Source organism: Poecile atricapillus, chromosome 1 (assembly GCF_030490865.1).
Source record: "Poecile atricapillus isolate bPoeAtr1 chromosome 1, bPoeAtr1.hap1, whole genome shotgun sequence".
Classification (NCBI taxonomy): domain Eukaryota; kingdom Metazoa; phylum Chordata; class Aves; order Passeriformes; family Paridae; genus Poecile; species Poecile atricapillus.
In genome coordinates this window covers 30,460,546-30,531,378 of record NC_081249.1, presented here as the reverse complement: position 1 = coordinate 30,531,378, position 70,833 = coordinate 30,460,546, and the positions used below count along the sequence as shown (strand labels likewise).

Sequence of the window (70,833 nt, the reverse complement as noted above, 5' to 3'; positions counted from 1 at the left end):
GCTAGACTTTTAGCTCACATTCATAGATCAAGGATGAAATTAACATTGAAGTTTTTAATGTTAGCACTCCTCGCTAGAAAAGCTTGCTGAGGGACACAGTTCGTTAGCTAATTTTTCAAACACACTAGTCCCTCTATTCCTTCTTTCACCATCTTCTCTAACATACCTTTGGTGACCAAATTATTGTGTTAAGCACCTCCGAATCTTCATAACTCTTAAGATGATAGAACACACACACAAGATTTCAGCAATATAGACCAACAGTAGCTGCCAAATTTTAACTGGCTTCCTTCATGGCAAAAATCTCTACTTACAAGTCACTGGCCTTTAGCCAGAAATTTCATATTATTGTTACTTACCTCATCAGATACTTTCAAATTCTATAAATTAGTGCACCCCTTCAAAGAAAAGAAACCAATGTACCACATGCATATGGGTACTCTGTCATGACTCAAATAACTTTTAAGCCAAGTAATAGCAATACTTATTTTTACAGAAAGAACAGATCTCCTTTTAAGGGATGTTTTGAAAGGACTAGAAACAACTGTGATAGATGAAAAATTGAAATTAAGTACCAGTGTACAGAAATGCAGAAAGAATCCATTTTAGTTGCCCCAGTTAGAGCAATTCAGTTTCCTCCTCAAAGAAACCCACACACCCACAGAAAAGTAGATACCATTTAAAACGATCAAGACTTTTTTCCACTGAGTGTTGCCCACTTTTGGCGTCTGACAAAACAGGATCTTGTGCTTGTCACACACAAATATTCGGTCCAAGACGAATTTGGAAACTGCGGTATGAGAGAGATCTCTCAATGCAGTGTCTCTGCAGACATTCCTGAGAAGCTCAAGTCTTTCCATATGAACCAGGGGTTGGTGGATCAGATTTCCTGAAAAAGCTTTTCCAGTTGGCTTTAGGAAATGCAGAAAAGAAAGAAAAAACAAGTTAAAGACTTAATTTTTCAGATCAAATTCTAAAGTATAAAAATCCCCAAACTATGCACCCTAATGGCTCCCAGATTCATGATTAAAACATTGCTACCTACGTATTAACTAAAGGAGTAGCCTACTCTTAAGACGTTACATGGTAGCATGCAGTAGTAAAAGCTTTTCCATACAACAATTTAAGTCTGCTGCACAGCAGACAGGTCTTATCTGTGTGGATAAAACATGCCTTGATCAAATACTGGAACTCTCACAGAGTTTCAACAACCTGTAAGAAAGATCCTGAGAGGTTAGGACAAGAGTTTCAACATAAATTATGCTTTAAGCTCTGAGAAGATGGGGCTGACCCATGGTATGATTCTTGGGAACATCCTGTGTGGTCTGAAGTTGGACTCGATGATCCTTGTCAGTCCCTTCCAACTCAGAATATTTTGTGACTCATCTGGCTGGGAAAAAAATTATTATGAAAGTTCTGTGGTGTTGTGTTGTTTTCTAGCACCTGCAGGCATCCATTTACCCAAGCTGAAATAAAATCAGGTGAATAAAAATGTGAACAATGAGCATCAGTGTGACAAATAAAAGTAGCAGCAGGATACCTCTCCCCAAAAATGGATGAGCTGCTTCACATGTCTCATTTTTCTGACACTAAGACAGGAACCACAACCACCTCTTGCCTCACAACTAGTGGAGTGAGAGGAAAAAGGAGCTTCTCTAATTAGCAGGTGATGGGAAAGTTTAAACTTCAACTGACAAATTTCCACCTTTTCATTAACTGAACGGCATTCCCCAATATCAATACAGACTACGGTATGAACTGATTAACACAAACCCTACCAAGGATTTGGGGATACTGATGAGTGAAAAATTTGGTATGTGCTGGCAGTGTGTACTTGCAGCCCACAAAGCCAACTGCACCCCGGACTGCATAAAAAAAGCACTGTGGACAGCAGTTCAAAGGAGGTGATTCTCCCCCTGTACTCTGCTCTACTGCCACCTGGAGTGCTGCCTGCAGCCCTGGAGACCCAGCACAGGAAAGACATAGACCTGTTAAGGGAAGGTCCAGAGGAGGCTATGAAGATGGTCCAAGATGGAACACCTTCTAAGGAGACAGCTGTGGCTCTTCAGCCCAGAGAAGAAAAGGCTCCAGGAAAACCTCACTGCAGTTTTTCAATTTTTGCAAGGGGTTTGTAAGAAAGACAGACTTCTTACCAAGCCTGAAGTGACAAGGCATGGGTGATGGTTTTCAAGAAAAAAAATAGGTTTAGACAATAGGAAGGAATTTTTTCCTATGAGGGTCAGGCACTGGAACAGGTTACCCAGGGCAGCTAGGGATGGCCCACCCCAGAAATGTTCAAGGCCAGGTTGGATGGGGCTCTGAGCAACCTGGCCTAATGAAAGGTATCCCTGTCCATGGCAGGGCTTGGAACTAGATGATCTTCAAAGGCCCCTTCCAACTCAAACCATTCTGTGATTCTATGGTTTTAGGTATAGTGTCCAAGCTACAGATGAAAAAAAGGAATTATTTTACTTTTTGTCCCAACCTTCCATAAGGGAAAAAAATTCTACTTTTTCTCTTTGTTACTCCTCTCCAATACCCCCTGCTCAGAATGTAATCTGAACAGACTGTCAGATTATTTTATCTGTCCGAACAATTCTTTCTGCATGCAACCAAAGTTAAAGTTGTTATTCTACATTTCACGTTGTCAGAAAGTCAAGAGGGAATTATTTTAGATCAGAAAACTTATTATCCTCTTCCATACTAGTAAAGAAAGCTATTAAAACTCATTATATATATCTGCCAGCCTTCCACTGAACAAAGTGTTTTTCCCAAGCATTTTGAAGGTAACTTAAATTTCATGTTTTTGAAAAATGAAAACAAAAAGAGTCATGGTTATACAGCTAACCTACCTTCCATGCTGCATCACAAAAATACTTTAAACATCAGATGACTTATGTACTAATGCAAAATTTTTTTTTTTATTTAGCCCACTCTGCAACTGGTCTGAAATTCACATTTGTACAAAAGGATTTTCAATGTTTAATTGTCAATTTGCTGAAAGCACAGAACCATGCATCTAAAAGATCAACTGGTATTGACTACTATTGTGTTCATGTTCTACTTTGGAAAAATGCTGAAACGTGAAACACAAAGAGCACAAAACATGAAAAAGAAATTGACACTGATAAAAAGAAACAGAGAGATTGGGCAGAAATCTAAGAGAATAGAGAAGACACAGGCTTAGCCTCAACAACAACAAACCTGATTGCTGTGGCAAACAGAACACAAAGTAATCCAAAACTGGGCCATTATATTAAAAAGGCTAACAAAAATGACTGTCCTGACTTGATAAAGGAGTACTGTAACAATTTTCTCCTGGAAATGGAAACACATTAAGTTGAATCATTCAGTTGAAACAAGACAGCAGGTTACCATAACAGACCAGCTTTGTGAAGTTAAAATGAATTCTGCCAGCTCTATCTAAAGAGAACCGTCTGAATAAATAATTCCTGTCTAGCAATTCATCTTAACAACAGGAAGCCCTTCCTTAATCTCTTATTTTCTTCTACTCTTTAATACACATAACCCTTATCTCAACAGTATGCACCTGGAATTCTTCAGGCCAATGTTTTTCCTCTGGCACATGTACCTCCTCTACTTTTGTCACAGCTGTCAGTATCAATGGCTCTTGCTTGGCACCATAGCCTAAAGAAGGAAGAGATAATAGCATTACAGAATGTGAGGGGAAGGCAACTATTTCTGCTTTACAACTAAAACATGAACTTTACTTGCTGTTTTAAGCTTACAGAACATTAGGATTTGTTTCTACATGGAAAGGTACCAGAGAAGATAGACAGACTACGAATATTTTCAAGGATATACTCTGTGGGAATTTTGGATGCAACTTCATTTGAGTTTTATCAAAGAAACATACCCATTGTATTTTACTTGGTTTTTTGTTGTTGTTGTTGTTTGCTTTGGTTTTTTCCAAAAAGTGTACAGAGAGGCACCAAAGTCTTGAATCAAAATACCACAACTGGTAGACGATTTGGTATAACTATGTGGACTTCTGCATAGGAGATTTCTATTTTTCAATGAACTTGCCAAACCATGTCCAAATAAACTTAGCAGGTTCTTCTCTCTCCTTATACTAGTAGAAATGTTTCTTCTTTTATAGACTATTAAACTTACAGGAAGAAAAGTGTCATTATGAACACCCTTTTATTTCTCTGGTGCTCTAAGTAAGCACCTATAACCAAAAATAAAGATCCCCTCTTCCATTTTTACTGGACCAATGGCCTTCTTTAGAGATTCTCTCAACAACAATGAACTCAGCTGATATTCTTGTTCTTTTTTAGTGATCTTAGGGCAGCTAATAGTTTGAGACCAAATTAAAGCATGTACAGAAGAACCCTTTTCATCTTTTGCATTTAGTACGGTACAGAAAATAACACAAGGTTTTAGCTTTAGCCTACACGGTGCAGAAAGATCAAAAATAATTTGAAACAGCTTTCCCTAACTACAAAGCAAAAAGAACATGATTTTTTCCCTGAAAATTTATTTCCATCCATATTAGATTGCTTTTCCCTTCATATAGATTCTTCTATGAATAATGTTTTCTCATCTGCATCCACAGGGGCTTACTGTTTCATGGTTGAGAAAATGTGTGCACTGCCTATGTCCTTTTCTTAAGGGAGCACTCTACTCTGCCTACACTGGATTTTAACAAAGGGAATGCATAGAAAAGCAAGTTAAAACTGAAAGCAGTGTAGGCATTCAGGCATTCAGAAATGGCAATTATTGCTGTGCACAGACTTACTTCATGGTGTTCTGTAAAATACAAGTAATCTGATTCAGTGAAAGAGTATCTAAATTTTTTTCATTATCATTGTATAAAAGCATGCCTGTAGATGCTACTAGGAATGATGGACAAAAACCTACTCCTTAAGAAGTTGCTATTGCTCATGCACCCAAGACATCAGTAAAAGGCTTAAACAAAAGAACATTGATTCATTGAGCATCTGCTGGTTTTATTCTATCTGCTAAGAAGATACATCCAAATAAGAAAGATTTCTGACAAGTCATATTTTATTAAGTCTAGAAGAGCTTCTCCAGGATTTGCCATCCTGTCTGGACTTCCTCCAAAATTCTGTTCATATATTCAAAGTATTTCCCTTCATTGGTTTTATTAAAAACACTCCAACACATACATACACTTACATAGTCATGCCTTTGCAGGACAAGCTTAAGAATTTATGTATAATCTGCTCAGAGAACTATTCAAAAGGAGTGGAAGATTCAGCACAGAAAAAAAAAAACAAAACAAAAAAACTTGGCAAGCCAAGGTAATAAAAAGCAAGTAAATGCAGAGGGTATGCTCTAGTAATTCTTTTTAAACTACATTTTAATTTTCCTGACAAATTCTGATGAAAAGAACCACCCAAAGAATACCTGAGCTGGGAAACAAGAGTTGGCATAGAGTGAAATACTGGAAGATAGAACTACCTATCATAAGACTAGCTGACTTGTAGATGTACCAGGACAGAACAGCTGGGTCCAAGGAAAGCTAAGTTAGTCTACAGTTATCCTCTGTAAGACTTCCTGAATAAATCTTCACATAGATACATACTATTTATAAAGGTACACCTAATATATTTACTCATTATCAAGTTATTGAAAAATATGGCACAAGTGTCAGTGCTTCAAAAGCTACATATTTCTTGCATGTCTTATGAAGATGCAGAAACACAGATCTCTTAAGACTCAAAGCTATATCATCACCTTCACCCAAAACTCTCAGTAGGATGGCTTTGTAAGAGTGGGTCCCCAGCAGACACAAAACTAACATGCTGTGTGGTGTCATCAAATGGCTTAAATTCCTCATCATCTTAACAACATCTCAGCTACTTAAGCTAAGCAAAAGCCTATAAGCTGTTTACAAGTCAAACAGCAGGGGATAAAACTGAATGCAAGAAGCAGGACAGGTGGCTAGGCAAAGTGCATTGCAAATGAAATAAAACTTTCCACAAGTTTTACATGATGCCTCAGCTACAAGACAAGCAGTGACAAAAAGACCGAAATTAGTATTGTGAAATGAACTCTTCAGTACCTTCTGAGTCTCTTCTGACTTAGAACAGGTAATAGTGCTCTTTTGTTTTTGCACGTAACTTCTACCCCTAGCAGATGACAATACTGGAACTAAATGTATTTGAAAAAGCAGACCTACCGAGACAGTACTACCAAACAAGATCCCTTCAGCTCCTAAGCAACAAAAAAAATTTCCCGTGATGTTAGGTTTGCAGACTTCTAGAAAGAAAAGGAGCTGGATATCAGCACTGTCACTTCCAGAAATTTAGTGGTTCTGTTCTCGGTCCTACTGAAGAAGTGATAACATGCCAAGAACTAATTTTCATAGTAAAGAGTATTTCTGTGAAGCAGTATTCAATTTTCTGTTTTACATCAAACATTAAAGCTAAACTTACCATCGGGGTCTTTAAAAGTCAATGTGATAAACTTGCTAGCAACCATGAACATGAATATCACCCAAAAGCATGCAGCTAGCAGCAGCCACTGGTGGTGCATGTTGTCAGATGTGAGCCATATAAAGTTGGCACTTCCTGTTTGAAAGAGAAAAGATTGACACATTAATTATTTTTGTTACAAGCTTAGAAAAATACTTTCCATAACCAAAAAGAAAAAGCTTTAATAATATGTGTGTCATAAAACATAGCAGTAGATTTCACTTTTTACTTTTTGTCCGTTCAGCCATATTTTTAACCAATGTTAAGGATGAGGCAATGTAACCACTGGCTGTTATCAAACAAAGGCTTCATTCCTTCACCCCCGTGTACACATACGCAGCCCTCTGCTTGTGCTGGGAATAGCACTAACGGCTTGTCATAAAATGAGTCTAGACAATTAGCAAAAATCACAATTTTTTAAAAGAAGAGTTTGTGTTTTGATTCAGCTTAGCAAGACAACCCATTGTAGGAAAGGAAGGGAGAATGAAGAAAGCTGTGCTCTCAGTGGCAGACATAACATTAGCACTATGCTTGGTTATCCCAAGTCAATTAATGACATATAACAAGGATTCTTCCCCTGCCCAGCCTACAGAAATTACAGGCTGGAAGCTACCAAGTTGGAACACTAAGCTTAAGCTGGCCAAATACTTTTTCATTTCCTTGCAGCAGAGCCTACTACCTGTAGCTGTATCCCTGCAGGTAAGCCTCAAAGACAGAACTCCCTCAGGAGTGCAGGAAGGGCCACCCAAACAACTGAGACTGCAGTTTTAATGTGCAAAGAAAACACTCACAGGAACTGACTGAATACACGCAGTACTATCCTAATTTTTGAAACGGCTATCTTAATAAATTGTTTTCTATGACTAGAAGATCAAATAAAAGGAAACCAATAATAAAAAAGATTGAAGTTCCCAGCCACTAAGAGAAATGGAAATTTTTAAGCTGTATCTTTAGCTCAATATCCAACTTGTGATGGCAATATACATGGGGGTGGACACCAGCTATCTGTGAAAGCTCCACTGCAAATAAAAAAACTCCACATCTAAAACATACAAAAATACAGCACTATTGTCGCTACTGTCGCTGGAGAGATAAGACACATGAAGGGCTGAACTCAGGTGCTGAAAAGAGTGAATGCTTCCTTTTAAGGTCACATGCAGTATAACATCTGAACATTTAACCAAACAGGATCTAATACAAAAATCTCATACAATGACACCCTCACAACAATTCTATAACTAGCAGTAGGATCAAACTCTGTCCTAAAGCAGGCACACGCAACTTCTATGAGTCACATCTGCACAGTTTGTGACCACAATTTCTATTCAGCCATTTAAATCAACTGACAAGGAATACAAGAAATACCCTCATTGCCAGTTATGGTGCAAAAAAAATGTTAGTTAATACTTCTAAGGAAGTGTTTATTAAATTTTTCACTTATATACCAGTATTCCACCTTCCTCATTCCCACAAAGCTTCAATAACAGAAGTAAGCCTGGTTTTGATGTTGTTTCAGCATGTCCACCTGCAACATCACTACTACTACCACAGGTGCCAATTGCTTTTCCAACAAGCTTTTGCCTTCCAGCAATGCAAATGTTTCCAGGAAGAATTCTCTCCATAGCTGACAGTAGTGGACCATCTTCGGGATATGCTGAAAGTCGGTGCATGTGCAGGCAGTCAAGGAGTTCAAAACAGACTTGGGACCTAAACAATATATGCAAAATGGGTAAGAGGAGGAAAATAACTGAGTATCTCCAGGTAAAGGGGAAAAAAAATAGCTAGGATGGCAGTGTTCAGGCCTACTTTTATCTTCTCAGTGCGGCATTTTTCAGCTTGGCTTCTGGGAGTTCCTTTCTTTCCCCCTCTTCTTTCATGAGTCTGTTTTTAAGTACTTCCAAAAACACCATACCTTGGTATCAACTGTATTTTGGACAGTTACAGATGCTGTGACCTCCATTAAGACAATGTTTGTCATCTCCTGTTTTTTTGCCGCAATTCCCTGTCTGACAACTGATCACACAACATCCAAAATGTTTATTCTTCATGATCTGGAAAACCGTTGACCAGGAAAGGCAAATATCGTAGGAATTCCATCAGATTGGCCTCTTTTCAGCTAAATAGTTCAAAAGTTATTCCCATCCTACCACTGCACTAGTGCAAACGTACCCTAGGATTCATGCTGAAAACCACCAGGTCTCAAAGGTCCTCATTTTTCAGTCTGCCATGAAATGCACCATCTTCCACCTAAGCGCTGAGATTTGTTACCTTTACTCTCAGACATCACATTCATTTCCAGCTCTCACAGAAGACAAAAATTAAGATCAGATATCAAGACACAGAACTGTTAGCAATGACATTTTTTACTTTTTAGGTAGCTCTGCTAAAACCATGAGAACCATTCAACATTCAAGACACTGAATGCAGCAGACTGACAGAAACTTGCAGAGAATGCTCTGCAGGAGGAAAATCTTTAGCCATCAGCTATGGGCTTTTCAGAGGTATAATGAAAAGTCTGGGCCAAACCTCTCTGCCCAACTCAGTCTATTTGTTCTACATAAAGCAGGGTAGAAATGGCCTCCAACATTCATAGCATCCCTGCTAGTCTTCCCACTTCTGTAACAGTGATGGACGCACAGCGTTCAGTAAGGATTATTGATCTATATCCCCTTATATAATTTATGTATTGGATTTCTATGAATTTGTGTTAAATCACATGGGAAATGCAGTTCCTGTGTGCTCTGACCTGAAATGCGGTTAGTGGAGAGATCTGCTGCCAGGTCCTGTGCAGTAGGGACAGGAGAGCATTTCAGCCAGTCACCTACAAGCAGTACAATTCTCACCTTAAGGACAGGGTTCAGAGAGCAGTAAGGGGTCAGAACTGCAGCAACAACTGAAAAAACCATCACTTTTACCCTTCAAGACCTGGAAGCTGAGAGGAAAACATTAAGCAGTTTTGTCTACTTTTTTTTTTTTTTTAATGTGTACAGGAAACCTGCAACCATACTCATGAATGTAAGAATCTTGTCAGAGGTTCTGTCATAATGTAATTATGATGTTACTACACTGTTACTCATTCTAGCATCCTAAAGTACATCTGTATCAGGAGCTCATCACTGATTTCAAGAAGCAGAACTATTCAAAATTACAGACAGGAGTACCTCAACCATTATGCTCACTTACATGCAATGGTCAGTACTTTTAAAAAAAAATAATGTGCTTATGTTGTTTCTCTTAATGTTTTTATTGTTCTCATAGGGCAATTGCATTTCCTATTTTATCTCTAACCTTGTTGCATTTCTGTTGCCTCTTCTGCACTTATTTTCTAGTAAATACATATACTAGCTTCTGTTTCTTCTCTTTAAAAGGCTCCTTTAGCGTCCACAACAATCTTCTGGTTGTCTAAAACACAATTTTTCTTTACAAGTAGACAAAATCAAGAAAAATGTTGAAGATTTAGTCCATTTTCTCACAATGAAATACACAGCTTTCTGGTTACTTTCTCCCTCTTACTGCAATTCTACACTTTAGGAGCACAAGGTCTCACAACTCCTGTCCCCACCCATTCCTCTGTCCTTCCCTCTCAGGGCTGCTACAAAGACAAACTGTCACATAACCTTAAGATTAGCCAGATTAAGGGTTTTGCATGAGAAAAAATGGGATCACCAATCACACACACCAACACCCAACACAAACGTGAACCAAAGATCAAGACACAGAGTTGCAGGCTTGACTGGTGGCCCACAAGTAACCTGCTACCGCGAATAAACATTCTTTGCACAAGACTGATGTCTTCAACTGAATGATGGGACAAAGTATGAAATATGTAAGCACCATTAAAACCCAGTGCACAGTCTCTGCTCTGCAGCTTATGTTGCTTGCACAGGAGCTCCTTGGCAGGACAGTCCCTGCACACATCGTCAATGGCGGTGACACCAGGAGGTTCAAACTCCCAACTGCTTGCTCATCAGCACAGGATGGCTGACATCACTGGAAATGGAACTGGTAAGGAAGGCCAAGCAAAAGCTAACTAATCCATTTTCATCAATGCTTCCTTTGTGTTATCTTACAGGTAGGAAAATCTGGCCAATTTGTTATACTTGAAATTTCAGACTAATATGTATCACAGACTCTCCTTTGGCAAGTAGTGTGGTGCTACTAAACGTTGAACATACATCATAACAGGCTGGTTCCTTCTCAAAGCTCTCCTCCTTCCGAGGGCACTAAGTGACAGGCCCATGTGTCTGCTCTTCCAGCTCCTGCTGGGGCCCGAAGCGCTCCCCGAGCACGCAGTTCACCTGTCAGCGGGATGTGACCCAAGGACCAGGGCAGCAGCAATGCCGGCCGGAGCTCCGTGACCGCCTCGGCCCGGGACAGCAGCAATGCCGGCAGCAGCTCCGTGACCGCCTCGGCCCGGGACAGCAGCAATGCCGGCAGCAGCTCCGTGACCGCCTCGGCCCGGGACAGCAGCAATGCCGGCAGCAGCTCCGTGACCGCCTCGGCCCGGGACAGGCCCGGCGTGCGCCCATCCCGCGGCCCCGGGCTGAGGCCGGGACGCTGCCTCCCCTCCCTGCCCTGTCTGACAGACACCAGCTCCCACTCCAGCGGGCACCCCACGCTCTTCACAGCTGGGAACGGCAGCGGCTCCTCTCTCCCCTGCGGCCAGGCTTCATGGGTGCTCCCTGCATTCCGTAAGACCAGAGCGGTCCCCGCCAAGAGGAGGGAACAGGGCCGTGCTCTGACGGGCAGGGGACGAGCCGAGGCAATGCTCAGCCCCAGTCCTAGCCCGGCTCCGGGCGCAAGGACCCGGGATGAACAGACATAAACTTTTCCCGTTCTGGAGAAGCAAGACGAAGCTGGGCGGGCTTCCCCTCACCCGGCAGAGACGCACAACACAAGCCCGCAGCGTCCGCTGGCTTCCCCGCCGGACCCGGGGTGCCGGGGGAGCGTCTTCCCGGGGCTGGCGGCCGCCAGGCCTCCCCCCGTGGCCCTGCCCGGCCCCTCCCCGGCTTACCGGCCCTCCAGCGCCGTTGCCCGCAGCCCCGGCCCGCGGCGGCGGGGTCCCGCCTCACTCGGCGGCACGGCCGGCCCGCTCGGGCGGCCCCGGCTGCCGGCGCATCCCCCCGCCCGGCTGCGGGCGGCGGCGGCGCCTCCCCGGCCCCGCTCAGCCCCTGCCGCCGCCGCCGCCCGGCACGGCCGCCGCCGCCGCCTCCATTTCCTCCCGGGGTCGCGGGCAGGCCCCAGCCCTGCCGCCGGGAAGGGGAGGAAGGTGAAGGCCGCCGCGGGGACGGCCCGGATCGGCTGCGAGAAGACGCAGCGCCGCACCCGGCCGCCCGAAGGCGGGAGGAAGGGAGGGCGGGCTGGGGAGCTCTGCCCTTCCCTCTCCGCCCCGCCTCTTCCCTCTTTCCCCTCGAGCGTGGCGGTCCAGCTGGACTCGTGTGTATGCGCTTGTATGCGTGCGTTTGGGTTGTTACGTTTGGGTTTTTTAACTGTTAAAATATCGTAGGTCACTAACGCTCATGTTTTAAAAAAAGTATGTATCTGGAGATCACAGAATCATTTATATTGGAAAAGACCTCTAGGATCTTTGAGGCCAACCGTTCCCCCAGGAGTGCCAAGGTCGCCACTAAACCGTGTCCCCGAGGTTCACATCCACATGGGCTTTGAACGCTTCAGAAAGGTGATTCCACCGTTGCCCTGGGCAGCCTGTGCCAATGTTTGACAACCTTTCCATGAAGAAATTTTCCCAAAAAACTGACCTACATCTCCTTTGGTGCAACTTGAGGCTGTTTCCTCTGGTCCCATCACTTGCTACTTGGGATGTGAAATCAGTCTTCGCTGGCTACAACCTCCTGTTAGGGAGTTGAAAAGATCAATAGGGTCCCTTTCCATGAGACTCTTCTTCCCTCGTGTTTCTCCAAACACCTCTTACTATTTCTTCCATTATCTGAAGCCCACCATGAGGCAGGAAAGTTGCCCTTGGTCAGGCAGGAATGAAACAATTCACCTAAAAGCAGCTGGCAGAGCCAGGCATTCCGCAGCCCCTCACCCTGGCCTGGCCCACACAGAGTGGGTGTGTAGGCTCCAGGAGAGGAAAGCTGCCCTAAAGCACTGTGAAGAACAGCTGGATTGTGACTGCAGGTGTTGTCTGAGTGCTGCCGTAGCCCAGTCCAGGCTCAATTTCCTCCAAAGGCTCTGCGTAGTGCGCACAGTCACTGCAGACAGCTGTGCACTAAGTGCTCTGCCCACTGGACAAACAAAATGCTCACCTACTGGACTCTGATACCCACAAACCGCATCAAAACCATGTGCTGGTGATGTGCCTCTTTTTAACAACTGTTTAAACAGGTCTTCCTGAGGACATATTGCAGTCTTACAGTGCACTCCTCCCTGCTAAAGGAGAATTTAGGGCCTTTGATCCATTCATTTTCAGTCTTGACTACTGTGGTGCACTTTGCTGAAGCCTGACCAAGGAAGTCCAGAATCCAAGTATTCTGTCATTGGTACAGATACATGGCCAACCTATGGAGTAGAACAGGCTAATATATATGTGTCAGCAACCATGTGTTCAGTGCTGTGCTGATGTCTGCTGGTCTCCAGAGAAGCAGCAGAAATATAGATCTTACTGGGAACCAGTGGCCAGTAATCAGAAACCCAATTCTCTGCCTGACTGTGTTTGTTTGTATCAGCACCTTGGGACACCACATCCTTGTGCATCCCTTCCTCTCTGCCTTTGAAGCAGAAATGATGATTGTGACAGTTACCTTTTTGACAAAGCACATTGGAAATCCATGGCTGTCACCAGTCTGAGTCTTGCACAGGATAGAAAACTGCTCCTTTCTTCAAGTTTCAGTGATAACTACAGTTGCAGCTATGCACAGATTTATTAATAAGCAGTCTCCAGCTGTGGAACCAATTCCTGCCAGATTATCAGGCTCAACCTAGGAATTTTAACCTTTCAAGTATGTTGTTACTGACACGTATAATAATTAATCCAGTACAAAAGACACCAATTTTCCAAATTAAGCCCAGTTAATAAGCTTTGTTGTCAGTAATCGGGCCTGAAAGTGTCTGATGAAGCTGAAGAATGTGTTGCATAGGCAACTGTACTGTTGGATTATACAGTTGCTAGTTCAGGCCGACAGGATTCTTGCTACTAATAATGCTAAACTGTAGTGGGGTTTAGTGCTTTAAATAGGCAGCAAAATTAATGTGTGAGTCTGGGTTCTTTTTAATACTAGAGAATTTTTACATTGCCAGAGCAATGTAAAAGATAATTGAGCTGGTGAAAAGTCACCCTGCTCTCTCTGGAATATTCTAGAATGTCTTTCTCAGATAGATGATGCTAAAGCAAATGGAAGTGATATTCCCCTTTTTTTATGTAAAGATATGGGCCTAAACCTAAAAACATTCATCTTAATAACATGTTGAATATTTATGCCACTGAAAGAAGGGGTGTATGCCCGAATAACTGTTGCGTATCTTTATTAGAGCTTTGACATTTCTCCTGGTAAGTTCTTACAAAAGATCCACATTTGCAGCTTGGCCAGTCAGAGAAGACCAGGTGTGGCTCATTCAAGCATCTCAAAAAGTTGTTATCTGTCAGTGGCAGGCTGTCTTGACTGCCCTTAATATAAATGAATTCTAAATAGCATTTAAGCATACCAAAATGTTTAAATTGAGCCCCTATCTTGGACAAGATAAGTAATCATCTGTACTGCAGTTTACATTTGAACACATCCAGCCTAATCACACTGAAAGAACCTTCATTTTCTTTGACCTTACAAGCTCATTCTATTCAGCAGAAGCCTAGGCTTGCCCATATTGTTAAACTTATGCTATATTTATTTTTTGCTTTTTCCTGTTATTTCAGGTTTTAATCCAATGCCAGTTACTAGGATTAGTCTTGGTAGCCCTTTTTGGTCTTGCTTTGTTTCCATAAGAGCTGACCTTAAGACAAGTCACCTGCTCAGCCTCAAGTACTCACAAAGATTTAAATAAATCTTACTTAAATTAGCAGGGAGGCAGCACGCTTTTCCTAGTGCAGTGCCATTATTAATGAAATCATCTATCTGCTTCATGACTGCATTTTTGAGGCATGACTGATCACCAGAGGAGCTCTCTTGTATACAAGTACCTTGATTTACAGGTCAGACATGGCACCTTTGGTATGTAATACATTTATTAGGGTGTGATTTTCATCACCAGATTCTGTATGTTTCTGGAACTTAGAGTAGCCTATTTAAATGTAGTTCGGGTTGATACAAGATAGAACATATGGAATATTTTGTGGCCTCTACATTATTAAGAGACACTGTGGAAATAAAAAAACCAAAAGACAGGCCAATGAATTCAGGGAGGTACAGTCTCATACAGACGCAGGATTTACTAATACAGCATAAATATAATATATAAAGTAACGTGTGTTTCCTGTATTATTTTGTTTTCATAAAGTAACTTTAACAAAGCATAAAGTGCACATCAAACACAGCTCTTGCATAGGAAAGATTGAGGTGTGTGGAGCGACTGGGGGACTTAGGGCCATCTGTATTATCTGTATCAAAATCACACTGGCTGTAGTAGGGGTAAAATCAGATCTGTAAGCAGAAAATGAGATGTGTTCATTTGAAGATTAAGTTAACTTTTTATTTTGGGTTAGAAACAAGTTTTATCTCATGATGGATGCCTTGGAATTCTTAAATCTTTGCAGATCATTACACCATTTGATTTCCCTTTGAAAAGGAGACAAAAAGTTGAGATTGAAGTAAGTAGGTAATTACCTTAACCATCTAATTTATCTTATATTCTTCAGACATTTAGTCTGAGTTGATAGTCTGAAAAAAGAAAACAAATCTGTGAAATTTATTAATAACAAAGAACCAAACGTGCTGCTAGGACTGGACTAAAGTAGCTAAGAAATACATTTAATTATCAAATCAATGTCAATTAAAATTGAACCTAATGATTCAAAATTAATTATATGGGTCATAAAATGAGTGCAGCCAATCAGCAAATTATCATGTCAATGTAGCAAGATAAGTCAATTCTTTAAATAAAAATCTGAAATAACAATTGAATTTTAAGTCCCAGTTATGGGTGTTTTCCAAAGTAGAGAAATTAAAACAATTGACTGAATCACTTCATTTTCAAAACAAGTTACTGTGTTGCACAGTGACCTGCTACCCTCTTTTAAGCTTCCCCTTTCCCCACTGCACAGATCAGACAGCTGGATTCAGCTGGCAGATTCAAACTGGCAAGCATCTGAGTCTTAAATTCACTTTCTGCATTCCCCAAGGGATAAATAATTCCCAGGCTGTTTCCAGGTGAAAAAGTTGCTGTGACCCTGCAGGCATGGTGCTCACGGTTGCATCTGTGACTTAGGCTCCAGTGTGGGCAGGCTGCAGGTACCCATGCACCTGCCAGTGCTGTGCCTTGACTGGAGAGGAGCTGCAAGATTGACATTGCACAGATAGAGAGCACTAGAGCTGCTCTAGGCTCAGATAAAGAAGTAAGGCAGATTTTTTAGGTTTGCTTTTTTTTTTTTTTGTAATTGTTTCACAAAAAGGATTATTGAGTGGAGGCAGCTGTGCTTCTCTAAACTAATACTTTTCTCAACCAGTGTTTGAGATTATACTCTAAAACATTGAAAAAACACCTAAGGACAGCATGCTAAGAAGACACAATTCCTGATGTGTCTGATACCAGTTGTGCTGCTGAAACAAGGCTTGGGAGAGCTGTTGTCTTCTGCTTGATTTTCCACAGGTTAGAAAACTGACCAGTTTTGGGGTAAGCAGAAACACCTGAGGGGTGACTTGGGTCATGGGGGTGTAAGATTAAAAAAAAAAGAGAGGTGGAGGCAGGCACAGAATCTGGGTTCCATTTCCTAGTGAATGTATTTAGGATTAGAATATTTTACATTAAGTGGAACAGCTTTCACAGGGACACTGGGTGCTTCAAATAATTTATGACTTGCTGTTTAGGGCTGGCTCTTGGGAGATGGCAGATGTGCTATCTATCAGGAGGAATTTGAACATTTGTTTCCCATATCCTTATATCTTAATAATTAACTAGGAACTGCACCACTCTTGTGAAGGCAAGAAAAAAGGGTTTGTGCCAGAAATTCAAGGAGAAGTTTAAAAGGGTTGTCCTAAAATGACAGGCATTGTGCTACAATCCAAACTCAGGAGGGCAAATCTATGAGAGGTGAGAGTTCACAGCTCTTGGCACATCCTCCTGACCAAGGCACTGCAGTGGGACTGTTTCCAGTGGAAACTATGAGTCCATTATTTTACAGAGTCTGGAGCCTACTCCATAGCTTCCTTGACTCTCAAAAACAAACAAAAAGCCAAAAAAAAGAAAAAATCCCCTCACCCCCAAAAGAACAGAAACAGAAAAAGATGAAAATTCTTTGTGGTTTTAAGGGATTTTTTTTTTTGCTGCCTTTCTGAAAATGAGCTGTTAATTATGTTACCATGTGTCCTTGAACTTACCATGCATGTTCAGATGCTACAATAATAAAAAGATATAAAGGGACAAGGAGCTTCCCCAGCCACCATGTTGGTGGATGTGAGGAAGAATAAGAGGGAGAAGTTGGATTGTTCTGAAGAATGTGGCCTTTGGATTTGCAACCCTGAGGTGAGCTCTTCAGTCCCTGTCCTGGAGTGAAACTTATGTTGAAGGTTCTTGCCTTTGAAAAACAGAAACATCAGGCCCACAAGACCTAGCTTTACCTTGATTCTCTGTGGCAAATTTTATTTCCTTCAGCGTAATGTTTCCCAAGATAGTAGCGCACAGCCAGTCATGCACTGCAACAATAAAATCACTAAGGTGAGAATACATGGGACATTGTCAATTTGAAAATTCCTGTTTCTAAAATAAGTGTCGTTTAACCACTTATGGCAACCATGACCAAAAAGAGCCCTGAAAATATGGGGGGTGTCGTGGTTTCAAGCTAGTAATAAAAACTTATTTATTTTTTGCTAGAGATACGGATTAAAATAAGAGCAAAACAGGCTTAAAACTTAAAAGGAATAAAGACAGTTTATTAACAAACTACTAGAATAAAAATACCAAAATAAACTTTCAGAGAACCCTTTTACTAAGGAGAGAAAAGCAGTTTAGCAGTTTTGTTTAGTTTTCAAAGTCTGTTGCTAGACTGAAACCGGACACTATGAACTTTTGTAGCTTTCTTCTTTTAACTCCTTTATTACCTAGATAAACAACAGATTACTCCTTTTTCTTAGAACAGACAGAGAAAAGAGAGACAATTAACATGTAAGACATCATAAACCTACCAGAAACAGTGAAGAAAAGAGTTAAGTTTAAATAAGAAAGAGAGAAAAAGAAGATGCTTGTTGCTGAAAAGTCTTTCTGTTGCAGCTATGGAGATGGACAGTAGTTTAAAGACTCCTTTAATTCATGGCTAGAGTATGGGAGGAATAGAGTATTCAAAGTGTGGACTTTAAAGAAAAGAAAAATAATTATGATCCTGTGAGTTGCTGGAACTTGCGAGTGAAGTGAAGATTTTAAAGCCTTAAAGGAGCCAGGGAGATGGCTGTTTTCCAGGAGGGCTCACAGGGACAACTGAAAAAGATTTCTGCTTTGAATCACTTATCCTTAAAAATAGCATCCCTAGATTCAATTTGACCCATTGCACACCTCAGAGTGGTGTGAGATGGGAAGAGTGGACTCTAGAAACTCCATGGATTAGCAGAAAGAGACTTCTGTTTCTCTACGGGGACTGATGAAAAGACTCTAAAATTGAAACTGTTTTTGACCACCAAGATTGTAAAACTTTTTTTGTCTCTATGTTGTTATGTGTACAAAGAAATGATCAAGTAGTGAAAAGTAAAAGGGTTCTCTGAAAGTTTATTTTGGTATTTTTATTCTAGTAGTTTGTTAATAAACTGTCTTTATTCCTTTTAAGTTTTAAGCCTGTTTTGCTCTTATTTTAATCCATATCTCTAGCAAAAGATAAATAAGTTTTTATTACTAGCTTGAAACCACGACAGGGGGGTAGGGTAAATATGGAAAGTTTTAGTGACATTGCTTTCAGCCTCACTACAAGGAAAGAGTTTGAGAATATAAGATTATTTCAACATTTAATAGAAAGCTTTTACATCTCCCAAAGTATAACTGATGATTACCAACTAGCCTCTCCATTTATTTAGCTCACCCAAAGAGCAGTTAATGTTTTGGAATTGTGGGACCACCAATCATTTATCAAACCTTATGTCAGGACCAGCCATGATAGATCAACCATGAAAAGAATTATATTTTATCTCCAGAATGTCTTAATCTAAAAAGAATGAGAATGATTTTACATCTTCTTGCTATGTATTCAACTTAAATGAAAGAAGGCTGACAAGATGAAATTCACCTTCACAATGACAATTATTTTAAGATACTCAGTTACAAAGCATACAGTTAAATTAATAAATCAGCTGTTAATATTGCAATTGGTATTTGATAAAGGCAAGATTGAAGTTTGCAGCTGTATACTTCAACCAAAGAAAAATGTCATCATTTAATGCTTTATATTCATCACTGTAGTGTTTAAGAAAGTATAATGATGTGTTTTTTCAGATGATGTTGCTCTAAGTTGCAAAATCTACTCTGAGCTCAAAATGATAAAATTAAATGAAAAAAGAGTAAGCCAAACCAAGATGTGGTTTTCAAGTGTGAACTAAGTATTATCATAAAAAGTACATTGGTTCAGTGGTACATCTTGTAGCACAGATCCTACAGACTCTTTTTCTCAGTTCCTTTAAAAATATTGTGAGTACAAGACACCATCTTGTAGCACAGATCTTACAGACTCTTTTCTCAGTTCCTTTAAAAATATTGTGAGTAGCCCATATCAGTTGCATTGAGCATTCCTCTCTTACCATATAACATCATAAATTATTATTAAATACAATCTTTTTTGACTATTCAGAGCCAAGCATTTCTTAGGCTGTCAGCTTTTGCTGCAGGGCACTAGATCCTCTGTTCACCCTCAGGCTCTGCTTACAATAATCTTTGAGAATTACAACTATTTATTTTTTTAGTATAAGGAACACCCCAGCCCTGTATTTGGAAGCATCACACCAGTTAGGCAGGCATATTTCCACAGCAACACTATCTCTGTTTAAAGTTGTATCCCCAGAAAAGAAGGAGGCTGCCATCCATCCACCCACTTACCAATTCCCTCTAGACATTCTGTCCTTTTTTATTTTACATCATTTAACTAGTGGGCTTTCCTGGTTAAAAAAAAAAACAAACCAACAAAACTACCAGAGAAGTTAGCATGTACTTTGCTGTGACATCCTTATTTCCTAATTTACACATCTTCACTGAGCACTCACCTCGTTAAGGAAACCAGCTGATCCAGCCACTGCAAAGAGGGCTGATTATTTTGTCCTTCAGGAATCATAAACAACAGTAACACACTGAGCCTCATTCTCTTGGATAACTCACGGTGCCACATTGTGCCTTGCACTGCTGTTGTCTAAATGTGCTCCTGTTACAGAAGTTTGTTGCAGCCTGCAACCTCAGGATCTCGTCCAGGGAAGCAGCAGGGTTCTGGGGACCAGCATGAAACACCAACGAGACGGGCTCCCGTTCATGAAACCATTTATTCAGCATGAGAACAAACTCAGGTCCAGAACAGAGAGCCCCGAACAGAGGCACAGCAGGGGTTTTTGAGGGACAGAACCGAGGGTTTACACCTTTGAGGGTGGAGTTCAGGGTCAGGGACCATTAGAAACACAGCAAGGGAGAACCCCCCAGGGACTCAAACCCAATCAGAACTCCTGGGCCGCCCTTCACAAGGGGTTTGGGGTGGGACAATGTAACTCTTTGTCTCCCTGAGGCCGCTGCAACATTTGCTCCTTTTTTTTTTTTTTTTTTTTTCTTTCAAATTTTAATTAGGAGCTTAAAACGTTTCCAAACATACACCTTAAAATCTCACCTCTTCCACAGAGCACCCACTTTGCTTTGTGGGACACCAATAGCTCAATAACAAAACACATTAAGCAAACAGAAAAAACAAAATTGAAAACAAACACTTAAATCTCGGACTACGCCGGGCAAATTAAACGGTGATGGTACTTAATGCAAACATAATTTTTTTTTTTGTTCAGTCTCTTCCACTTTAGGATTCTCTGTTAGGAAGGGTGCAGCTCTTAGATCTCCTCTGACGAGGGGCAGAATTGTTCGATCTCCAGCTTCGGCTCCGGCTCCCATGTGGGCGTCGCCTCTTTAGATGATCTCTGTGTAACACTGGCTTTGGGAGCTCGGTTACAGTTTCGATTTCCCCAGAGGAGGTGTTGCCCACCATGGAACAGGCACAGCCCCCAGGGGTGGAGCACCGAACAAAGGGATGGGGCCAAGCAGGAGTTACTGGGAGGTTCGGGAAGGTTTGGGACCGGAAAAGAAGGAGCAAGGCGGGAAACAAGGGATCCCAGACCGCGTGGCCGGCGCCATCTTGGGAAGGGGGGGGGGGGAGGCCGGGATGGACTTTCCCGGACAGGGAACGGGGAATATGGAGAGACAGGGAGTGAAGGAGGACACGGAACGGCGGGCAGACGGCAGCAACCCCGAGCCATCTTAGCTTTTTTCACCCTTTGTCCTGCCCTTAGGAACAGAGGAAAGGGGAAGGTACAGGAAGGTATACACCAAAAAAGGAACTCCACAGAAGACAAAAACAGTCCACTGGAAGAGCCATACCGTACATAATCGTCCATAATGTTGATATAATCGTCCATAATGTTGATATAATCGTCCATAATCGTCCATAGTGTTAATAGAATCGTCCATAATGTTGATATCGTCCATAATACGTCTCGTTGGGTGATGTTAGGTGCTTGTCCCAGCGTCTGGTCTCGGCTCCCACACCTCCGTAATCCCTTTTCTTCCCCATGCCCGAGGCACTCCCAACCCAGTCTCCCTGCCAGGTACTCTCGAGTCCTCCTTTCCAAGGCGGGGGTCTCGCCGGCTCTCAAGCCATCAGCCGGGGACTTACGAGGTGTCCATGGAGCCGGGTCCTGCTGTTCTCCTGGTGCTTCGCTGGATGCCACGCATTCTCTCACCATTTGTTGCAGCCTGCAACCTCAGGATCTCGTCCAGGGAAGCAGCAGGGTTCTGGGGACCAGCATGAAACACCAACGAGACGGGCTCCCGTTCATGAAACCATTTATTCAGCATGAGAACAAACTCAGGTCCAGAACAGAGAGCCCCGAACAGAGGCACAGCAGGGGTTTTTGAGGGACAGAACCGAGGGTTTACACCTTTGAGGGTGGAGTTCAGGGTCAGGGACCATTAGAAACACAGCAAGGGAGAACCCCCCAGGGACTCAAACCCAATCAGAACTCCTGGGCCGCCCTTCACAAGGGGTTTGGGGTGGGACAATGTAACTCTTTGTCTCCCTGAGGCCGCTGCAACAGAAGTTATTGGGTCATCTCAGCCTCTGCTCTTCTCAGGATATTGCTGGATTTAGAACAGGAAAGGGAAATTCATTTTGGCCATGTTTTCCCCAAACAGAAGGCAGGGACCTTTGCTTGATTTCTCCTTTTTTTTTTTTTTTTTTTTTTTTTATTTTTTAATTATTTTTTTATTGTCACACTGTAGTCATTATGAGATTATCCTTAAGCCATTGCACACAGATTTCATCTTATCCAACTCCTTCACACAGAAAAAATCCTTTTTCCTCACTAGGATTTTACAACTGGATAAGGGAAGTATTATTGATTCTGCGGCAAAAACAAAGCTGCTTTTAAAAAGTGCTTGCTAATGGTAATTTGATACAGAAGTTAATTCAAGACTCCCTTTCAGAGTTGCAAGGAAGACCAGGAACTGCAGCAGCATCACTGTTTTATGCTAAAACTCAGCAAATTGTTAGAACCTCCCAGACTACACTGTAAAGTGAATGGGTATTTTTTTTAATGTAAAACCAGCAGAAATTTGATACACAAATATGTTTCTCATGCAGAACAGAGGACAGTTAAAATATTTTTCAAATGATAGCTTGGATTTTGGAAATATATTTAATATACTCTCTAGAATATTTTGTAACTTTACTATGCCTCCTGAAATTTTATCATGGTCTTTATTGTATTCTTTAACATTGTACTCACTTATCTCACTGTAAATTGTCAGAGATTAATTGATTTCAACTTTGCATCATTCCTCACTATTCCATTAAACACTATCTTCTTTAGACAGTCTGTTGCCAACTGGGAATATGGTAACTGTCAACAGAAGGAAAAAGAAAATTGTAATTGCATGCAATTAATTCTCCTGTCTCAGGACTATTCATCCAGCGAAATAAACATAACATAATTTCCAGTTTCATGTGACATCATGATAGTCACATACCTCTGGCCATCATGAGTCTCTGAGGTTTATAATGATAAACCAAACAGGATTTGCCAGTTACTGCACTGTATCTTTTTATATTAACAAATTATGAGATGTGGTCCCAATGTGTCATCTCTGCTAAACCTCTCCCCAGTGACGTGTACTTAGGAGAAAGGTACCTGATATAGCCATTGATGTGGCTGCCTGTTTTGGCTTTTCCTCCTTCTTTAACACTTAAGTCAGGTAAAACCCCTAAGTTCTCTGCTCACTTTTGAGTGGGGTGCCTTACAGCAAATTATACTGCAGAAAAAAGTCTGTTTTCTCCACTTACATGCTAGAAAGGCTCCAGCCTCTACATTTTTGTGTAGTAAGGCTGACAGAGGCAGGGGCTGCATTTGACAAAACATGAGAGATAAAGTGGTCCTCTGCTGAGTCAGAAAGTAGTTTTCTATGTGGATAAGCTCTCCACTCTGTTCTTTGTCATTATTTCCCTCAAATTCCCTCTCAATCTTTTTCCCTTCTTTTTTTGGCTTTGGAGTAATTCCTTGTTTAACTTGGAGCCTTCAAAGCCAGCAGATAGTGCAGCAATTGAAGACAGAGAAGATGCATTCTCCAGATGCATTGCTATAAAGGGGAAAAGCAAGCTGGCCTTACTGCATTTCATGCACAATGTTGTCAGCACTGAGGGATGTTCAGGTGCATGATTATCACAGGGAAAAACTGCTCATAGTTGAAACCAACTCAAGACTGAAGTAGTTTATTGAATTATTAACAACACATAATTGATCAGCAATTGGTGAAAAGTGTATTCAAGAGCTATACCAACAGATAAACCTCAACAAAAGACACAAACTGTTACTGAACTAGAAATCTTTGAATACCCTTGTGTAACTAATCCCCAAATGCTCAAATTCTGAACAGGGAGGGACAAGTGCCTACCTTTCTCTCCAGGGTAAGGGACTCCCTCCTCCCCACTTCTCCTTTGGAGGATGTGTGTGCTTAGCTATGTGTGATCCCCCACTGCTCCCAACACTCCCCGGACCCTCATGCCCCCAGGTAAGCTCTGTTGGAGCACAGGTTCAGAATCTGCACTACATCCAGTGGGTCACCCCTCCTGGTGCCTCTGTGTCACCCAATCCACATGGGTGCTGCAGTACTGCTGCTGAGCAGGGCTCCTATCACTGTCCAACCCTGCTCCATCACCAGGGCCCTACCCTCTGTTGCAAAATTTGGTGCATCTTTTGCACTTCTTTTCAAGTTCAGTTTGTTTCAAAATACTTCAATTTCCTGATTACTGTTAAATCCTGGTGATGGTCTTCATCTATAAGCAGCACCAGTTTGGGCAAACATCATCTCAGAGTTTCTGAGATGTGCGTTGTTGACACTCGACTTCCTGTCTGACCAGGCTATTTTGTTGAGGGTGGTCCACAAAAGCCACACAACATTTTGCTGTCAAAAAATACTTATTAAGAAGAGAAAGTAAGTACAGATGGAGGATAGGAACTCCAAAATATCTGTAGTCCTGCCACCACACTATCATTCTCCCTCACTTATCTTGTCTTGTCTAGTTGGTGCATCATATTATGGGAGGTCTTTTTCTATATATTTATGTCTAATAAATATGCCTAGATCTTGGACTGACTACAACGTTGGCCCCTGTGGGGCCTGGAAAGGGCTGAGCAACACACAGTTCCCAAAGCAGAGGTCAAGTGAGCAGAATGGCTCATTCATGGGGTCCTTCCCCAAGCAGGGAGAGCTTTCTTAATTCAAGGTTCGGCTCACATGGAGCAACTAAACTCAAGAAGATAATATGTATATAGGGTGTTAATGGATACAAATTAATTCTGCATCTGCAAACAGACCTTTGGGAAAGGATAACAATTTAAAAAAAACTCACTGAAATTTATTTGAGAAGGAGATTAAAGGATTTTAAAAGACATTCAACTGTAAAATGTTTCCTTCGAAGGAAAACCTGCCTTTTATTCACCTGTGATTCTTCTGGACAGCTGCTTACAGGCAGACAAGGCAGATCTTTTGCCATAGAAAAAAGATGTATGTGTTCTGTACACAAAGAGCTCCAGGACTCAGGTGTGGAGAGAAACAGCTTCTGAGCAATTGTCAGTACAGGCTATGGACAAGGCATCACTACTGACAGAGAGGTTTGGATTCTAATCCAAGTAGTAGAAGTATTATTAATGGCTCTTAGTTTATTGTTGGTTTACAGTCTGGTCTGATTGCTAGACCCAGGAGTGGCCATTTCCATGAAACTTACAATTCCAATATTTTCAGGCCAATTAAATTCTCTAACAGCTGAAAAGTTTTTCATTTTGCTACAGTAAAGCTTTTGTGGAGTGATACAATCTAATGAGATTAAAAAAAATAGGCCAGTTCTGCGTCAAGGCATAACTGCTTTGGCCAAAGGACAGCATAAAAGTTAGCTTTAGTCTTACAGTGTAAGTCAGGAGCCAGAAGGCATACAACAGTTCATACAAATGACATTTAATATATCAAAGAAGCAATCACTTAGTTTTCAATACCAGCAATACTCTTTAAAGATATAGTTGACTTGAAACAGAATGAGAAAATTATTTGCTTTCATATTAAGTAAGTCAAATTACTTAAGAAGAAAAATACAGATATATTTGGCAATAACTGTAAGTGGCAGTGTTTGAGTACTTACTCGTTTTGAATGATACTCAACTCAGGTATATGACAGGACTAAATGCTGCTAAGTGTGGCTAAGGGAAGCAGAGCTTTGGGTTAGACTCTTTGCTCCTCACTCAGTGGTAAGTGACACATAAGTTGGAGCATCCAAAGACCTGAGTTCCAGTTATTTAAGCACTCAGATGAGTGCTTCCCAGATGAGTTGGTTTTTGTGTATCATGTTAAAGTCAGGCAGATGATGGGTCATATCACCAGCACAGGGTTGATGGGTCATATGATACTGAAATGGATGAACATAGACTGGTGATTTCTTCTCTCTGGCTGGTGAGTTTAGAGTGAGTGATCTTCAAGGAAACATGGCCAGGTAGTAAAAATGGTCTAGGATTGGCTCTTCTTGTAGTCAGTTCTTGGTGAGACAAACATTTATTTTCGGCTACTCTCTTCTCATTTAGTAATGGAGATGTAGGATTTGGGTGTTTGCCAGAAATCTGAGATGTATGGTACACATGTTAATCTAAATCCTTTACTCTAGTAATCACTGCAAGGTGTCCACAGACTGTGGTGATCTCTCTATAAACATAAAATTTTGATTTACATATAGCTATACCCAAATAAAATTAAAGTTACAGATTAAATCGTTCAGACTTAGGAGGCATGGATGAATGAGTGTCAGTATTATAATTCAGCTATTAAAATAAAATTTGTTCAGCTGGTGGTGTGAAGTATTTGTCAGCCACTACAGCATTTGACTCAGAGACCACCTGGAAATTTATGGCAGGCCTAAGATGCCAGGAATGAATCATTCTGGACAAATCCTTGGTGAAAGCTCAACTGCAGATACTGATCGAGTTATCCCACCAGTTGCCTAAGCAAAGGAACATACTGCTTCCCTGTCCAGCTGGGGTAATGCTAAATAAAATTTAGCCAAGCCATGTCTCAAAATCTAGAAATTATACTGATCCTTTATCCATCCCACTGTAGCCAAATACAGCCCATTGCTACAGCGCTGTTTCCATACAGCACAACATGGTAGGTGCAAATTGCTCCATTTCAGAAGAATTTACCCTTCCCTGGCTGAAGGTAGTGGACATAAAATCACACTTCTCCAAAAATTAACCAAAAAACTATCCACAAGAATACAAATATTCAGATTCCTGGTCTAGTTTCCTAACTTCACCATTAACATCTGTCCTCCATTTTAATGTTCTTGGTTAACTCTTGTCTTTGAACTCCTTCCCAGTGGGACATGCTTTTAACTGATCCCCTTGAAATATTTACTTGCTGGCCTACTCATCTTAATGACTGTGGCTTTATATCTGTAAAGTATAGCAACCCAATCACAAACAACAGCATAAGATTGACTATTCTGTACTAACTTGACATTCTGACAACCAAAGCAGCTCCTATAGCAGATGTCAATTTTACAAAAGTGTGATGGTAAAGGGATGTTTGGGCATGCAGCTCTGAGTGCCAGGTAGAGCCTTGCCCAAGTAAAAACAAAAATGAGACAAGCTCCCACTGTTTGGACCACTTGTTTGTTCTGGAAAGGTAAATGAATGTTAACTAAAACCACATCAAACAGCCTTGTATTCAACATAAGTAGGCACTGTCATGTGTAATAGAAGATGAGTAATGGGAGATGTCTGTAGGCTCTGAGGCAGGTTTGTCTAATAAGTACCCTCCATTTTCTGCAGCTTTCCTCATCCTTCCAAACAGGTCATGGGTGAGGTATTGAAAGCCCTCAGAGCAGGATAAGGCTTTGTACGAAGTACTGCTGAGCTGGGAGAGGCATGAGCAAGCAGAAGCAGCTTGGATGAGTTGAGATGCACTCAGGAACTGCTTCATGGTGACATTTTGCACTATGTCCTTGCTGCCTTCAATAGCTACTGATTTCATAGCAGAAATCATTTACAAAGAGGAAACCAGCCCTTCACTCTTTTTTGCCCATTGACTCCAAATTTTCTTCTTATTCATTTATCAATCACAGCATATTTTTTTCTAGAATTATGGGTGTCATAATATTGCTGTTGCTATATATATGCCAAGTCTCCTTACTCACAATAAAAAAATCTTCTTGTTTCTCATTGACCCCCCACTAAAGCTTCATTTTTAACTTCCTTGTGAATCACTGAGGACACTGAAAGTCACCCTATTTTTCTCTCTTCATGCAGAGAGCCCAGGACTTTAAAACAGGAATTTTATTTATGCAGTAAAATATGGCTCATTAATGTGGCTTGGTATTGATATATCAGTTGGCAGCTAACACTTTTGAAATGAAACATCCAGCAGCAAAGAAAGTTCTGATTTAAGGAAGCTGAATGTATTCACAGTATAACACCCTCATAGATTTGAAATTTTAGTTTTCAACACTTTCCCCATTCTTCTCTCATACTGCACAGCTGTGATAAAATACTATTTTCAGTTAGGACATAAGTTGTGATATTTTTAGTGGAACTTGCATGAGTTAATTTTTTCTCATCTTCAAGTATTAAGCCTCACTTGTTGTAAATGAATAGCTCCATGGGCTTCACTGTAGGCAAAATTTGCTGAAAGAAGGCACAGAGTACACTTAGGATACTCCCTGGTAAAGGGTGAAATAAAGCAGCAGATGTTTATTGTGCATGAGACAGAGGAAGGAAAGCATCCAGTGTTTTATATAAGGTAGAAGTAGATTTTACCTACCCAATATGATCACATGCTATTATCAAAAAAAAAATTAAAAAAAAAAATCCCACTCCTAAACTCAAATGTGTTTAAAAAAGTTGAAAGAGGCTACCATATAACAGGTAGAAAGAAGAAGACTCAGCTTTTCTCTCCAAACTGGGAAATCCAGAGAACCACATCCTATTATAGTGAACAATCACTAGCAATCTGGTCATAATTTAATAATATTCTCTTGTTAAAAGATAGAAAATTATCAGGACTTAAAAGGATTGGTATCTCATATGTAAATATGAGACTGAGTAGTGAATCTATAATGGCTCTCTAAGATCCTGTGTTTCTGCAGCATGGGAGTGATTTAGATGCAATATCTGTGATAAGCAAGGTGAGGGGAACACTGCTGGTGAACAATCATTTTCAGTTTGGTTAAAGTGTTGAAAGACAGAAAGAAGATAGTTAATATGAAATACGCAATCTTTCAGAGTATCTTTACCTTCTCTCATTTTACTGTCTCCCTCTGATGAGCCCAGCTCACACTCAGTGGGGCTCTGCTTTCACATTTCTGCGACTACATTGGCTTAAATTACACCAAACACAAACTTGCATCTTGCTGCCATCAAAAATAAAACACCATCCTCCTTTAATGAGCAAATTTAACAAGCACAGAGAATCCTTTCACTCCAGGATTTCATGGGCTTGGGTAGAAAGCAGGGCCTCTGCAAAAAGGAGCTATGGGCTTCCTGGAACGCTGCATCTTCTTGTTAATGAAAGCCTGGGTGGATTTGCTGTGAGAAACCATCATCACAAAATTTGCTACAATCTGGTTTATCTCCCACAGAGGATAAAAATTATATAGTCGGAGGGACTAACCTCTTTGAATTCTATCCTGTCTTGAAACTCCCAGTCCACTTAAGACGGTGAGAATCTGACAACTGAGTGTCTGCTCCAGCAGTGTCTGACCTCTCCTGACATCTCCCCACTCAGATTATTGCCCCCGAAAGGCTGTGATGAGGCAAAGGCAGCCATTTTTCCCAGGGGAAGGAACAAAGGGTGAACTAATGGTGCTGGGGTCAGCCGGCTGCTCCAGTGCCTCTTTACGTGTTCAAGACACACATCTGTGTAGTTGACAAAGTGGATGAAGTCTGGCTCCCCTTTTCTTTGTGAGATAGCAGGTATGTCTCCTCCCTGACTGTTCTGAGATGCTCCCACCAGGAACAGTCCTGCCATCATCCTTTTAGTGTGCAGCACAGCCATTGAGGGACATTATGAGATGAGGTGGGATGCTGTGACAATGATGCCTTCTGCAGCCTTTATATGTCTCATATCCCACACTGGAGCCATTGCCTCCCAAGCACATCAAATACATAGAATCATAGAATAGTTAGGGTTGGAAGGGATCATGTAGTTCCAACCCTGACATGTTAGAAGTTGGACAACTGAATATATTTGCTTCAGCAGGCCCAAAGTCTATTAAATAAAAGAGTTTGGGAGGACTGCCTTTCTAAGTCTGTGATCTGATTAGAAAGCACTGCTCTTAGAACTTGCACAGAGAAAACCAAGAAGAGTTTTCCAGAGTCAAACCCAATGATTAAGTCAGGAAGAAAGGAGAATCACTTTCTGTTGAGAGCAAACCTGTATTTTTTCTACAGCTATACCCACTATGAAATGAATTAAGGGATCTATGGCTTTCTTTATTTTGTGCGAAGGTAAATGTAATAAAATGGGACTTGTTCAATAGGAAAGTTCACAACCCATCTAATTAGAAGGCAAACATTATTTCCCAAGCTTCCACGAGGAGAAATAATTTCCAAACACTCAGCAAGCCCTACTACAAATAGGAATTTTCTGTTGCTCCATCACTTGATCAGGCACAGCATGTTCTTCTCATCTCTCACTCTTTCCTCTCGGTCACCTCGTCTAGAGAAGCAGCTTTGACGGAGGGTTCTAGGGGGTGGAGAACCCCTACTGCTGGGGTGGGGGTTTCTCGTCGCGGCGGGGGCGGCAGCGCTGGTCGGGCAGCGGGAGCGACCCCGGGAGCGACAGTGGGAGCGGTGCTCGGGACCGCCCCGGCGCCCATTGGCTCGGCGGCTCCATATGGGGCTCGGCGGGGCGATAAAGGCGCCCGTCCGCTCGCCCATCCGCCACCCCATCCCCGGCCGGCCATGCCCTCGCCGCCGCCCGCCCTGCCCTGGCTGCTGGCCGCCTGCTGCCTCTGCGCCCTCCCGCGGGGCTCAGGTACGTCCCGGCACCGGGTGGCGGGGGGAACGGGAAAGGATCGGCTCCTCTAGAGGAGCCACGTCCTGGCTGGGCTCCGCGGCGACCCAACACACCCGTGTCCCGTCCCGCAGGCTTCCCGCATCCTTTCTCGCGCCACCGGGACGGTGCGGAGCTGCCCCCAAACCAGGTACGTCTGTCACTGTCCTTGTCTGGCAGCGATGCGAGGAGAGGTAGGGCAGAGACGGGGCAGGTGGGAAACGAGGCTCGGCTGTGGCAGGGAAATAAGGCAGCAAACCGGCTGGCAATACCTTATTCAATAGCCGGGGGGGTTGGTAAAGAGAGGAGGGAGGCTGGCGCCCTTTGCCGCCCGCAGCGGCAGGTGGAACAGGTACGGGCAGGGCTGCGGAGCGCAGCAGGGTGCAGAATAGGACACCCGGGTCAGCAAAAGACGGACAGGCTAGTAACAAGCCAGTCCCGACTTCCCAAGCAAAAACACAGGTACGCAGGCATGATAGACACACTGTTGATATCTATTCTTTACTTTTTGAAGCAACTGGCACTGTGTTTCAGTCAGTGGATGGAAATGTCGGATCAACCCCAGGTAACTTGACTCATATAATGTGTTTGATCTGCTGAGACTCTCTCTTCCAGACATACTATTTGTCCTGTATAACCTGGAGCATCGGTGTCTGCAGGTGGCAGAGCCTCTGCCAGAGAGCCAGCAGCTCTGGAGAGCAGAGCAAGTTTGTTAGTGTATGTGCTCTCCTCCTTGTGAAGCTAATGCAGACCTAAAGAAAAGCACTTTTTTTCCTTTCTTGCCATGGCAGGAGTAGCTAACACTGAAGCAAGAAGTGCTGGACAGTTCTGCAGGATTTAAAGATCCTGTTTGGTCCTGTTTCGGTGCTTGGTTTTTTCTGGGGTGCTCAGAGGAGAGTGGAGCAAGGGGAAGTTTTCACAGATCATTTCTGCTGGCCCAAGGCTTACAAACACTTTAAAAGAAAAAATCAGTATGTGAAAGATCAGCTGCACTGCATTTAATATCGAGCCCAAAGGTAATTTTCAAAGCAGTGAGAAAACATTTGCAGGATCAGGCAGTATTTAGAAATTTTGAACATTTTGTGCTGATTTTTTTCTTTCTGAAATGTTACAGTTTTGTGAACCAAACCTTACAGAAAACAGTTCCCGGAGCCTGTTTCTCAGGTGTCTTACCCCTCACTTCCTTTGAAGCTGTAGTTATCATCTAATGTGATTGCATGCATAAGCAAATCCTTGTACTGTGGCAATGAGCACGGGACAGTGTATTTCACTGTATGATAAAGATTATAGGATTGATTGACTGAAAGGCATGTAGGTGAAAATGAGCATAGATTAAACGTGCCTCAAAGCAAAGCTATCACTAGAACAATTAGCAGAAAAAAAATATTTTAAGTATAAGAGGTTGATTTCGATCTCTTTATAGCATCAGACTGTATTGACAACTGTTGTATTGTGTGTATTCTCTTCAAACAAGTAATTCTTCAGCTTGTAATAGCATCAGTAAGTTTTCCCCTGCTCTGAGTGTTTTTAGTGAATTGTGTTAAATCTTAATTGATCTGGGATCAGAATCAAGCCTGTTTTCTATCAAACCATGCACATCACGTTCCCCCAGTAAATTTAAGTATTGTTTGGCTGGGTTTTTTTTTTTTTCAGATCTCCAGCACTGTTTTGGATCTCTGTTATTCCATATTCAACAGCATGCATAAAAATGAGGTAAGGTGTAATTGATTGTTTCGTTTCAAAGCACCCCCTTCTTAAACTTAGAAAGCAACCACTCCATGACCAACTTCTTGATATTTCTCTCCAAACAATAATGTATAATCTAATACTGAAATGGTTTAAGAGATGTAGGAGGGTATATAAAAGATTTTCTTCTTGTTAGTAATTTGCACGTAATTCTTAGTTACTTTAAATTATTTATATGAAACTCCTGCTTTTCCCCAATTCAGAGCTCAAGAACCAAAACATTCACTTACAGTCAGTCAGTATTTTAACCTGACCCTCAGTTTTGAATAACACAGGGTTAAATACACTAAAAATATACATAACATTGGATCAATAGAATACTTTAGATTATGCTGAACACGGAGGTGTATGAGTTGCTTTACTGGTTTTAATACTCTATTTTCATTTGGTTTTTGGGTTTTTTTTGTGTTCCCGACTCAGAGTAAAGAGACTAAGTTGAGGAGTTATTGAGCTCTTCTTTGTTGGTGCAGTCATATAAGGACCCACCTCAATGTCAGTTTTGCTTTATATCACTTTTTCATTATCACCATTTCATTAAGAACCTTTTCCATAAAATTCACTCAGCCCCTGGGTATATGCTAAAAAGGTCAATTTATTTGTGGAGGCTGAGCCCTCTGTTTTTTCAAAACAGGAGTAGATCCTTCACGACAATAATAGAGAGTATTTTGAAATGCATTTCAATATCTCTTCCTGCCAGTGTCCTTAGCTTATTATAATTCCAACCATGCTTTCCCAAAGCAGCCACAAAACTCTACAATACTGAAGCTGATTGTATAAAAAATTCTAGCAGTTCAGTTGTAAATGTTTAATAAATGTTTTTGAGTTCACTATTGACTCTTATGCTTCCACAGCTTAGCCAATGAGGGAACATACAGAATCATCTGGCAACTTTGAACAGAGTCCTATTCCTGGTTACTGTTTCAGTTACTAACCTTGCAAAAAATTATGTGTCCTCAAGATTGGAAGCTGAATCTCATACAATATCCTTTCAAAAATACGAGCTTCACATCTGCAATATGATTTCTAGGTGTGGTCTGAGTAAAGAAGCAGATAAAACAAATATGTGAAATACGGAAAAGGAACGATGTGAAGTTTTATCCAGCTGATCAAATCTCATATTACATGAAGTCCTATTTTCTTAGCCCACAAGGAATCTTGAGAAGATACTATAAATATGAATCTGTATGTAGTGAACCAAATGATATGGCTAGGAAATTCTGCTGATGTTAGCTGAATTTAACTTTCTACATGATCCTATATTTCTGTGAATAAAAACACCCACATTGAGTCAGAGTTACAGATCCTACAGAGAAGGTAGATGGTGGTTTAAGAGAAGGAATGAGGCCTCACCACTGTGAAAGGCAAAGTCCATGGCAATTCCAGCTTGAATGGGGGACTTGACACCCACGTGGGGAATTTAAAATATTTTGTGAGAACTAAGAATATTTAACATCAATGTCCAATCACTTCACTGTGTGTTTGAAAATTCCACCCCAAAGATATTTAGAAGCTCAGTTTTTACCATATTTCCTCCACACAGTAATCTCTCACCTGTTAGAAATAATTAGGATAGTTAAAATTGCAGGCTGAGCCATGAGCCAATGTCTATCTATGCTTGGTGTGTAATAATCAGATAATAATGTCAGAACAAAGGAAGCATTCATATTGTCTCTCTGTAGTAGTGTCCTCCTTGCCTGAGCAAGCATTTTTGTCTTCCCTAGTATTTCATAGCCCTGAAAGGTGATGTCAGTTGCTCTATAAATTGTTGTCTTGCAGCTTGAACCACAGAAATCCTCTCCTCATACCCTGAGCCAGGATTGCCAATTTCTTGCTTGTGTATTTTGTCTTTTAAAATTCCTTCTCTCCAGTGTCCCATCCACATGCTTTCCTGCGTTCTCACCCCATCTTCACATTCTTTCCCATTACATGTGTTTGTTTTTCAAGCCCACTCCAGGTAACTAAACCCACTCGCTGTTACAGCTGTGGCACACAGCAATCCCATTCCTGGCTGCCTGGGAGCATAGAGCCTGGCAGTTGTGTCACGTGCAGGAGGGCTTCCAAACCAGGCTGCAGGGTCAGGGCTGCATCACATGTTAAACTTAGTCTGCTCACATAAAGTCATGGGGAAAACTTCTATTCCTTGAAGTAAGGCTGAGTAGAAAAACAAGCAATTTTCTGAAGAATAAAGAGTGCAGAGAAAGGCTTAAACCCAGCAATCTTTCCCAAGTTAGAACCAAGGGCAGTCTGAAAGGTGAAGAGCAGCCCGATTTTAACAAGGTAAAAGCTCTCAGTACAATTCAAGCCTGAGGAGTGGAGCTCCAGGCTGAGCTCTGCTTCACCCCCCAGAGCACGGCTGCACTTTGCTGTACAGCAGGGAAGCCTGTTGAATGATGGTAATGAACAGAGTAGCTTCCAGGCAAGGCTTCACATCAGTCTTTAAAAAGATCAGTTTGCTGCTGTTCTTACATCTGTCTGTGATAAGTGTAAGGTTTTCTCTCTTCTCACATGAACTGTACCAACCTCATCAGTAACAGAGGGTCACTGTAACAAACCAAAACATGCCGGCAACTTGATTAACTTACAGTGTCCACTTGCAGGAATCACAGACTGCTTCTGCAAAGTTTACAAAGAAGGTATGTAAATATGAAGACAAGCAGTGGCAGTAGCAGTGGATAGGGAAGTATGTCCCTTTCCTTGTTTCTTTTACAGTCAGCTTGGGTTTTTTCAGTGGTTGGGAATTGATCTGTGCTGATCCTGCTTAGATCCTACATGTAAAGCTTTCTTTTATATCTCTTCTAAACCCTGTGAATCTTTAATTATGGTAATTCATTTATTTACACTAGACACAATGTCCTTCGGGCATTAATTAATGATTAAAAAATCAGCATTCCAGATGAATGGGCATTGGGGACTATCAACATCTTGTTTGCGTGCTGCTGAAAAAGGCCCCAAATTTCCGATAACCTGATAGAATGGTAAAATTTGGCAACTGATCTATGGAACTGAGTTTAAAGTCTTTTTTACTGTTTGTGTTTGATTTTATAGGACAGTCATGGAACTCTGGGGCGGCCTTTCTTCCTTTTCAGGGTATCTGAATCTCTTCATTTTAAAGATTCTGAATCTCAGACATTGTTATATGTTCACAGATGAGCAGCTGTTTCACAAATTCTTGCTGCAGTTGTTTTGAATAGAGGCCAAATATCCCTTACTTGAAAGCTTAGGGAGCCATTTGCTCAAAAAGCTCTGGTTTGACTAAAAGATGACAAGATAATGAGATTTGGAGTACTGGTGGATTAAACACTTCTTTTTGTTTGAAGATATGCCTCTGCAAATGTTTTATCTTGAGCCAAATCATCCATGTGGCTTGTATCTCTGAGACTGTCAAGGTGCAGTGATGCCAAATAAATTAGATCAAACATGTGCCTGAGCTGAGTGTCCACCTGGTCTGAGAGGTCTGCCAAGGAAGCCAAGTCACATGGTATAACAGTGAAAAGCCTAAGCAAAATTGTCATAATTTCTCTCACATTTTTCACCCACTGGCTTGCTGAGCTATGACATGGTCTAATGCCCAGTGTGCTCGTTTGGACACACTCTGATTAACACCAAACTAATTTTTAGGAATATCTTTAACATGTTTAAAAAAAAAGAATTAAAAATACTGTAAAGTAGGTTACGTCAGGTAACCAAAGCACCAATTCAGCTGTCATTTATGCTTAATTTCAAGTTGTTATTTCAAGTGTGTCCATCTAGGTTGTTTCAGTGATGGTATTTACATTTTCTTTCTTAGACATGTGCCTATACTACCCCTATTAATTTAGACCTGAATCCTGAATGAGAATAATTAAAGCCAGAACGTTCAGCTTTTTGGGCAGAGGCTGAATGAAATTTTTCATATTCAAAGGCATAACCCATCCTGCATTGATACCCTGCTGGTATTTACATTTTAAAGAAAATCTCACTGCAGTTTTATACAGTACCCTGTCTGCATGATGGGGATGTATTTTGGTGTGCTTATAAGTCTGTAATCCATTGCTTCTTTACAATCATCTAATTATGTTTTTCAGCCTCGAAATGGAAGAACTATTGAAGGCAGTGGTAAGTAGGCAACCAAAAGTGTCAAGAATTTCTTCTGCCTTTTCACTAACGATGAGCCTCATGACAAAAAAAAGTACTGAGAAGCATTACAAACCTAGATACACACATTTTGTATGGCCACTAAGAGTTGTTTTGACAGAAATGTAGAGTTTATTCATGCTCAGAGACTTAGAGTGCACACCCTTGACAGAGGGTGGTTTTCCTTGTCATGCTTCCATACTCTAAAATAAGGTCAGCAGGTTTACAACATGGTAGAAGGAGAACTGTGTGAGAAGAAAGAATTCATGTTTGAGTACAAATAACAGATTTGTGTGCTTTTCTAAACTTTCAAATATCTAAATCTCCTGATTTTAGAATCTGAAGCTATTTAATTTCTAACTTTGAAAATAATTAGATGCACAGAACTAAGTCATATTTAGATCAGCATCTCAACATAAAATATGATACTGTGTCAATTTGTTTCAGAATACCGTGGAATGTGAAGTTCATGGATTCATTTACCAGCTCGATGACTTGGTTTACATAAAGGAAAGAGACTTCCCATTGCACTGGTTGTCTATTATGTGACTCAGTTGTCTAGAATTTGCTGTTCCATGTAATAAATTTGCAATCAATAATGCTTACAGTCGTCCTTTTTTTAATTAAGCCCATACTAAGCTTCCTTGGGCTATAGTGTAACATTGCCTGGTGCCAGCTGTAATCAAAGTAAGTTAATCTTCTCAATATCGACAATTTTCAAATGCAACAGTGAATTTTATAACATCTTCTCTAATAGGGTCATAAATGATAAGCTTGTCATTTTGACTAGATAATATATTTCCCATTTTTTCAGAATAGGCATCCTGAACAACTCTATACTGAAATCATCACAGACATTTCAATGATTTATTTTGAGTAACTAAGTGTCTGAGTGTGATAATTGATGAATCCGAAGCACTTTGATAGAAGAGAAACAAGTACTGCTGCTACCTACAGATGTTATTTGATCAGATGATGTTTTTTTTTTTTTTCAGCCTTGCCTTACTGGCTATCATAAAGCACAAATGAGGCACTTTTGAGAAATATTCTGAATATCAGCCCTTTTTTTCTGAAATCATGCATTTGAAAATGTATGCAGCTGACCATGCTTGCACTGTATGGAGTGTTTTGGTATGTGGAAACATTTACAGGCACAAAACTTTAAGTACTAAGCAGTTACTTCCTTAGGAAGAAAGGAGCATAGTAAAATTGAGGGTCTGGGGATACAAATGAGGCTGCAATTCCTGACCACAGCATTGCTTTCCTCAAGGCCTTTGTAATCCTCCTTCTCTTTGGCTTCTATGGCACAGAACTGTCTCTGTTATGCTGGCACAGCTGCATGCAAACCAGATTTGGAGACACCTTTGTCTCTAAAAACAAACCCCAAGATATCTGTGTTTTGCTGTTTTGTGGGATTTTTTATGGGGTTTTATCTGGATAAGTTCCGAGTTTGGGCTGTGTTAACAGAAGTTTGGCTGGCAGTCAGAGGGAAGGGATGAGTTGTTTGGCAATTGTTGACTGCCCCTAAGGCAGAGTATTCAGTTTGGAGCCTCAGAATACAGGAAGGCCATGGAAAAAGTGGAGAGAGGGCCTCCAAAGTGTCGAGAACTCTATTAGCACTTGCCTCTGATGAGATGCAAGGGCAGCTGGGCTGGTTCAGCCTGGAGGAGGGATGTCTGCAGGGGAATCCAATAGCCCCTCCAGTGCATATGAGGGTCATCAAGGAGACAGCTGTTGTTCAGTGTGTTGTTAAATCCCACAGACAATTATTAGCCCTTGGAAAGAGTACCAAAGGGATTCTGGCTCCTCTGGCTTCTCAGTTTTCTGGAACCAGTTAGGATGTCCCTCTGGAAGGAACAACTAAGCCAAATACAAGTGGTGGGGATGCACTCTGGCAATGCAAATAAAAGATAATGATTACAAAAGCATTGTGATGACACTTCCAGCTTGTTTCATCTCAGAGTAAAGCTGCAAAGTATCAAATTTTGCTTAGATCTGCATCAATATTTGGACTGGTAGTGGCTGGGATAGAGTTAATAGTCTTCATAGCAGCCTTTTTATGGTGCTGTGTTTTCGATCTGTGACCAAAACAGTGTTGATAACACGGATATTTTAGCTATTGCTGAGCTGGGCTTGCACAATCTCAAGACCTGTTTCCCACCCCACCAGTGAGGGAGCTGGGGGTACACAAGAAGTTGGGAGGTGACACAGCTGGGATAGCTGATGTGTCTGTGGAAATGTGCCCAAGGGATATCCCACACTATATGCTGTCATGCTCTGCAGTAAAAGCTGGGGAGGAGAAAGGGACACACACCTCTTCAGAGCGATGGTGTCTTCCCAAGTCACAATTAGGTGTGACAGAGCCTGGCTTTCCTGGATATGGCTGAACACCTGCCTGCTGCTGTAAAGCAGTGAATGAATTCCTTGTTCTGCTTTGCTTTACTTATTAAACTGTCTTTATCTCAGCCCAAGGGTTTGCTCACTTTCACCCTTTCAGTTCTCTCCCCATTCTGCTGGGGAAAGTAAACAAGATGGCTGAGGTTAAACTGAAGCAGTACTGTACCATAGACAACTCATGCTGTGCTCTCACAGTCAGCAAAGGCTTCCTTCTCCCACAGGTTTCAAGAATAACATCCATTTGGGCCTTGAAACTTAAATAAGGTTGATAAATAAGGGGTAATTTGCAGGTGAGAACCTATCTTAGGTTCCTCAGTCATATCTGTAAGAATCAGAGAGGAGCTCTTGTTCATTTCAAAGTAGAAATTTTTACTCCCTGAAGCAATTCAAATGTCACCTGTGAAACAGGACAAATTAATAATATGGAAATCAAAGGTCATCTCTGGCCTGAAACTGTTTCTGAATATCCCACTGTAAAACTCACAGCAGAAATTCAGGAGTGCAGACACAGGTGGTAACAACAATTAGAAGAACAGAAATATTTTTGCAAGAAAAAGAGGTGAAAGTTCATTTCTCACTGTCAGGCAGAGACAAATCAAGAGTTTCATGACAAAATATACAAAGTACTGAGTGTGTTTAGAAAAGTAAATTGGATACTTACCCATCCTCTTGTCATAAAAAGCAACAAGGAGGGACACTCAAACTGAGAAGCAACATGTTTCAGCTGCAGAGGAGAAATTTTTTTGTAGCACTTCAGTAACTCCTGAAACCAATTGCCACAACTTAGAGCATGTGGCTAAGGACGGCTCAGTGGACTTTGGAAAGGCAGGAATGTTCAGGAGTGCACACCTTTGTGCTGCCTAACTTGACTCAAAAATTACTTCAGGCTGGCCTAGGACCTTAAAAGCCTGGCCTGCTGGAGCTGGGCTCAGCAAGGCACTGCTCAGCAGAGTGCACAGTGAGGGACCTGGAAATGCACTCATCTGCAGGGGAGCAAGTACTGCCCAGCCTCACGACAAGCTGCTCACCAAGGAGACAGAGCACGAAGCACAAGAGGAAAACCTTCTTGGTGTTCCGCTTCCCTCTCTCTGGTCTCTTCGTGATCTTGTGCCTTGGACAGCCTCACTCCCTCCTAAGCTCCCACAGGGAAAAGCTCATTTACTAAATCTTCAGGTGACAGCGAGCTGGGAGGGATGGCAACACTGCAGGACAGAGTCAGCATTCAGAATGACCTCGCCGAAGATACATACAGAAAAAAATATGCACAGCTCACTGAAGATGAAAGGAATTTATTGCACATAGTTAAGAGTAATCAATAGCAGCTTTGCAGCAAAGGGGATGGGTAACTGTAGACAGTCAAATATAGTGTTGAGGAGAACACAAAAATACAACGTGGAATGAAGAAGAAACCGTAGAGACCGTTACGTGGGAGGTGTTGCACTGGTGAATATACGTAAGGCTTCATGTACAGAGCAATACAGGAAAAGAAAGAGGGGAACAACCAGCAAAGAGGAAAGGCAGAGGTCAAGGGAAGTTGGAACTCTAAATGAAGTGGGATTGATTTGAAAGAACGGAAGTGTGAGGAATGACAAAATGCTTCATTTTAAACTCCCCACTGCTGTCAGCATTCATCAGTGTGCATGTTTACTTATTTACTGGGATTTTAGAGTCGAGCAGTGATCCCAGGTATCTACTGATTGCTTATGTGGAGATCACTCTTAAGATTTACTTACCTGTTCCAGACAACTCCCACATTGCAATGGCCATCCCTCTACCTTACTAAACAGGGTAGAAACATATCTTTGACTGGGCTGGACTGCATAAGCTGTCTTTATCACTCTGATAGATTTCTGAACTGAACAACTAGAAGGAGCTGCTAAGTCTTCAGTCATTTCTGGATCAACTTTTTTCGAACAAAATCAAAAATGTGACTGATCTTATAGCAGGTTATAATTCACCACCTAAAATTTTGACATTTCTCTGTACACCAAACACCATCTCCCTACTAGCCTTCAACCTGCTGAAAGATCAGTAGAGGAAGTCTGAATGACAACATAAGGCAAACTTGAAAGAAAAGTATTCTGGATATATTTACTACAAAGCTTCTGCATCCAGGGATTACTACACAGTCATTCAGATAGTACCTGCTGGATTACAGCAGTGAAAGATGCATACACATAAACACAGGCTTCTGGAGTACAGCTGTCTAAATATCAACCAGAAAAATACCTAAACATGGACTAGAACTTCCAGCAGAAAATGCAAAAATGTAAAACATGAACATGTGTGAATTGACCTCAGAGTACCCAGAGGCAATCACCTGTGATCATCAGAAAAGAAGAAAAATTTAGGAACCTCATTCAGCATAGCACCAAGGCCATATTTCCTCTCATGACCCTGGTGTGAACTGATGTGCCAGAGCCACCTCCCCTACTGGGCAGCACGACCTCTCCAGGAATTACACCAGAGACTCTGCTACATGAAAAACCACCAAAAATAGTCTTTGATTATCAGTAGTCTTATGTTTTACATCTTTTCCTTCATTTTCACAGCTCTGTATAGTTCCACAGATTACGTATAATCTCAGATTATAACCCAAATCCACTACTCTGTGACTTTCAAAAGAGTGGCACTTGACTTCCAAGAGGACAACGGTGTTTAGGAATTGCATTATTGGGACCCGTCAGCAGAGGGCAAAACCAGCATCAAATTTGGGATGTTCAAAGCAAAGGCACTCTGTGCCCTACCCCTCTCCACCATGTGCTGGGCTTGACCAGCTCAGGTAGTGAATGAGTTCAGACCTTGTGCATCCCTTGTGCTCACCAAGACAAGACTCTCTGAGGCTGTAACTTGGGATGTTTCCTCTCCTTATAGAGAAAGTGAAGGTGACAGAACATATCAAGGTTATAAACACATAAATCTCAGTGCAGAGTTAACTACGAGCACTCTGCGCAACCGAGACATCCATCAGCAGCATGCAGTCCTCTAGACAGGTAAAAAGAGTTTTTCCAGGCATCATTTCACCCCCATGCTGCCATCTGTCCACCACTTCATTGAATTGTGGAGTACCATGTACACACATTCCCTAATGGGTGTTATTGAAGACATCTATTTTCCTTGAGACCCTGGCACCATGGCATAACTGAGTTAGGAAAGTAACACCACATCAAGATAAATGTGTTTTGCAGCACCAGTGACAAGAGAGATGCCAGAGGAGCTATGTTTTGAGTGGGTTTTTTTGCTTTGATTTGTAACTAAGTCACATACCAGCCCAGCTACAAGTGACTGAGCTAAACTGAAACCTATAGCATGAGACATGAGAACTAGTCATGTGCAAAAGTACCATGCAATTAATGCCTTGTTTCATCAAAGTAAATGAGCACTTTTCTGATCAAGAGGACAAGCAAAACTATTTCTATTCTATTTGTAGTTTGAAGAGGCTCTTCTATACCATATTACATGAAAGATTTTATCACATTTTTATCAGAATAACCTAGGGGTATGATTTCCATACTTACCAAGCACTTTATTGAACTGGGGCTTACCTGTGTACATGAAGCTAAGTATCTTCAATACTAAGATGGCATCTTCCTATTTTCCCCCTTTGTGAAAAAAGGGCATGGTTACTTAGCCTCAACATTTTCCTATGATACCCTGTACCTTTCTGTTCAAAATCATCCAGAGCACCTATTAATCAACATGGATACAACCCCAACTATCCAAGGAAACCACATGGTCATTATCTGGATATTTGTCTCAACTTGTTCTGAATGCTTATGTTTAGAAAAATAATGATGTGAATGATCATAATAGACCAGTAATATTTGTTGAGAGTTTGCCTTATAATCAAATAAGACTTCGTCCTTGAAAAAAATTTGTTTTCTGATTATGTGAATGCATCGTTATTTATCAGCATAGTTAGTGCTACTCCAGTAAATGTTTAAGTTCTCCTCAGCATGTTTTGCAAAACTGGGTGCCAAAATTGAGTTCTGCATTTTTCCCCTCAGAGTGGCAACACCTGTAAGAAAAAAAAAAAAAACAACCCTGCAACAAAACAACTTTTCTCATTGTTCTACCCCCGGGTTTCTGAGGAGCTGTAACTTCACTGCTGATGTGTTGTAAGGCAGCAGTGAAGTACTATAACTGTGTTTATTTCCTCTTCAGGGGCAGAACATTTGATCTGTTGGTGGCCCCTGCCAGGGCTGGTTCAAAGCTTAATGAGCTGCATTAACTTTTAACAAGTGTTACGGATGAAAGAATATGTCTAGAAAATATCAGTAGTGCTGTTGGGTAAGTAAGAGGACAGCAGGTATAAATGCAGAGCCAGAACATCCAGAAAGTACCCTGACAAGCTTTATAGTGTAAACAAAAGAGTATCACCCAGTTCTTCCTGCCACAAAGGGAATTATTCTTTGCTTTATTCTATTGTGAAATGCTACCTCACACAAATTTTACATTTGCTTCCTGAAGACATTTATGCTGCTTTTTCCTTCATGGGCTGTATCTATCTCTCGTTCTATTTTTACAGCATTTTCATCTCCATTCTCACATTTCAGTTCCTCACCACTTCAGAACTATTTCTTTCAACAACATCTTATGCTTGACCCTTCTTCCTCCTGTTGCCCCAGTACAGAGTGTCCTAATACAGAAGAAAAAGGCAGTGAATATGCTCTGAGGAAGAACATACTATAAAGCAGACACCAGAGCAAGTTTCCTTTGAGAGGAAACCTGTTACTTGTTAATCATGGTCAAAGTAAGTTAAATGCCCCCGACTATGGAAGGGTCATTTTATTTATTTTTTTTCTTAAAAGATGCAAAAATGACTACTTAAAAAAATTCATGGAGCCACAGAGGAAGACCCATGGACTTTTTAAGGAAAAAGGAGGGTAGACCCCTTCTCAAGTTCTTGATAACCTTGCACAATGGAAAAACATTGAATTTGTTATCTGTGTTAAGATATTAAACCAGAAGAAGAAATGGCTCCACCAGTTTCTGCATGCTTTGCCCTGACAGAGACTTGGTGTAATGATGGAGCAGTCTAAAGAGAAGCAGATACTCGCTACAGTTTTATGAGCAATAAGGCTTTAAAAGACACAGGGTTACTAACCTCTAAAGCAAAGCTAAACAACCTCGGAGGCACTGAACTAATTGCACCACAAATCTGTGCTAGATGGAAGAAAAGTTCACAGGAATAGCAGTGTGTGTCTTGACTCCTCTCCCTGCTTCACAACATTTACCTGCAAGATGTTTTCAGAAGTAAGCATGTAGAGACTTTTAAAAAAGTTATTCATGTGCTAGACTATTTTTAAAAATTTTCTCTGTTCTTCAGTCCATGAGAAAAGGAGACCAGTGTTGCATTCTAGAAACTTTATTACATGAAATGCCTTAAAATTAGCAAGCAAAATACTTGACAAAGAAGTAAACACATACATATTAGCGGTGCCGAGTCCTATCATCCATAAGTGCACAGAGCAGACCAGGAAAAGCAAGTTTCACTGGCTACCACCACCATATTCTTGAGAAGAAGAAACATTTCTACTGGTTTTCTTCGGAAGGAGCTGAGAAAGGATATTTGGCATAACCCCGCCTTGAGGAATGGTCACACAGGCAAAGAACTTGTTCAGCTCATCATCATTTCTCACAGCCAGCTGAATGTGCCTGGGCAGGATCCTCGTCTTCTTGTTTTCACGTGCAGCATTCCCTGCCAGCTCCAGGACCTCTGCTGCCATGTACTCCATCACTGCAGCCAGGTAGATGGCAGCACCAGAACCAATCCTATGAGCATACTTCCCTCTTCGGAGCAGTCTGTAGACACGGCCCACGGGGAACTGCAGACCTGCCTTGGCTGATTTGCTTTTCTTTGATGCACTTCTAGGGTTGCCAGCCACTACTTTTTTCTTTCCACGTCCAGACATTCTGACAGGTGAGGAGACAGAGGACTGGAGGTCTTCAAAGTATTTGGGTGCTTGGGCTGCAGCTAATGAATAGCAAGAGGAGGTAACAGCAAGGTCAGTTCTGCTGCTCCACATCAAGGAGAAAGCTCATTCTTTTCTTGAGAAAAGAACTTACCACACACCACAGTTCATCAAGAGAAGAGCTAAAATTTTAACTATTATTGCCCTTTTACAGACTTCCTTTCAGAAGAAAGAGCTCATTGCAAAACCTGTCAAGAGTTACTGAAGTTACATACAAAGGGCTAAAAAGAAGAGAGGCTTTCCCCTGCTACTTGGAATGTATTTGCAACTAAGGTACAGTGGGTCTTCTTCAGCCAGATTTTTCTTAAACACCACAACTGTTACCTCAAAGCTAACTTGAGGCCTGTCTCTTCTTTGAAGAAGAATCTGCATTACAACTTCTTCTACTATCAAGTTACAATTTTCATCCATTTTAAGTCTAAAACTGGAAAAATTCTTGCAGCCCACAGCTTGTTATACCCAAAATACTCCAGGACATTCTCATACAGAGCATAAATTAATTCCCCAAGTGGTATTCTCTGGCTTCTATGAGAATACTATTGGAGGTCTTGTGCACTAGGAAAGGGATTAATTGATCTGGACAGCACAATGCAGACTGAAGAATACAAATTACCATCTACTTCCTCATGATGAAGGAAATTCAGCCCAGCTAGAATACTCTTACAATTGGAGGAGCAAAACTATTAATTTAAGTAATGTTTCTAGTCTATAAATAAATAGGACAGTTAACTTCCAGCACAGCTATTTTCAACATACAAGAACACCCATCATTACATTAACATGTAGGGTTTTTACAGAGGTTTAACTATTCAAGAAAAATTAGAATAAGCTTTGAGAAGAAGGTGAAAAAAACTAAGAACTTAAAAACCCCCGTCTCTAATAAAATCCAAACAAACCAAGCCCTCATACTTATTTATCCCTATTACCAAACAATACTTTTTCTAAATTACTCACAGTACAGTCATACTGTGCAATAGATGCACAGTAACTTAATAACTTAAAAAACAACATGAAGCCCACAACCCCAAATCTTCCACAATATGTTATAAATTAAAAATACATCACATTACCTCCAAACAAATTCTTATTTTGTCCTAGTCTACACCTTACTGCAACCTGCTCTCAACCACAGGAAAACCATGTGACTTCACAATCTCTACCCCAGGCCCAGAGCCTTTTTATTAGCAACTTTTTCTCCTCATCAGTGGATCACCTGGATAATTAATGAGTAATTTACACACACAGTTCACCCTCACCTAATCCCTGATTTGGGGCAAAATGAGGAAATACATTACAGCTGCTCAGAAGCAAATTTGCTGGGGTGTGGGGGAAGAAGGCAGGCTGTCTCCAAGGGCTGAGCTCATAGTGAGACACTTCAGTCTCATTATGACACTGCCAGTTCTCACCCACTCTGGCTGGAGTATTTCTGTCTGTACACTATGTGTAAAAACAGTTCTCTCCTTTCTGCTGAAGCTTGATTAAAAAAAGGTACATAGGGAAAATGGGCTTTGTAAATGTATATTTAGTTGGGTGGGAGAGGGAAACTGTGTTTTGCTTTAGATGTGTCCTGGGCAGAGAGTAATGCTTGGTTCACATTGTGTCTGAGCCCCACCAAGTGATGTGATGAGGCTGCTCCTAAGATTTAGGCTTCTGCCCCCTCTTCTGATAACTAACTGTCCTAGATGGTGCTCAGGGTTTACTGTGGTTCTGATGCTGAGGGTGCTTGGCTAGTTACTCTTAGTTCACTTGGGCAAAAATCTCACCTCAGGCAAAGGAATATTTTTGAGCACTTTTTAAAGAAATGAGTGCTCCTACTCATGCCCTTTCTGTGTTTGTTTTCTGGCATTCAAAGTAGTTTCCAACCAGCAACATACAAGATCCATGGGTGTGCACAATATTTCAGCCACAGAAGCTGACTATTTAAACCAGAGGGTACTCCTGGAATGCCAAGCTCTGGCAAAATACTCAGACAACAAAACTGTCATGGACAGTTCAGCCTTTGGTTCTGCCTGCCAGACATCAGCTGTGGGTCAGAGCCTCACAGCGCCTGTATTTGTGGCACTCACACACTTTTCCTACAAGGATGAGCATTTAGTCTGAGTGAGGCTGAGCTTCCTGCCACCTCAGGGCACTGAACAACCAGTATGGGGTACCCTCTGCACGTCCAAATGCCCACCATAAGGACTGATGTCCTCTCAAAGCACAGCTGTCCATTTCTTCTAATTCAGCGGCAGAAAAGTGGCAGTGCCTTCCCTTCAGTAACCCCGACTTAGCACAGGGAAAGTGGCCAACCCACTTCAGAATAACTGGCTGTTAATGGGTGTAATAAATGGAATTGATGCGTGCTAACTAAATTGTAACTATTTGGAAAGTTATTATTAGAAGCAATCAAAAGAATCAGCGTTACAAAGCAGATGTACCCCTCTGCAGACGTTACATGTTAAAATTAAGGTACAGGATGTAGTTTGGAAGATAAGTGATGTCCCAAGATGAAAAACATCTCATCCTTGAGATGGACAAAATTAGAATGACTTTAGGCATAGGGCCTAAAATTCACTAAATGTAAGACTAATTAGTAGACTTACATAACACAATGCTTAGTATGCACGTGCAAACCTGTGAGGCCATCCAGAGGACAGCGAGGATGAGTGTAAGCCTTCGTCCAAAGACCATCAAAAGAAGACATCAGACCTCCTAACAAGTGAGTCATGCGCCATGAAGAGTAGTGACATAAAGTCAAAAAAAATCAGAAAGAGGAGGAAACTTATGGGAAACATTAATGAGTATGTATAACATATAGTATATAAGCTTAGCTTGAAGTGCTTTGTTTTGTACGTGAGGCAGTGGGGAACCCCCTCCGTACCCCAGTTGGATTTGTACATGAGGTAGGGTAACAAGCCCTCCCCATACCCCGGTCGGTTTTACTTACGCTTTAATCATCATTAATTACTAGCAAATTATATCTATAAATTGGTGGGGTTTTTTACTAAATTGTATTATTTTATTAAATTGTATTCTTTTGTATGAAATTACTACTCAATTCACTAAATTGTATTAATTTTTAATTAAACTGTTATTGACTCAAAGGACCTAGTTGTCAAAAATCTAATTTCATTTATAACATGGGCTACCCATGATCTTATAACATATGGAAGTGGGGCTTCTAAATTTTCATTTTAGGCCCTTTTCAGAGCTGAGTCCTTCCTCCACATGCCCAAACACACTCTTAAGGCATGCTGGCAGGTTCTTTAGGGCTCTTTTATGGAGACTGAGATCTGGGGGAGCATGCTGTCCATTGGGCTAGAGTATGAAAGGAGGTGAAGGGAGGCAGGAACAGGTCTCTCCCCTGTGCTATGTGTCTTTGAGAAGCAAGCTGAAAAGATCTGCCCATTCTTTGGAAGGGCAGGCCTAGGTGCCTGTTTGTACAGAATGGGATGTGATCCCAAACAGATTTGGGTCACTGCATTCAACACACTTCTCAGTGTTTTCTGAGCGATACTTTAACACAGACTCAAAACTGAAATAAAAGTGACTATCAAGAGACAAATTTCTGGCAATATCAGTTGGCTGTGATCCAATCATAACAATACTACAAGTACAGCTTATTATGCCTAATAAGAATAGATAATACGGGCTTGATTATTTTATTTTATTTTATTTTATTTTATTTTATTTTATTTTATTTTATTTTATTTTATTTTATTTTAATCAGATCAGGGAAAGAAAATAAAGATAAACGAGTGGGGAAATAAAGCAGGGTATGAAATGCTAAGAGATAAAAAAGGCTCAGTGAAGTGGATAGAAAAGTTACAGGGAATCACAGAAAAAGACTGGAAGAGATCACAGCGAGTGACCTGTCGAAACTCCCTGCTCAAGCATGGTTATTCTGTGTCAGGTTGGATGGGGTTTGGAGCAACCTGCTTTGCTGGAAGGTGTCCCCGCCCACGGCAGGGAGATTTACGATCTTTAGGGTGCCTTTCAGCCCAAACCGTGCCGCGATCCCTTCCCCCCGCCCGTGCCGGGCCCATCCTTATTAGGCGGTGAGGGCAGCGCTGGTGGCGCTGCGCCCGCCCCGCCGGGAGCGCCGCCTCCTCCGGCCGCGCCGCGCACGCCGGGACCGGCCCTGCCCGGCCTTGCCCAGCGCTGCTGCCCGGGCTCGGCCCCGGCCCCGCCGGCACGATGCAGGTGAGCAGCCACGGTGCCTCCGTGTCCCCGCAGCCGGCCGTGTGCGGGCGGTGCTGCGGGGCCAGCCCGGCCGGGCTGAGGGCTGAGGCCGCGCCCCGGGCTGAGGCCGCGCCGACAGGCACGGGCCGCCCTCCCCGGGCCCGGGTTCGTGCCGCTCCCGCGGGACGGAGGTGTTGTTCGGCAGCTCCGTGGCTGGGTTCGTGGTAGTTTGATGCTTTTTTTTGCAACTACGGTACATGTTTTCACTACTGTAGTGGACGGGTGGGCGTTTCAGGAAGTGCATCGGTGTGTTAGTAAATGATAGTAAATGCGGGGTCGGGGGAAAGGTGACCACGGTCAGAGACGGGGAAAAAAATAAATCTGGTGTTGTGTTTGCTGAGCTACATAGTTATTTTTCTTTATTTTCTTCTTTTTATTCTCCCCTTCTGTCCCCTACCCCTCCCTACCCTACTGTCCCCGATAGTCCAAAAGTACTGGGGTTTAGTCTGAGAAGAGATACGGTTCGTGGCTGTGAACAGACCTAGTGTGAGGTGTACCCATACCAGCTATTGCAAAGTAGTAGGTCTGTTCAGTTTCCAAAGTGCACCTAGGCCAAGATAGCAAGGAAGCACAGCTAGCCTGTGGGTGCTTATCACCGAGATTTCATGTATTTTAAAGCATAAAATTGCCCGCTAAATAGGAAAATCTTATACTGAGTTTTTCAACAGTACACAGGGGTGTATTTGCCTTGTTTTGCAGGATTATTGCAATTATTTTACAGTAAAATCTCAGGACTAGTCTAGCTATAGATATAGATCTGAATCCTTAGCAATGGGCTTGGCTGATAGAGATGGCTTGCTTTTCTCTAAGCACGTACATAGTCACTCTGACTTGAATCTAACAAGGAGACTTCCCATGTACTAAGAGCTAGGTCTGTGAGGTTTGTGCCTATGCATGTCTTGTCACTAGTGCTTCCTGATGCAGTGATCATTGATTTGGTGGCCTGTCCTGCTGAGGGTCTATAAGGAAGCCCTCTGGTTAGCATGCTTCCATACCCAGCTAATACCCTCTGCTTTTGTTGCACTTTGTGAGAGATGCAGCAGTGGTTACAATGCTTTGAACTTTGGTACCCAGCAAAGACCTCTTGTATGTGCTGTGAGTGGGATGGAATAAAACAAAGTCAGTCTTAAGGGTACTGCAGGTCTGGGGCTGGAAAGAAGCCTCGGCATCAAGAGGATTTGCACTGTGACTTTCTGGCACCATCCATCCAGTTACAGTTTAGGAGCTGTGTTAAGTTCTGGAAGTGTTAAAGTTCACCTTGAAGAAATATCATCCATTTGTTGTTCTGTTCTAGGATCCAAATAAAGACACGGAGTGGAATGACATTCTGCGCAAGAAAGGTATCCTTCCTCCAAAGGAAAATCTGGAGGAGCAGGAACGGGCAAAGGAAGAGGAACAGTTTGCCATCCTTCAGAAATCTCTGGGTGAGTGACCAGCCAACTCAGGCAGCAGCAGAACAAGCTTTGGAATGGCTCCTGGGGGAAGCTTTCTCAAAGAAATGGCCAGCAGCAATGTTTATTATTATTATGCCTGTAAAGCAACGTGTCATTTTCCAGGTCTGTAGGGATACCAAAGCTTCATCTGTGCAGGGTGATCAGCTGTTAATGGTATCAAACAAATACATTCCTGAACACATTCCAGCACAGGAAAGCTTTGTTCTTTTTGTTAAATCTGTATTTTTATGGAAGTAAATGTTTGAAAACTGAAACAAGAACAGTGCAAAGGGAGTCTGCCAGGTGAATGTGCATGTCTGTGCTGCAGCTGCTAAACTTGAAAGCTTGTGCAGGTAGTTGGGTGCTAGTCTAGACAGCCTTCAGCTCAGAGGCCTTTTCCATCATATTCTTTCCATCTGTACATCTAAAGCACATAGCACTTAATAAAAATCCAGTAGGAATAATAATGACAGGTTGGGAAAGCTGGGGCTGCTCAGCCTGGAGAAGAGAAGGCTTGGGGGAAGAACTTTGTAGCACTTTGGACAAAAGAGCTGGGGAGGGTTTTTTTAGAATCAGAATAAAACCATAGAATATCCTGAGTTGGGAGGGATCCACGAGGATCAGTGAAGTCCCAACTCCTAAGGGCAATTCCAACTTTACAAGACCATGTAGTGATAGGGGAATGGTGTTAAGGTGAGGGAAAATAGGCTTAGATTAGATATTAAGAGGAAGTTCTTTGCTGTGAGGGTTGTAAAGCACTGAAAGAGGTTTCCCAGAAAAGTAGTGGATGTTCCATTGCTGGAAGTTTTCAAGGCCAGGTTTCATGAGCCTTTGAGCAACCTGATCTAGTGGAAGGTGTCCCTGTCCTTGGCAGAAAGGATTGGAACTGGATGATCTTCAAAGTCCCTTTCAACCCAAGCCGTTCTATTATTCTAAGACAATATTTAGAAAAATCCACCCCATACTTCCTATTAATCTGTCTTTAGAGTAAATAAATTCTGTTGGACTGATAAAAGTTGAGTTTTAATCCTGAGGTTTTTGCTGATTTAATGTTTCTTCCACTCTAGTGAAAACTTATGAGGACATGACTCTGGAAGAGCTCGAAGAGAATGAAGATGAATTTAATGAGGAGGATGAGAGAGCTATTGAAATGTACAGGTCAGAGCAGCTTGCAGAATTTGGCTTTAATGATAATTGGAGGGTTTTTCTTTTATATGCTTTTAGATATTGTTGAAGAGAAAGGATGTTTTTAGGATGATCGAAAAAGTGGGTTGTGTTTCTAGTCTCTTGTGGAGCTTCTAAGTGTCTTTAGAAGGATAACAGTGTTTGAATTCAGTATGCTTTATCTACAACCTAGCTTTGCAGAGATAATGTGTACCTGCTGTGTGTATGGCTGGAGATCCTGAGAGCTTTGAAAATCACCTCCAGTATTTCCTAGTTTCTGTGTGAATGAGATTAAGGTGCTGTAGATTTGCATAATTAGTGTTGGTTTCCCTCTATCTCGTAACTTCTCTCATGGCTTTTGCCATTTAGTTTGGTAGTGTATTATCTGCAGAAGAAATGTTCAATGAGGTCAGAAATGAGGAAAAAAATAATTTCCTGAAACATAGGTATATTTTTTGCATGTTGATGGTTTTAGCCTATGATGCAAATACAAGTGCATCTACTGTGTCATTTTGCTTTTATTGCTCTGGGGTTATAAGAAGTTTGTAATTTGGCTCTGAAGTCTAGGTTTCAACCAGCTCCTTCAAGTGATGTTCTGTCAAAAAAATGCATCTATTCACAAGATATCTTTTTCATTCCTGGCTATCCAGGCAGCAAAGGTTAGCAGAAATGAAGGCAGCTCAAATGAAGAACAAATTCGGAGAAGTTTTGGAGATTTCGGGAAAAGACTATGTTCAAGAGGTTACAAAAGCTGGAAAAGGTATATGGGTAATCTTACACCTCTACAAACAAGGGTAAGAATTTATTTTTAACCATCAAATTTTGCACTGTCAGTAGCTGAAAATGCTCCAAAGTAAATGTGTAGTTGTTGTGGAACTAAGGACTGATTCTTGAGTTCCAAGAAATAAAAATAACGTAGTAATTTCAATACTGTTGAGTCAAGACAGCTGAACTTCATTCTGGAATGATGTTACCATGAAGTGGCTTTTTCATAGATGTATATAACACAGCAAGATGTGTACCACACAGCTTCCATAGAGGTAGCTGCTACCACTGAAATATCCAAACTTTGGAGATTATTCTGGACTAAATGCAAGGAGCTGTGAATAGGAAGGATCAGTGTGTATTTATCTTGGTTTCTAGTGGCATACAAACGGAGTGAGCAAGGTTTCCAGTCCTGTCACCATTATAGAAAAACTTTCAAAAAGGTCTGTTACGTTGCTGGAATTTTTTTGGAAGGGTTACAAATACTTGCTGTTGTTATGTCTCTAATTGCCTGACAGGTGTTCATCATTATTTGCATACCTTCTTCCAGGAGCAGCTTTGTTTTTTATTTTGCTCTTGCAATTTCTAAATATCTTAAATTCATAAACCAGAGGGTAGAGGGGAAGGTTGCCTTACTAGTATATTAAGACAAAAAACCCACCACACACCAAAATCTCCATTGGTGCTCATCTCCTTTGAATGCTGGAATACTGGACAACAAAAGTATTCAGAAATTGCTTTTGGTACTTTTGTCTTTCCAGGAAGTCATCAAGCTGATATTTCTGACCTTTCTTCTGGAGCTGTTTACTTTTTGGATGGTCTTTTGTTTTCTCCTTATGTGTGTCTGTTGCTATTCTTCTTTATTGCAGAATTCCTCTCTGTGCCTTAATAAATCAACATCTGAGTGGGCTTGCAAAGAAGTTCAGAGATGTGAAATTCATCAAAGCAATCTCTACCACCTGCATTCCCAATTACCCTGATAAGAACCTGCCCACAATATTTGTGTACCTGGAGGGAGACATCAAAGCTCAGTTTATTGGGCCTTTGGTGTTTGGTGGCATGAACCTGACAAGGGATGGTGAGCATCTGCACCTCTGCTCTTCCAAAGGAAAAGCAGAACTGTTCTTCTGGGAATAAGAGAAATGAGGCTTAGGAAGAGAAGGGAGGTACTCAAAATTATACTAGATTTTTTTTTTTTCACCCCTATGGCTCAACCACATAGCTGTCTTGTTAAAGCAGTGGTGGGCCAACATACAAGTATTTGTCTTGTGTGTTGCAAGTATTTATGCCCTGTGTTGGGTGAAACAAATTTTGCTGGATATGTTAAAGGGTAGACTGTACCCATCCATGTTCTTAGGGTATCTTGGACATGAATGACTGCCCTTGCCTGCAGTGACGTGATAATCTCTGCACTTGCTTACTGGATTGTAGGGCTCCTTGTTTCATTGTTAAGATGATGGCATATGTTTATCTGCTGTCCCTGAATGAGTCAGCTTAATTCAGTCATCACAGAAAGCTGTGTACTGAAATTTCTGCACTTCTATTTTATGTCTTCCTTCCTTCTCCTCTAAGCTCAGGTGCCTTCCACTGGAGATTAAAGAGAGTGTGAGGTTGTGTTCATTATTCTGTAACATCTGAAAGAAATTAGATTTGATGATAGGATTGTCAGCAGGAATAGGAGGAAGTAGTTTCAACTGAATGTGTTTTATTGTCTTTCTACCACTTCTGGGAAGCAATCCAGTCCAATTTGGGCCTACTGTTAGTGGTGGAGTCTCTCTTTACTGTCTTAAGGAACTAGTATTTAGCGTGTGATTTAGAGGCAAAGGGGTGAATTCTGTTTACAAGGTACATCCCTAGAAAACACCTGTAATTCAGATGTGTAAATTAAATTTCCACAATTTTTCTCCCTTTATTAAATTTATTCCCTGCCTCTTCTGATTGTGATGAACTCAGTATATGATGGGAACAGCTGTAATGTATGAGCAGTATTCCTTCACTGGCAATAGATGTGCAGACATCTCTTGTGCCCTTATGTGGTTAGAAGGAGGTAGAATTCACTCTGACTGGGAGAGTTGCCTCTAAAGCTGCTGCTCTGTATCCATCACCTCTTTTGCACTCTTGGTTGCAAGGTGAGCAGGGTGGCACTGGGGATGCCACTGGTGGGTGCAGAGCAGTACCCTGACCTTTGTGCTCTGGGCTGAGACCTGTGCCAGCACTAGGGACTGTGAAAGGAGGGCTTGGCTGGAGCTGGTGTGGTAAACGGGGCAGCAGCTTGGAATATGGAAGAAGAAGGGGAGGAGGGCCCTGGTGTGGTGATAGCATGATGAGGGAAGTCACTTGGGGGAGCCAAGGGTGGGCTTTCTCCAGTTTGCTCCCCTACATTCATGACTCTTGTTTTGCTCTTCACAGAATTGGAGTGGAAGATTTCTGAGTCGGGTGCCATCAAGACAGATCTCGAAGAGAACCCCAGGAAGCAGATCCAGGACCAGCTCATGTCCTCAATCAGATCGTGTGTCCCAGCCAGAGGGGAGAGTGACTCAGAGGATGACTAATTCCTGCGACTGCCTCTGCATTGATGCAGTGCACTTGCATCCAGTGTTCCCACCTCAAGCACTGGAGACGCTCCTCAAGGCCTTGCTGAGCCCCAGAAGGGTAGCCTTTCAAGACATTCATTCTAGAAACCTCTAGAAACTAAAAACATTTCTGTTTTTTAAAAAGTGCAGCTTCACTTAAGATGCTGAAAGACATTTTGTATAGTGAAGCCTGAGTAAATCTTACTCAAAAGTTTTAAAATATAGACATGAGTAGAAACAGGTCTCTTGTTATTATTTTCATAGTAAATTGCTACTTTTTTCAAAAAATTGAAATATGAAGTGGTCTTAAGTGCACTATTATTAACAAAATTAAATTGTACAAATCGGATCTAAATGGCTGTTCTTAAACAATTACTTATGGCACTTAAATCTCTCAGCCCCCTGTGCTCAGTCCTCTGACAGCCTGGACTTCCCAGAGAGCTGGAGGAGGTTACCCACCATGTGGGTGCTTCTGAAGGTGGTATGTGGTCCTCTGCAGAGATGTGCTGGCACCAGAGGGACAACATGAGGCTATAAGCTGGGATTCCAGGCATCTTGAGAGAGGCCTGGAGGATGGCCAGCCTCTCCTGGGACCTTGCTGAGTCCAGAATTCCACTTTTGAGTTAGCAGCACTATTTTGCCTTTCACAAGAGCTGAGCTTCCTGCACCATCTTGCCTGCTAATTGCAGAATAAAATTCAAGATGGTGGTTCTTAGGTGTGAAACTGCTGATTTCTTCACACAGAAGTCAGGTGTTCCTACAGTAGTGCCATTGCCAAATGGACGGGAGGATGATATTTGAGGATCTGACATCTTGCTATATTAAAGACTTTCATTTTCCAGCTACAGTAATAATAACTGAAGCCATTGAAGAGCATAAACTTAAATACCACCTTGATTATAGATCAGCTGACACTTGAAGCTGCTTGATTATTTTGGGTTGGATTTAATGTCTGCCTACACTTTGAGTTGGTCTACACTCAGGCTAATAATCTCCAAGAGCTTTTGCTAATGAGGCTGTCCCAATGACATTTTGTTATATTGCTGATGGATTCTGTGGGTGGATGGTACAGAATGCAATACCCAATAAGCACTAATATTTTCAAAATTTTTTTTTATCAGTTTGTAGTCACTTTGAAACAGGATTCCTGCACTCTGAGACAAATCAGTGTGTAGTTCAAACAACTAACTGTTCCTTCAGGTGAGGTTGTAAGATCCTGATGGAGATCTTCCTCTTTGAGATGTGAATGATGATTTGAGTCTCACTTGTCTCCTTTCTTTTCTCCTATGTGTTTTTGGCAGAATAGCTAAAATACTAATCTTGTGCAAGTGAGTCAAATGCAGCACAATAGAAACTGATAAATCCTGATTATTATTACATAGCAGCACTCTTCTCATGACATGGGACTATCCCAAATGCTATCAGATATGATGCTTCACTGTGTTCACCTACAACTTCATACAGTCTAGGAAAAAGACTTCCTCCCCATAGAAGCCTACACTGCATATTTTGCTTCTTTTGCTTGTTCACATTGAATTGTGCTTTTGAGTGACCTCTGATCACATGGACTGCATTCCTTTTGGAGGAAACTAGAGAAGCTAGGGGTGAATAAAAAGGAGAGGTGGGACTTCAGACTGTTTCCTTTGCAGTCTTCTTCCAGCAGGTTTTTAAAACCATACCTGCCTTCCCCTTTTGTGTGTGGTCTAATGGGGTTTGTGAGCTCTTGGACCACTGAGAGGACTGAGGTTCTGAAGAGGACCAAGGCTGCGTGTAGGTTGTCCCAGGCTGCTTAGCTGTGGGGAGCCAGATATCCTGTGCCTGGGAATGATAACTGCCAGCCCAGGTAGTAGTTTTGTCTTTCCTGGAAAAGAAGTGGGTCTGGTCTGCCTGGGAGGTTTATGCAGGGGAAGTGGGAGAGTGCCTGCTCCCTGCTGTCGGAGCTATAGCAGGGGCTGCCTTGCAGTTTCATAGGTAGCTGTATTTTTGAACAGCAATTCAGGAGAAATGGAGACATTTTGATCTCCATCTTTTATCCTTAACTGCTTAATCTGCTGAAATGTTGGAGGATGTCACTGGAGCATGCTATGCTGAAAGGGGCAGATGTGAGAATCCTCACAAACCAGAAGAGGCTGAATATCCTGCCCAGCTGATGAGACCCACACAGAGCATCATTTCAAATGGTATCTATGCTTCTCACTCTTTGGCTAGGTGTGAAAACAGCTTTTTGTAACGTTATTATTTTTCCTGCCAATCATATTGCCATGCTCAAGGCCTTTTGTAGAAATTAGGTCTCTGCAGGAAACAGATAACGAGGTCTGTTTAACCTTTTGGCAGAGCAGGAGCTGTGGAAACACAGTTAAGGGAATGAGCTTTAGCTTAAAAGGAAGCTGGCTGCTAAATAGCAAACCAGAACAGCCGATTAATATACATTGCAGAAAGGGTAATATAATGGGAAAAAAATAACTGGAGAGTATGAACTCTCATTTGCTAAGGCTTGGGGCACTGTTGCTAAATGCACATCAATATTTTTGCAGCCTGTCAACAGTTGGTGTCAGATCAATGCTCACTTTTCATCGGTGTGAGAAGGGTCTTTTTGTCAGCTATCATGGGAGAAATGAGAGGCAGTGGTCCTGTAAACAGTGCTGAGGCTTGTATGAGTTACTGTCCTGCATTCCTCTGTGAGAGCATCCCTGACTCATCCCACACTGCAGCCGTGCCAGGAGGGGGAGTAACCCTGGGCCATAGACGGGGGCAGATGATTTGCCATTAGTGGACAGTCACTCTGGAGTTTTTTGAGTGAAATGTAAGTGCACCACTAGCAATAAAGAGATCTCTTCATGGTGCAAGTCTGAAGTCTGCTGCTTAGCCAGGCCATGAGTAGTTGCGTTAGGTTCATGGCAGGCTGCCCTGATCTGAGTAAGTTACCATTCTGATTTTTTAATTTTTTCCCCCAAATCTTTTCACAATATGGACTCCCCAAGCCTGCAGGACAGTGTTCTACATCAATTTCACGTGCAGAGGGAAAGCCATTGTTAAGCTGGAAGTTTTCCAGGTATTGAATCCAGCCAGGTCCCACAATCAGGGACCTGTACATAGGTAGAATCATCTGCAGGACTGTGGCTGCAGAAGGTGAAATGAAAGAGAGTTCTTCGAATGGCTGTGCTATCCTGTACCTGTTTTGGCCAGGTCCTACTTTCCCAGGGTTCAGCTCAGCCTCTCCTGCCTCCTCCTCCTCGTGGCTGTTCTATCACCTGCTTTCCCAAATATGCCCAGGTGGATATTTGATTTGCCTTGTTGCCAGGAGTAATTTAACTTAGGTGAGATGACTCACTATGAGAAAGCTGTGTGTGCATCCAGCTCTGTTGGATCAGTGCACAGGATGGGCACAATGAGAAGCCACAACTTAGCCTGACATCTGAACATTAGTACTTATGTTTGTAGAGTTTGTGAAGAAAGCCATCTTGATCTACAGCAATTCTCATGAAAGTTAAGGTGCACTTTTTATTCCTGTTTTAAAAACTCAAGTTCAGAATAAGTTGACTTTGTGCTCTGGAAATCTGGGGAAGTTGATCTGCTTCACTCACAGGCAATGAGAAATGAAAATTCTAACAGAAATGTCAGTAACTTGGTTTTGAGTCGCTCTACTTTTGCCAAAGGGGTAAAATCCCTCACCATTATATGAACATTTTGCTGCACATTTGTCGGGATTGGATCATGTCTAAAGAAACTTTACTCTCACTGAGATCAAAGGAGAATTCTTCCCTCTCATTGTAAAACTAACATATTCCCTGTCAATTGTTTGGAAGGCAGTTGAACTCATTTCTCATTTCTTATTACAGCCCATTATAAATCACTCCTCATTTCAATCTCATTTAGTTAATTCGGTCATCAAAGGGTTGTAGGAGGCATAAAGTATTTTATTGATGTATTTAGTTCTTAACAGAATTAAAAAGAAATATTGAACTTCTTAGGTCTCTTGATTTGCAGATGGCTCTTGTGATGCAGGAAAAAGCTTCATTCCTTCCTGTAGAAGGCAGAACCATTAAAAAATGAAAACCAAGCAGCAAGAGACTCTCTCCAGGCTTCTGTGGGAGACTGACGAACAATATGACTCGTTTTCATATACCATGTAAAAATTTCATCTCTTGACAACATGCCAAATTTTTCAGGACTTCAGATTAATTTGAATTTACAGAGCTGACTGAAGAAACTGAGGTCTGATAAAAACGTCAAGAAAAATATCAAGTAATTCTGAAGTTGTTTTTATTTAACACTTCAAATGTTAAATAAGGAAGAAACTGCGATCTAAGGCAGAACAATCCATATAAAAGTTATTCATGGACAATGAGATATATGTAATTATGCGTATTTGTAAGCCTCTGCTGTAATATGTCTCCTATAATAAGTATTCCAGTATTCCATTGTCGTTCTAATTAGGAACGGCGGGAAAGAACGACACGACTGTCAAGGGAGTCAGGACAGGAGAGAATCTCTAGTTTATTGCTACAGCCATGTTATATAGACTGGTTCGTGGAAAGCACAGAAAACAAACTCTTATTGGTTAGTAAAGTGCTACATTACCATCATTGGTCAGTGGGGTTCACCACCCCCTGACTTTCTCCTGCAAGGAAAACAAGAGGACAGACAAACAGCACCTGGCAGTTGTTTTCTGTCTCTGAGGATTGTTTTGAAATCCTCCTATGAATTTCCCAGGAAAGCTTCTCAGGCAGGCCTGGCAGGCCATGGGGCCTGCAGCTTGCTCCAAAGCTAGCATCCATATTCCATCAGACACAAAGCTGATTCTTGTAAAGGCAAAAGTTACAGTATTTGCTAGTGAGAGCAAGTCTTGGATTTTCAGACAGCCATTGCCTACCCCCACAGAAAGTGACTCATGCTATAGCATGTGTCATCCTGATCCCCCTCCCCTCAATATCCATGGGAGTACTTTCATTTATAAGGAGGGCAGCAAAGACAGGTACTGAAGTCCTTCCTGTATGACAGCAGCTTATCCTTCTGGGAATTTGTACAGACCATTTGGGGATGTTGGGAAGCTTCATTAATTACCTGTCCATGTGCAGATGATTTCTGTTAAGCTGAAAGCAGGGATATCCTGGATCCTCCAAGCTGACTGTCACTTCTTGTGGTTTAGTTGTTGGCCTCAGGTGATTACAAGAGAAATTGTGAGGGCTGCCTCCATGGCCCAGAATCCCAGTAAAAGACACTTGCAAAGATCTGCCACAACAGTAAGACATCAACTACAGTCTTTAACAAGAAAGTGCTGGTGATAAAAGGGTGCAAAGTTTTGTGGGATGTAGCAAAACCAGGAGAACATGCAAAATGTGGAGTTGGGTTTCCTGTCTGGTAAATGTCCCCAAACTTCTCCAGCTGTGGTGTGTTCACTCTGATTATGCTTATCTAGAAAATTTAATAGTCCTGAGGAATGGGATGTGAACCAGATCTTATGAGGTGAACCAAGTCCAGATCAAAGGTTTCATCCTGGCAGAGCTTGAATAAGTTTTTTTTCTTGTCTTCCTTCTCCCCCCGAGACAAAAGTGAAGGTGAGAGCCCTTGAAGCAGTGGAGAAGATGAAGGGCAAGAGGCACAGGCAGGATAAAAGGAGCTCAAATGGGAAGCTTAAAAGAGAAGTCTGACCATTGCTGGAGAAGAAGGGTAAAGGTGAAGAAGATAATGAAGAAAAATTTTAGAGCTTGCATTATGATGAAGATTCAGGAGAATATGGTGTTCTGGTAGACTGAGAGAAGCACTGTTCTCAAAGATGAACTTTGTGTACATAGCTGGAGACTGTGCAGGATAGCAGAGTGGATGGCAGCATTAAATCACAGAGGAAATTTCATGCAGACTCATGAAAACTTCTTCCCTTATTTCAGTGTATAGGAATAAAAAAGGTAAGGATGCATGCTCTGATCCACAGAGAAATGTTGGGGGTGAGCAAGTGAGAACCACTGAGAGCAGAAATCAGGCACATTTTCAATAAGTAAAATTGATTGGCAAAAATTTAATCATGTGCAATTCAAGCCCGGAAAAGGTATTGCTGTATTATTTGCATGCTAATAAGCTGTCTTTAGCATAAGCTCAGGAAAAGCTATGAATCTCTCAGGTGAGATGCACTGTTTATATAGTTTTACAAGACACAGTAAGCACTAGTGGCATCTGGCACATGCTACAGATCCAGCCCAGTGGGTAATACAGGATTTCTCTACATTATGATGTCAAACGGCATTTTCAGTTCAAAAACACTACTGCACTGTCATTTTCAAAGTTAGCTGGTGCCCTATGCATTTGTGTTGTATTATAAAAGAGATACCAGTTTCATTTAAATACAGTTGAGTAACAATCTCATCACTGGCTTATCCGTAGCAGTCCCACATTGAATGCAGCTAGAAAAGGGAGGAGAAAAAAAAATCTTTGTCCTCTTACTGACAAGTAGCTGACACTTCAGGCCTTACAACCTCAGGCGTCTCCTGCTGACAAAATGGTCACCAAGGGTTTTGGTGGCCCTTCTGCAAAACATACAAACCCATGTCCTCTTCCTCTCCTGGTGGTAAGATAACCAGTGAGAGCATGGACATCTTCACAACTAAAATACCAACATGCTTCTGTCACTCTGGGCTCCAGTCGGGAAAATCTTTATCATCAAAGCCACACCAGCTGTAACTGTCACTCAAATCTGTGTGGGATTTCACTCAAACACGTGGGATTTCCTTGCAGAGTTGTCCAAGAAACTGGAACCTGGGTTGCACGTCATGCACCTTCTTCTGAAATGCAGATAATGCCCTGGAGATCCAGGTGTTTAGCTGGATACAGGCAGGAGGAAAGTGAGAGTTTCGTGCAGTCTCAGCTCTCCTCCCTAGAGGTCCCCTCAGAAAGCCCAAGTAGTTTTCCCTGGTACAAAGGACCCCTTGGAATGGGGCACCTCCCTGTGGTGACAGAGGGGTTGCATTGTCCCCATGCAGTGTTGGTGCATTTCACTTGTTACCCCATCGAAAGGAGAGCATGTGCAAACCAGAGTGAAGGGAGGAGGGGACCCTGGCTGAGAGCAAGCAGCTGATGGGGTACTCAGGTCCACCAGGATCCCGGGAGTGCTTGGAGTCACTGGCTCACCCTCCAGCTTCGCTGGCAGACAAAAACTTACCTGGAGCAGACCTTCCCACATGAAGGAGATATTTAAAAGAGTGTGGATGGCAAGATAGTGTGGAAGTCCTGAGAATTATGGGGGCCCTGATCTCTCACACACCTCTGCAGAAGGATCTCCAGGCTGCTGTGATACACATTGCTCTGTGTTTCAGGAAGAACATGCTAATGGATGAGGCATGGAAATGGGATTGGCTTCTCCTGTTATAGCTGTGGCAACTCTCACTTACATAAAAAACAAAGCTTCTCTGGGTCTCATATTCCTCACCAGCAGAATTCCTGATGACCTATATTGGTATTTCAAATATTCCTCGCCAGGAGAATGTTACTGTTTACTGACCATATATTGGTATTTCAAGTATTTCTGTAATTTATATCTGCAGTGAGCTATGAAGCACTGTGTGAGGGCAAGTGCTGAACTAGTGTAGTTGTTGTTTTTTTTATTTGTCCATCTGTGCCAGGTTTTCCTGCACAGGAGTTCTCTGCTATGGCTGTACTTACTGTGAGTCTGCATGGCTTCCAGCACATGCAGATAGTCTGTGAATAAATGCTGCTATTCCACTTGTTAAAGAACAAAAGCTTCTGTAGAACTTTGTCAGTCCTGGTTTTCCATTTTATTGATTTCATTGTAATACAGCTGGCTTTCTCCATTAAATATACCTAATCATGGTCCTGGGCAGACAAAAAGGAAAAATGTGCTAGCCCAGAAAGCAGTTCAGATCTTGTTATCATTGCATGATGACTGGAACAGCTGATGCTGTTTAGGGATACTTCTCCATTCAAGGGCTTGAACTCTGCTGGAGTTTTCATGAGAGGCAAGAAGGGTGACCAAGTTCTGCGGTATCATCTCTCACAAGCATGCCGGGTACTGAGTAAATGCAATTATGCACAAGATGGCAGTGTTCTCCACGAAAAGGACCTTTCCTTCCCTCCTTGCTAAAGTCTGCCTGTGTGCTTTGAGACATAATCTGGCTTCAATAAAATACCAATGGCAGCACTTGAGGTGTTCTACTCTGTGAATACAGAGAGTGAGATACGCATGCTATTTGTATGTTCAAATGCGTCTCACTGCAGGCACGTGTAAAACTGTGCACAGATTTCTAACAGCTCCAGTGAATGCACCTGACAACAGAATGTTTTTTCTGCTTTCTGGCCTGACTGCTAGTGCACTTAAACCTAAAGTCTAGATGATTAGCTTTGTAAGACTGTTCTTTGGGAAGAATAAATCTGCACCATGTTGGTCACAATAGCTGACTGTAAACACTTCTGATTCACCCATCACCACAGATCCAGACGTCTTGTCCACAAAAACTATCACCTCTAATCAGTCTTCAGAAAGAACCTGGATCCAAATCCAGAAGACTGAGGTGTGAGCTTAACCTGTCTGCAGCAAGGCAGGTGCATCCCAATGTATGAGACGTGAAAGTCTTCACAGGACTGCAAGTTCCTTGTTGCTGTTCCTGTCTGAGGTAAGATCATTTTCATGCCTTTCTCTAGTATCATCTACGCTCCTCTGGAGAAACACCTGCATAAATAGATGACTTTCACTGCATGAGCTACATGGATTATGCATTAAGACTCATATGATTTACAGAGTAGAGAGCACCATGGACAAGAGGTGGATACCTCTAGACTGAGAAAATCATCTTAAGAATCTGAGGGCTAGTAGTGTTAAGAAATACCCAAAAACTTAAACAAAAAAGTTGTATTGAATAATGGTTTTGATTGAAAAGACTATTCATCAATAGCAATCCAAATTGATCAGACAAATACGTGAGAGTCCCTTCAGGGATTTTTGATTTTCTGATCACTCAGAAGAGTCTGTCGCTTGGCACTGCAGGTACCAATTGGGGTGGGTGGCTGCCACCCCGGTGGTGCAGAGACACCCTGGCAGGAGGCATGAGAACATCCTCCCTGTGCCTGTGGACATCGGCCCCCTCAGCAGGCACTGCTGTGGAGCAGCAGCACCCCCTCATCTCCTGACAGCTGAGCTACCTGCGAGGATGTTGGCTATCCCACTGCAGCTCTGCTCCATGGGGGAGCTGGATGGAGGCACTGGGGAGGACTTTCCAGGAGAGCAGCAGAATCTGCCATCTCCTCCAGCAAATACTAATTTCTAGACTTGGTGAGGGCACATCAAGGTGCAGTCCCGCGCATTGCTCAGTAATTGAGGGTTAAGCACCCTCTATCTGCACGAACAGAGGAGCTTTTCAGTGCCTATCCCTCAGGAGCAGAGCAGGAGTGATTTTAGCCCTAATGTGATACCTCTTAAAATGTTTTTGTCCCAACTCTCTGCTACAGGTGGCAATTCATCTTCACTTCATGGGTTCACTTTCCTCTAATCTTTCTGAAGACACATTTTTTCCTATATTGCTTTGAAACTTTGTTTACAGACGAAGTCAAACCTCATTTTTTTATGGCTAAAGACCATCAAATATGAAGATGAGGGAAGAAATAAAACCTGGACAGTTTAGAAATGAGAGCTGGACTCTGGCTGAGCACACTAAGAAATGGCCAAAGAGAACCTGACTAGAACCTCTGGAGCACATAGCATCCTATTAATAATGAGAGTGACAGGGTAGACATCATATCTTACAGTCAAGGGAGGAGGATGTATGGTCTCTCAGGTCTTAGGATTTAATGTTGTGCTTTGCAGACCTGTAGATTCTCTGTGAGATTTCAGGATTCGATGTCTTGGTTGTTTGTTTATTGCTTGGATTGTGGATAGTCAGAACAGAAAAAAACCCCACATTTTACCAAGGTGTAACAGAAGTTCCTTTAAATGGACTGTCCGCTTCTCCTTCAGAGCCCTGCCCAAGTGGGATTCCACAGTTTAGGTTTCTAAGCTTGGTTTTCTAATCTGCAGTAGGCACAATCCACAATTTGTACTGTTCATGTGGAACAGAACTCCAAGGTGCTCTCCAGGGGCATATGCATGGCATAGGTGTCCACAGTGGGTCAGGAAATTTCTTGGTTTAGGTGTGTGCAGTGCCCACAAATAGCTATGGCCTGTGCCCACAGCCAGAGCACCCCATACATCTCTATTCCTGTATGTGATTGACATTCAGTTATTAGAACCTCCATAGAGCTTTTCAAACCTTAAATAACCCAGCCTCATAATCACTCTGGGAGGTAATTAAGCTGCCTGGTTATCAACAGTAGAACTGAAATGTGGAGTTGGGATCTAAATTTTGGATGAGATATCCTTTTTTTTTTTGCGGGTCAGGTCACAAAACATTAATACAAGTAGTATGGAGCAGGATTTCTGCTCCTATGATATCTCAACATCAATACTTGAGTTAGATGTTTAGGAAGCTCCAATATCCCAGCCCTGTTCTCAGAACATCTTCCCATAAGGCAGAATCCCAATGTATCTTGTTAGAAAAATGAACAGAACAGGATGTTTTATAAAATCCAAACTGTACCAAGATCATTGTAATTTGGAGAACATCACAGGCATGTTTCCATGTCTCAATGCACTGTTAGTGTCTCTCTTTGTATGAGGTTTTACCATAATCTGTGAATCTGTGATGGACTAAACTTTTTTTTTTTTTTTTTTTTTTTTTTTTTTTTTTTTTTGCCATGGCAACCTCACTGTGGTGATTTCAGGGTTAGGGAACTTTATATTTATCTTGACCAGCATGAGGAAGTCTGAGCCTCATTAACTGAGAAAGGTGGATGGATAGCATATGGAACACACCACACACGAGACGGCGCTTCCCTTCCCAGGGCAACTGGGTCATTTGTATTATCTACATGAGCTCCGATTTTCCTTTTGGAAATAGTGAGTTGCTAACTGCTCTCTCTGTCCCAAGGGAAGAAAATCCAGACAGATGGCTTCAGAGAAACCTTGCATCTTTAAGGGAAGATATCCTCCTGGAACAATAATTAATGCTGGTGGGACATTTTTTTCTTTCTTTTTTTTTCTTTTTTTGAGAAACTTGGAAAGAATTCAGTATCACCAGAGGGCATTAACACAGAGCCTTGCAGAGGACAGAAAAAGATAAAGAGGGGAAAAAATAGCTAGCACAAAGCAGTGATCCTATTAAAATGACATTGAAGAATTCTATTAGTGCTCTTTGCCCCCTCGCCTGCTGCCTTCGAAGATTCGAGGCGAAACACAAGTGCTTGTCAGTCAGACAAAGCCTACTAATAATCTCTGCTAAAAGGTGACATTCACAGACTGCAGAGGGACACATAGGGCTCCAGGCTCTGGGCTGACCACGTCAAAAGGCTTCTGGCAGAAACCCATATCTGGCTGTGGGTGCCAGCAGCCCAGACTGGAGGCAGAGAATGGTGGGGCAGACGTGGGTTAGGGCTGCTCACCGCCCTGAGGCTCAGCAGTTCTGCCTGTATCAGTGGGTCTGAGCAACACCACTGACACTGTGCCACTATTGTCTCCACAGGAAAGGAGCCTGGCATTATGCAGGCTTTTATGGAGTGCTGGGCAAGTGGGGTGAACTTCATCCTCATTCTACCATAGCTGAAACACCTTCCTCTGCTGCTGTGCAAGGGTCTCTGGTAAAACCTCATCCCTATTCAAATGGCACTGTTTTGAGCTTTGGATGTGTCGACTCTTATTATTGATGAGGGTCATTGGGAGCACACAAGTATAAGGGAAGAAAAGCGAGATCCTAAGCTAGTCTTTTCAAACAGAAGGAACAACTACCTTGGATGTGTTGCTTAGTTTGACACTGTGTGCTATATCCCAGGTTCTCCAAAGCAGTGGTGACTTTGGGAACCATGAAAACTGAGACTAAGGGTTGCTCTCTGCCAAAGATCACTGGTAAAACACAAGAACTCATTCCTCGCTAGCAGCTAAACTTCCTTTTTTTAACTTCCTGAACCTGTTCTGCCAGTTTCAGCAAATATTTGTTTATGTAAGAGTATCTAGTGCACCATGCACAGGATTAAGAATGTTTTCTTTTCCTAGACACATTCAAATTAAATCTTGATTTCTATTAATTTCTCTCTCACGCAGTTTCTTTAGTAATAAAGTCTGCTTGGATGAGGATCAAAGGGATAGTTTATTGCTCTTTGTGAAAAAGTAGGTTCTCTGGAAATAACTAAATGTAGCACAGAAAACTCACACACCATCTTGTCTGTTTTACTCAGCAGAGATAATGTCTCAGCTGGAGTACTTTGTGTAGCACTGGGAACTGCATCCCAGAGAGATACAGCCTAGCTGGAGTGAATCCAGAAGGGATGCAGGAAGGATCAGAGGGCTTGAAATCATGACCTACCAGAAAGAATTACTCCATTTGGGTTGCTTTTCTTAAAGGAAAGAAGATTAAGGATGGGGGAAGGGAGAATGATAATATTCCTCAAATATGCAAAAGACTGCTGCTGAGAGAAGAGGAAAAAAATTTTCTCCCTTGTGAAAAGCAAAAGAAATAATAGGTTCATATTGCAGCAAGAATAACTTAAGTTAGGCATTACGTAAAAGGTTTCTAACAGGATGGAAAATGAAGCACTAGACAGGATCATCTGGGGAGACATGCCACAGACCTCACTGGGAGTCTCTAAAACCAAATTAAGTAACTGTTCCTCTTGGACAAAGGAAAGGAACAGATGACTTTGGGAGTTATAGGCATTATTATTAATTTGACATTTTATAGGAAAGTAATTCACCTGGAAATTCAGCTACTGGTAAAGTGGCAAGTTTAAAAAGAAAATAATAAAGTTTTTTAAAAATTTTTAAAGCTTAGAAACTTTAAAAATCATCCTTTCAAGATTTACTGGGCATATCATATTAAAACATTAAAAGGTAACACAAAAATGGCAGCACATAAAGGGGAGAGTTTGTATGTTTCAGATGCACTTGGCATTTCTGAGCCACTGATGTACTGAGGGGCACTTGGAGCAGTATTGCCCTCCAGAAAGCTCACCTCTTTCCAGATCATCCAAGTGAGGAAGGCAGATTTCCTGCCTTCTTCAGAGACCCTGGGACTGCCAAAGGTGGTGTGGAGAGTATTATTGGGGCAATCCAGAAAGGAGAGTTACACCTGCCCTAAATGGTGGCTAAGCACTGAGCTGGAATGTCAGAGGATGGAAATGGAAAGAGGTGATAAGAAGATTGCCAAGTTGGCCCCTGCAGCTGAAAACATCCTGGCAAAAGTCCTCCCCTGCTTCTCTGCTGCAACCTCTCAATCACTCTTGGTACAGCCCTTGTAATGCTCTGCCAAATAGGATTACACTCCAGCAGAGGGAGAATTTACACATTCCATAGGACTTGATGACATAGCAATTGATAAGGGCATGCCACTGTATTAACTGGAAAAAAATCCATATCTATTAGGGGCTGGCTGGGTGAGAAAAGGAGAGTTACATCCCCCTGCTTGGTTTCAAGCCCAAGCAACCTTTGTCTGTGTGCAGGGAGAGTCTTCTTGCGAGCCTTGTGCTTGTTAGAATTTAATTGCTTGCTGGTTGTGCTGCTGGCGAACTGGTGCAAATAGAGATGATCCCTCATTAATGCAGAAGCTTACATGAGGCCAACTCCAAGGAATAATTGCAGCCGTGTCTAAACACTCTCTGGTCCAAGTTTCCTTAAACCAGAACGGCATTTTATTAACATATCTGAACAGAAGGAAAACTCAGAATTAAATTGGTCTGGTAACTGTTTCCTCACCCTCTAGATACTTTTCAAAGTAGTTCTTCTGAGTTTGTCTTAGAGGGTATCTGTGTCCTGGAACTGCTTAGAAATCCATTTGGAAACACATCAGCAGGCAAGAGGTCAAGGGGCCAACAGCCACTATTAATTGTCTTGCAGCCAGGCAGGAGAAGAAACGCTGCCCTTCAGCCCGGCTGGGATGGAGACAGTGCATCACAGCAGTAAACAGCTGCGAAGAGCTGTCAGGGATGGAGAAAGCTACACCTACCTTTTGCATTTTTAGCCTTGTGTGGAGAAAAAATGTGAAAAGCAAATGAGAAAACCCCGCTTGCAGGAAGATACACGTGGATTTCTTCTCTTCCTCTTCTGAAGCTGAACACGTCAGTCCTCTTTCGCACGCGACGCGAGCTGCATGTTGAGACACCTTGTGATTATAAACTCTCCTCAGCAAAATTACTGAGGGTCAAGGAATCTGGGGACTCATGGGATGACGTGATTGGCAGGACAATTAGGTCTGGACTGTGTTCTTTCATTTCTACTGGAAACTTGGTGTAATTACAGCTCCTGCCTCTGGCCTGTGTGATGCCAGAGGTTGGATGAGGTGATCAGAATCCTCCCTCTGGCCGTAAAATCTATTAACCTTGCTTTGCACTGCACATGGCTCAGGCACACAGAAATTCAATACCTGTCCACCATCTGAAAGCTCTCTTGTCAATGAGGGAGAAATAGAAGTACCGAGATGAGCAGGGTTTCTCTCCATTTTCTTCCATTGAAAGTGCTGGAAAGAAGCTCTCAGGTGAGGGAAGCAGGGCTGTGTTTTGGAGGCTCTATGACAAGACTTGGGAGGAGTGAGCCCCTCAGCTGGGGGGCTCTGCAGACCTGCTTGGCAAGTGATGGATATAGGGATCCCCGTGCTCACTGAAGGCGCTGCTTCCTTGTTTAAAGGGGATGCAAAAGGAAAATCTGGTGGGGACTTGCTACCCTCTCTTATGAAAGGAATGCTCTTGAGTGCAGGAAAATAGGCTGTCCCAGAAACAGGCCAGAAAATCACCATACTCCAGAGACTGTAATCTTTATTTTTGCACATACAGGGCAGAAGGATTTTTTAGTGAGGATCCTGCTTATTTAGCAGTTTTCTGAGAGAGTAGTTTTTGGAGAAAGGGGCTAGTGAGACTTTCTAGTTAGTTTGGTAATCTGCCTTAACAAATGGGAGATTCATCTGCCTTAAGTTTGGTATCTAAAGGCTAAAGTGTTCAAGCCTGGGCCAGCCAGACTTTTACTCCCTTTCTAGGAAAAACAGAAGAAGAGATGGCAAAGACAGGAAAGACTACTGACCCTCTGGAGATGCCCATTTCCCTGTATCAGCTACACAGGGAGCCTGGGGTGACCACTTCAGGCTTCAACACCTAACTTGCAGGAATCCAAGGTTAGGTAAGATACAGAGTAGCCATCAGAGTAAAACTGTCATGCCTTTCACAGATGATATTAATGTCATTAGAGAAAAAAGGTGCCACTGAGTAATCAATCCTTAGCTTAACTAGCTCCAAGCTGTGAAGTCAGACAGCTCCAGCTGGAGGCCAAATCCAGCCTGTGGGCTGACTCCATCTGTCTTATTGTGCCTCTGCCGTGACTGGGTGGTGGGATGGGAGGTGATGGGGAGCAGCTGTTTGCACCCTGGGGGAAGTCCTGTGGTTCCTCCTGTTTCTACTGTGCTTAAGTGCAGCCAAACCCTCAGCTCAGGGAGGTGCTGTGTCCACATGGCCTGCGAGGGGAGTCTCCAAATGGGCATCTGGGCTCCAGGAACACAAAACAAAGCTTGGACCACCCTGTGAATTAAGTCATTCTTCTTGGCCAGAAAGAGACTTAGGAAAGTAAACATCTTGAAGCTTGTATTGCACAGCTCTTCTTTCAAAAGTCCAAATTAAGTGCTTGGATGTGCAGCCTGTGCTGAGAGGTAGCATTTTTGTGGCTGGGGTTCTTGCAATTTCCTTTGGAGGAATTTTCACAAAGAAAACAGAAGTTTGTGTTTTCTGACATTTGCTTTAACTAAAAGGCATTGTGAGGACTTTTACAGAATACCAATTATCCTCACAGGTTAGTGAGTGAGAGCTATGTACTTCATGTTGGCTGAGGTCACTGCACAGCAGGAAAAAGAATCAGAGCTATTCACAAACAGCCTATCCCAGAGCTGCAAATCTGATTTCTCCACTTTAGCTAGATGAGGGTTGTTAGCAGAAGTAGCATCTCTCCTTACATTCACTGATTCAGTTAGAAAAGAGTAGATTAGTTGTTGGGCTGCGA

The 70,833-nt window shown here is 42.0% G+C and overlaps 4 protein-coding genes across 6 annotated transcripts in view; 2 read left to right on the top strand and 2 right to left on the bottom strand.

The window, feature by feature from the left end:
• The window catches only part of CHST10 (carbohydrate sulfotransferase 10), a 17,853-nt gene extending 6,043 nt beyond the window's left edge, over window positions 1–11,810 (bottom strand). Inside the window, exons 1-5 of one of the 2 annotated variants that reach the window (XM_058839656.1) lie at window positions 11,479–11,604; window positions 7,910–8,171; window positions 6,426–6,560; window positions 3,551–3,648; window positions 677–911 (exon numbers count right to left, since the gene is read on the bottom strand). In XM_058839656.1, the coding sequence (XP_058695639.1) occupies window positions 677–911; window positions 3,551–3,648; window positions 6,426–6,525 (433 nt within the window). In that variant the 5' untranslated portion in view covers window positions 6,526–6,560; window positions 7,910–8,171; window positions 11,479–11,604. Of the gene's footprint in view, window positions 1–676; window positions 912–3,550; window positions 3,649–6,425; window positions 6,561–7,909; window positions 8,172–11,478 lie in introns of both variants that reach the window. The other variant, XM_058839663.1, reaches the window with a different exon arrangement.
• An 18,432-nt stretch (window positions 11,811–30,242) lies between these two features.
• Window positions 30,243–36,824, top strand: NMS (neuromedin S). 2 transcript variants are annotated; one of them, XM_058855963.1, is made up of 8 exons: window positions 30,243–30,362; window positions 30,476–30,531; window positions 30,895–30,945; window positions 32,034–32,093; window positions 34,724–34,759; window positions 35,172–35,213; window positions 36,191–36,221; window positions 36,687–36,824. In XM_058855963.1, exons 1-8 carry the CDS (start codon window positions 30,290–30,292, stop codon window positions 36,701–36,703), a joined length of 366 nt encoding a protein of 121 aa, XP_058711946.1. In that variant the 5' UTR covers window positions 30,243–30,289; the 3' UTR covers window positions 36,704–36,824. The 2 variants fall into 2 exon arrangements, with proteins under 2 accessions (XP_058711946.1, XP_058711954.1); XM_058855971.1 differs by lacking the exon at window positions 34,724–34,759.
• Window positions 36,825–44,128: 7,304 nt separating this feature from the next.
• LOC131575893 (histone H2A, sperm-like) lies at window positions 44,129–47,310 on the bottom strand. Its single transcript, XM_058831989.1, has 2 exons — window positions 47,197–47,310; window positions 44,129–44,613 (listed from the first exon to the last, which is right to left on the bottom strand). The coding sequence occupies exons 1-2, from the start codon at window positions 47,282–47,284 to the stop codon at window positions 44,129–44,131; spliced, it is 573 nt and encodes a 190-aa protein (XP_058687972.1). The 5' UTR covers window positions 47,285–47,310.
• A 1,355-nt stretch (window positions 47,311–48,665) lies between these two features.
• PDCL3 (phosducin like 3) lies at window positions 48,666–56,402 on the top strand. Its single transcript, XM_058828000.1, has 6 exons — window positions 48,666–48,796; window positions 50,130–50,259; window positions 51,336–51,426; window positions 52,083–52,226; window positions 53,067–53,275; window positions 54,607–56,402. The coding sequence occupies exons 1-6, from the start codon at window positions 48,791–48,793 to the stop codon at window positions 54,747–54,749; spliced, it is 723 nt and encodes a 240-aa protein (XP_058683983.1). The 5' UTR covers window positions 48,666–48,790; the 3' UTR covers window positions 54,750–56,402.
• Window positions 56,403–70,833: the final 14,431 nt, after the last annotated feature.

What these genes read in the sequence shown, in the direction of transcription:
- NMS (XM_058855963.1), top strand. Translation starts at nt 30,290, where the DNA reads ATGCCCTCGCCGCCGCCCGCCCTGCCCTGGCTGCTGGCCGCCTGCTGC. An exon ending in CGCCCTCCCGCGGGGCTCAG is followed by an intron (nt 30,363 to 30,475) that starts GTACGTCCCGGC and finishes CCCGTCCCGCAG; the next exon opens with GCTTCCCGCATCCTTTCTCG. An exon ending in CGGAGCTGCCCCCAAACCAG is followed by an intron (nt 30,532 to 30,894) that starts GTACGTCTGTCA and finishes TACTTTTTGAAG; the next exon opens with CAACTGGCACTGTGTTTCAG.
- LOC131575893 (XM_058831989.1), bottom strand. Translation starts at nt 47,284, where the DNA reads ATGGTCTTTGGACGAAGGCTTACACTCATCCTCGCTGTCCTCTGGATG. An exon ending in CATACTAAGCATTGTGTTAT is followed by an intron (nt 44,614 to 47,196) that starts GTAAGTCTACTA and finishes GCTATTCATTAG; the next exon opens with CTGCAGCCCAAGCACCCAAA.
- PDCL3 (XM_058828000.1), top strand. An exon ending in AGAGCTATTGAAATGTACAG is followed by an intron (nt 51,427 to 52,082) that starts GTCAGAGCAGCT and finishes CTGGCTATCCAG; the next exon opens with GCAGCAAAGGTTAGCAGAAA. An exon ending in TTACACCTCTACAAACAAGG is followed by an intron (nt 52,227 to 53,066) that starts GTAAGAATTTAT and finishes TCTTTATTGCAG; the next exon opens with AATTCCTCTCTGTGCCTTAA.